We start from the raw sequence: 72,089 nt of genomic DNA, 5'->3' as shown, positions 1-72,089 counted from the left end.
CAAACTATAACTACTACAGGACAAAGTGGTTACAAACTACATCAACTTCAGGGCAAAGTGTGGACAAACTATACCTACTGTAGTGAAAAGTGGGTACAAACTGCACCAACTACAGGGCAAAGTGGGGACCAACTATACCTACTACAGGGCAATGTGGGGAAAAACTACATGAACTACAGAGCAAAGTGTGGATAAACTATAACGACTGCAGGGCAACGTGGGTACAAACTGCACCGAGTACAGGACAAAGTGGGTACAAACTACACCAAGTACAGGTCAAAGTGGGTACAAACTACACCGATTACAGGGCAAAGTGTGGACAAAGTACACCAACTCGAGGGCAAAGTGTGGACAAACTACGCCAACTACAGGGCAAAGTGGGGACAAACTACACCAACTACAGGACAAAGTGTGTATAAACTACACCGACTACGGGGCAAAGTTGGTACAAACTACACCGACTATCGGACAAAGTGGGTACAAAAAACACTAACTCCAGGGCAAAGTGGGTACAAACCACACCGACTACAGGACAAAGTGGGTACAAACTACACGGACTACAGGTAAAAGTGGGTACAAACTACACTGATTACAGGGCAAAGTGGGGACAAACTACGCCAACTTCAGGGCAAAGTGGGTACAAACTACATCAACTATAGCGCAAAGTGTGGACAAAGTACACCAACTCGAGGGCAAAGTGGGTACAAACTACGCCAACTACAGGGCAAAGTGTGGACAAAGTACACCAACTCGAGGGCAAAGTGTGGAAAAACTATACCAACTACAGGGCAATGTGGGTACAAACTACATCAATCACAGGGCAAAGTGTGGATAAAGTACACCAACTCGAGGGCAAAGTGTGGACAAACTATGCCAACTACAGGGCAAAGTGGGGACAAACTACACCAACTACAGGACAAAGTGGGTATAAACTACACTGACTACAGGGCAAAGTGGGTACAATCTACACCGACCATAGGGCAAAGTGGGGACAAAATACACCAACTACACGGCAAAGTGTGGACAAACTATACCTACTACCGGGCAAAGTGGGTACAAACTGCACCAACTACAGGGCAAAATGTGGACAAGCTATACCAATGACAGGGCAAAGTGGGTACGAACTGCACCAACTACAGGGCAAAGAGTGGATAAACTACACAAACTACACGGCCAAGTGGGGATAGACTACACCGACTGCAGGGAAAAGTGGGTACAAACTATACCGAGTACAGGACAAAGTGGGTACAAACTACACAAACTACAGGGCAAAGTGGGGACAAACTACATGAACTACTGGGCAAAGTGTGGACAAAGTACACCAACTCAAGGGCAAAGTGGGTGCAAACTACGCCAACTACAGGGCAAAGTGTGGACAAAGTACACCAACTCAAGGGCAAAGTATGGACAAACTACGCCAACTACAGGGCAAAGTGGGAACAAACTACGCCAACTACAGGACAAAGTGTGTATAAACTACATCGACTACAGGTCAAAGTTGGTACAAACTACACCGACTATCGGACAAAGTGGGTACAAAAAACACTAACTCCAGGGCAAAGTGGGTACAATCTACACCAACCATAGGGCAAAGTGGGGACAAAAGACACCTACGACAGGGCAAAGTGGGGACAAACTATACCTACTACAGGGCAAAGTTTGGAAAAACTACACCGACTACAGAGCAAAGTGGGGACAGACTACATCAACTACAGGGCAAAGTGAGAACAAACTACTGAAAATGTGTTGCTGGTCAAAGCACAGCAGGCCAGGCAGCATCTCAGGAATAGGGAATTTGACGTTTCGAGCATAAGCCCTTCATCGAGCTTATGCTCGAAACGTCGAATTCCCTATTCCTGAGATGCTGCCTGGCCTGCTGTGCTTTGACCAGCAACACATTTTCAGCTGTGATCTCCAGCATCTGCAGACCTCATTTTTTACTTGAGGACAAACTACACCAACTACAGGACAAAGTGGGTACAAACTACACAAACTACAGGGCAAATTGGGTACAAACTAAATCAACCACAGGGCAAAGTGGGGACAAACTACACCAACTACAGGACAAAGTGGGTATTAACTACACCGACTACAGGACAAAGTGGGTACAAACAACACTAACTCCAGGGCAAAGTGGGTACGAACTGCACGGACTACAGGGCAATTTGGGGGCAAACTACACCAACTACAGGGCAAAGTGTGGACAAACTAAGACAACCACAGGGCAAAGTGTGGACAAAGTACACCAACTCGAGGTCAAAGTGTGGACAAACTACGACAACTACAGGGCAAAGTGGGTACAAACTAAATCAACCACAGGGCAAAGTGGGGACAAACTACACCAACTACAGGACAAAGTGGGTATTAACTACACCGACTACAGGACAAAGTGGGTACAAACAACACTAACTCCAGGGCAAAGTGTGGACAAACTAAGCCAACTACAGGGCAATTTGGGGGCAAACTACACCAACTACAGGGCAAAGTGTGGACAAACTAAGCCAACTACAGGACAAAGTGTGTATAAACTACACCGACTGCAGGGCAAAGTTGGTACAAACTACACCGACTATCGGATAAAGTGGGTACAAAAAACACTAACTCCAGGGCAAAGTGGGTATAATCTACACCGACCATAGGGCAAAGTGGGGACAAAATACACCTACTACCGGGCAAAGTGGGTACAAACTGCACCAACTACATGGCAAAATGTGGACATATTATACCAATGACAGGGCAAAGTGGTTACAAACTATATCAACTACAGGGCAAAGTGTGGATAAACTACACACACTACAGGGCAAATTGGGGACAAACTACACAAACTACAGGGCAAAGTGGGGACAAACTACACCGACTACAGAGTAAAGTGTGGACAAACTACACTGACCACAGAGTAAAGTGTGGACAAACTACGCCAACTACAGGGCACAGTGGGTACAAACTACACTGACCACAGAGTAAAGTGTGGACAAACTACGCCAACTACAGGGCAAAGTGGGTACAAATTACATCAACCACAGGGCAAAGTGTGTACTAAATAGACCGACTACAGGGAAAAGTGTGGACAAGCTTCACCGACTACAGTGCACAGTGGGTACAAACTACACCGACTACAGGGCAAAGTGTGGACAAAGTACACCAACTCGAGGGTAAAGTGTGGACAAACTACGCCAACTACAGGGCAAAGTGGGTACAAACTACACCAACTAAAGGGTACAGTGGGGACAAACTACACCAACTACAGGGCAAAATGGGGACATACTACACCGACTGCAGTGCACAGTGGGTACAAACTACACCGACTACAGGGCAAAGTGGGGACAAACTACACCGACCACTGAGTAAAGTGAGGACAAACTACGCCAATTACAGGGTAAAGTATGTATAAACTACACCGACTACAGGACAAAGTGGGTACAAACAACACTAACTCCAGGGCAAAGTTGGTACAAACCACACCGACTACAGGACAAAGTGGGTACAAACAACACTAACTCCAGGGCAAAGTTGGTACAAACTACACCGACTACAGAGTAAAGTGTGGACAAACTACACTGACTACAGGTCAAAGTGTGGACAAACTACGCCAACTACAGGGCAAAGTGGGTACAAACAACACTAACTCCAGGGCAAAGTGGGTACAAACTACATGGACTACAGGGCAAAGTTGGTACAAACTACACCGACTATAGGACAAAGTGGGTACAAACAACACTAACTCCAGGGCAAAGTGGGTACAAACTACACCGAGTACAGGTCAAAGTGGGTACAAACTACACCGATTACAGGGCAAAGTGTGGACAAAGTACACCAACTACAGGGCAAAGTGGGGACAAACCACACCAACCAAAGGACAAAGTGTGTATAAACTACACCGACTACGGGGCAAAGTTGGTACAAACTACACCGACTATCGGACAAAGTGGGTACAAAAAACACTAACTCCAGGGCAAAGTGGGTACAATCTACACCTACTACAGGGCAAAGCGTGGACAAACTATAACTACTACAGGACAAAGTGGTTACAAACTACATCAACTACAGGGCAAAGTGTGGACAAACTATACCTACTGTAGTGAAAAGTGGGTACAAACTGCACCAACTACAGGGCAAAGTGGGGACCAACTATACCTACTACAGGGTAAAGTGGGGAAAAACTACATCAACTATAGAGCAAAGTGTGGATAAACTACACCGACTGCAGGGCAACGTGGGTACAAACTGCACCAATTACAGGGAAACGTGGGTACAAACTACACCGAGTACAGGACAAAGTGGGTACAAACTACACCAACTACAGGAGAAAGTGGGTACAAACTACACAAACTACAAGGCAAAGTGGGGACAAACTACACCGACTGCAGGGCAAAGTGGGGACAAACTACACCAACTACTGGGCAAAGTGGGTACAAACTACGCCAACTACAGGGCAAAGTTGGTACAAACTACACCGCATACAGGACAAAGTGGGTACAAACAACACTAACTCCAGGGCAAAGTGGGTACAAACTACACGGGCTACAGGGCAAAGTGGGTACAAAGTACACCGATTTCAGGGCCAAGTGGGTACAAACTACACCAACTACAGGGCAAAGTGTGGACAAAGTACACCAACTCAAGGGCAAAGTGTGGACAAACTATGCCAACTACAGGGCAAAATTGGTACAAACCACATCAACCACAGGGCAAAGTGGGGACAAACTACACCAACTACAGGACAAAGTGGGTATAAACTACACCGACTACAGGGCAAAGTTGGTACAAACTACACCGACTACCGGCCAAAGTGGGTACAAACTACACCGACTACAGGTCAAAGTGGGTACAAACTACACCGACTACAGGTCAAAGTGTGTACAAACTACACCGATTACAGGGCAAAGTGGGTACAAACTACATCAACCACAGGGCAAAGTGTGTAGTAAATAGACCGACTACAGGGAAAAGTGGGTACAAACTACAGCGACTACAGGGCAAAGTGGGTACAAACAACACTAACTACAGGGCAAAGTGGGTACAAACTACATCAACCACAGGGCAAAGTGGGTACAAACTACGCCAACTACAGGACAAAGTGGGTACAAACTATACCAACTACAGGACAAAATGGGTATAAACTACACCAACTACAGGACAAAGTGGGTACAAACTATACCAACTACAGGACAAAATGGGTATAAACTACACCAACTACAGGAGAAAGTGGGTACAAACTACACAAACTACAAGGCAAAGTGGGGACAAACTACACCGACTGCAGGGCAAAGTGGGGACAAACTACACCAACTACTGGGCAAAGTGGGTACAAACTACGCCAACTACAGGGCAAAGTTGGTACAAACTACACCGCATACAGGACAAAGTGGGTACAAACAACACTAACTCCAGGGCAAAGTGGGTACAAACTACACGGACTACAGGGCAAAGTGGGTACAAAGTACACCGATTTTAGGGCCAAGTGGGTACAAACTACACCAACTACAGGGCAAAGTGGATACAAACTACATCAACTACAGGGCAAAGTGTGGACAAAGTACACCAACTCAAGGGCAAAGTGTGGACAAACTATGCCAACTACAGGGCAAAATTGGTACAAACCACATCAACCACAGGGCAAAGTTGGTACAAACTACCGGCCAAAGTGGGTACAAACTACACCGACTACAGGTCAAAGTGTGTACAAACTACACCGATTACAGGGCAAAGTGGGTACAAACTACATCAACCACAGGGCAAAGTGTGTAGTAAATAGACCGACTACAGGGAAAAGTGGGTACAAACTACAGCGACTACAGGACAAAGTGGGTACAAACAACACTAACTACAGGGCAAAGTGGGTACAAACTACATCAACCACAGGGCAAAGTGGGTACAAACTACGCCAACTACAGGACAAAGTGGGTACAAACTACATCAACTACAGGGCAAAGTGTGGATAAACTACACAAACTACAGGGCAAATTGGGGACAAACTACATCAACTACAGGGCAAAGTGGGGACAAACTACACCGACTGCAGGGAAAAGTGGGTACAAACTACACTGAGTACAGGACGAAGTGGGTACAAACTACACCAACTACGGGGCAAAGTGGGGACAATGTACACCAACTCGAGGGCACAGTGGTACAAATTACATCAATCACAGGGCAAAGTGTGTACTAAATAGACCGACTGCAGGGAAAAGTGGGGACAAGCTTCAACGACTACAGGGCAAAGTGGGTACAAACTACACCGACTACAGTGCAAAGTGGGGACAAACTACACCGACCACAGAGTAAAGTGTGGACAAACTACGCCAACTACAGGGCAAAGTGGGAACACACTACACAGGTTGCAGGGCACAGTGGGTACAAACTACACCGACTGCAGGGAAACGTGGGTACAAACTACACCGAGTACAGGACAAAGTGGGTACAAGCTACACCGACTACAGGTCAAAATGGGTACAACCTACACCAACTACAGGAGAAAGTGAGTACAAACTACACAAACTACTGGGCAAAGTGGGTACAAACTACGCCAACTACAGGGCAAAGTGGGGACAAACTACACCGACTACTGGGCAAAGTGGGTACAAACTACGCCAACTACAGGGCAAAGTGGGGACAAACTACACCGACTACTGGGCAAAGTGGGTACAAACTACGCCAACTACAGGGCAAAGTGGGGACAAACTACACCGACTGCAGGGCAAAGTGGGGACAAACTACACCAACTACTGGGCAAAGTGGGTACAAACTACGCCAACTACAGGGCAAAGTGGGGACAAACTACACCGACTACAGGACAAAGTAGGTATAAACTACACCGACTACAGGGCAAAGTTGGTACAAACTACGCCGACTACAGGACAAAGTGGGTACAAAGTACACCGATTACAGGGCCAAGTGGGTACAAACTACACCAACTACAGGGCAAAGTGGGTACAAACTACATCAACTACAGGGCAAAGTGTGGACAAAGTACACCAACTCAAGGGCAAAGTGTGGACAAACTACGCCAACTACAGGGCAAAGTGGGTACAAACTACACCAACTACAAGGCAAAATGGGTACAAACCACATCAACCACAGGGCAAAGTTGGTACAAACTACACCGACTACAGGTCAAAGTGGGTACAAACTACACCGACTACAGGTCAAAGTGTGTACAAACTACAGGGCAAAGTTTGGACAAACTACACAGGCCACATGGCAAAGTGGGTACAAACTACATCAACCACAGGGCAAAGTGTGTACTAAATAGACCGACTGCAGGGAAAAGTAGGGACAAGCTTCACTGACTACAGGGCCAGGTGGGTACAAACTACACCGACTACAGGGCAAAGTGTGGACAAACTATGCCAACTACAGGGCAAAGTGGGTACAAACTACACCAACTACAGGGCAAAATTGGTACAAACCACATCAACCACAGGGCAAAGTGGGGACAAACTACACCGACTACAGGACAAAGTGGGTATAAACTACACCAACTACAGGGCAAAGTGGGTACAAACTACACCGACTACAGGTCAAAGTGGGTACAAACTACACCGACTACCGGCCAAAGTGGGTACAAACTACACCGACTACAGGTCAAAGTGGGGACATACTACACCGACTGCAGTGCACAGTGGAGACAAACTACAGGGCAAAGTTTGGACAAACTACACAGGTCACAGGGCAAAGTGGGTACAAACTACATCAACCACAGGGCAAAGTGTGTACTAAATAGACCGACTACAGGGAAAAGTGGGTACAAACTACAGCGACTACAGGGCAAAGTGGGTACAAACTACGCCAACTACAGGACAAAGTGGGTACAAACTACACCAACTACAGGACAAAATGGGTATAAACTACACCGACTACAGGGCAAAGTTGGTACAAACTACACCGAGTATCGGACAAAGTGGGTACAAAAAACACTAACTCCAGGGCAAAGTGGGTACAATCTACGCCAACTATAGGGCAAAGTGGGGACAAAATACACCTACTACAGGACAAAGTGTGGACAAACTATAACTACTACAGGGCAAAGTGGGTACAAACTGCACCAACTACGGCGCAAAATGTGGACAAACTATACCAATGACAGGGCAAAGTGGGTACAAACTACATCAACTACAGGGCAAAGTGTGGATAAACTACACAAACTACAGGGAAAAGTGGGGACAAACTACACCGACTGCAGGGAAAAGTGGGTACAAACTACACTGAGTACAGGACGAAGTGGGTACAAACTACACCAACTACGGGGCAAAGTGGGGACAATGTACACCAACTCGAGGGCACAGTGGGTACAAATTACATCAATCACAGGGCAAAGTGTGTACTAAATAGACCGACTGCAGGGAAAAGTGGGGACAAGCTTCAACGACTACAGGGCAAAGTGGGTACAAACTACACCGACTACTGGGCAAAGTGGGGACAAACTACACCGACCACAGAGTAAAGTGTGGACAAACTACGCCAACTACAGGGCAAAGTGGGAACACACTACACAGGTCGCAGGGCACAGTGGGTACAAACTACACCGACTACAGGGCACAGTGGGTACAAACTACACCACCTAAAGGGCAAAGTGGGGACAAACCACAGCGACTACAGGGCAAAGTTGGTACAAACTACACCGACTACAGGACAAAGTGGGTACAAACAACACTAACTCCAGGGCAAAGTGGGAACAAACTACACCGACTACAGAGTAAAGTGTGGACAAACTACACCGAGTACAGTTCAAAGTGGGTACAAACTACACCAATTACAGGGCAAAGTGAGGACAACCTACACCAACTACAGGGCAAAGTGGGGACAAACCACACCGACTGCAGGGCACAGTGGGTACAAACTACACCAACTCCAGGGCAAAGTGGGTACAAACTACACCGAGTACAGGTCAAAGTGGGTACAAACTACACCGATTACAGGGCAAAGTGTGGACAAAGTACACCAACTACAGGGCAAAGTGGGGACATACTACACCGATTGCAGGGCACAGTGGGTACAATCTACACCGACCATAGGGCAAAGTGGGTGCAATCTACACCTAATACAGGGCAAAGTGTGGACAAACTATAACTACTACAGGACAAAGTGGTTACAAACTACATCAACTACAGGGCAAAGTGTGGACAAACTATACCTACTGTAGTGAAATGTGGGTACAAACTGCACCAACTACAGGGCAAAGTGGGGACCAACTATACCTACTACAGGACAAAGTGGGAAAAAACTACAACTACAGAGCAAAGTGTGGATAAACTACACCGAGTACAGGTCAAAGTGGGTACAACCTACACCAACCACAGGAGAAAGTGGGTACAAACTACACAAACTACAAGGCAAAGTGGGGACAAACTACACCGACTGCAGGGCACAGTGGGTACAAACTACACCAACTAAATGGCAAAGTGGGGACAAATCACACCGACTGCAGGGCACAGTGGGTACAAACTACACCAACTAGAGGGCAAAGTCGGTACTAAATAGATCGACTACAGGGCAAATTGGGGACAAACTACACCAACTACAGGGCAAAGTGGGGACATACTACACCGACTGCAGGGCACAGTGGGTACAATCTACACCGACCATAGGGCAAAGTGGGTACAATCTACACCTACTACAGGACAAAGTGGTTACAAACTACATCAGCTACAGGGCAAAGTGTGGACAAACTATACCTACTGTAGTGAAAAGTGGGTACAAACTGCACCAACTACAGGGCAAAGTGGGGACCAACTATACCTACTAAAGGGCAAAGTGGGGACCAACTATACCTACTACAGGGCAAAGTGGGGAAAAACTACATCAACTACAGAGCAAAGTGTGGATAAACTACACCGAGCACAGGACAAAGTGGGTACAAACTACACCGACTACAGGTCAAAGTGGGTACAACCTACACCAATTACAGGAGAAAGAGGGTACAAACTACACCAACTAGAGGGCAAAGTCGGTACTAAATAGATCGACTACGGGGCAAAGTGGGTACAAACCACACCGACTGCAGGGCACAGTGGGTACAAACTAAAGGGCAAAGTGGGGACAAACCACACCGACTGCAGGGCACAGTGGGTACAAACTACACCAACTAGAGGGCAAAGTCGGTACTAAATAGATCGGCTACAGGGCAAAGTGGGGACAAACTACACCAACTACAGGGCAAAGTGGGGACATACTACACCAACTGCAGGGCACAGTGGGTACAATCTACACCGACCATAGGGCAAAGTGGGTACAATCTACACCTACTACAGGGCAAAAGTGTGGACAAACTATAACTACTACAGGGCAAAGTGGGTACAAACTGCACCAACTACGGTGCAAAATGTGGACAAACTATACCAATGACAGGGCAAAGTGGGCACAAACTACATCAACTACAGGGCAAAGTGGGGACAAACTACACTGACTGCAGGGCAAAGTGGGGACAAACTACACCAACTACAGGGCAAAGTGGGTACAAACTACACCGACTACAGGGCAAAGTGGGGACAAACTACACTGACTGCAGGGCACAGTGGGTACAAACTACACCAACTAGAGGGCAAAGTGGGGACAAACTACACAGGCCACAGTGCCAGTGGGTACAAACTACACCGACTACAGAGTAAAGTGTGGACAAACTACACCGATACTGGGCAAAGTGTGTACTAAATAGTCCGACTACAGGGAAACATGGGGAGAAGCTTCACCGACTACAGGGCAAAGTGGATACAAACTACACTGACTACAGGGCACAGTGGATACAAACTACACCGACCATAGGGCAAAGTGGGGACAAAAGACACCTACTACAGGGCAAAGTGTGGATAAACTACACCGACTGCAGGGCAAAGTGGGTATAAACTACACCAACTACAGGGTAAAGTGGGTGCAAACTACACCAAGTACAGGACAAAGTGGGTACAAACTACACCGACTACAGTTCAAAGTGGGTACAAACTACACCAACTACAGGACGAAGTGGGTACACACTACACAAACTACAAGGCAAAGTGTGGACAAACTACACCCGAGTGCAGGGCAGAGTGGGTACAAACTACACCAAGTACAGGGCAAAGTGGGGACATACTACACCGACTACCGGGCAAATTGGGTACAAACTACATCAACCACAGGGCAAAGTGTGGACAAAATACACCAACTCGAGGGCAAAGTGTGGGCAACCTACACCGACTACAGGGCAAGGTGGGTATAAACTACACCGACCACAGGACAAAGTGGGTACAAACAACACTAACTCCAGGGCAAAGTTGGTACAAACTAAATCAACCACAGGGCAAAGTGTGGACAAAGTACACCAACTTGAGGACAAAGTGTGTACAAACTACGCCAACTATAGGGCAAAGTGGGTACAAACTACATCAACTACAGGACAAAGTGGGTATTAACTACACCGACTACAGGGAAAAGTTGGTACAAACTACACTGACTACAGGGCAAAGTGGGGACAAAGTACACCAACTACAGGGCAAAGTGGGGACAAAGTACAACAACTACAGGGCAAAGTGGGTACAAACTACACCAACTACAGGACAAAGTGGGTATAAACTACACCGACTACAGTGCAAAGTTGGTACAAACTACACCTAATACAGGACAAAGTGGGTACAAAATACTACGAGTACAGGTCAAAGTGGGTACAAACTACACCAACTACAGGGCAAAGTGGGTACAAACTGCACCAACTGCAGGGCAAAATGTGGACAAACTATACCTACTACAGGGCAAAGTGGGGACAAACTACATCGACGACAGGGAAAAGTGGGGACAAGCTTCAACGACTACAGGGCAAAGTGGGTACAAACTACACCGACTACAGGGCAAAGTGGGGACAAACTACATCGACTGCAGGGCAAAGTGGGGACAGACTGCACCGAGTACAGAGCAAGATGGGGACAAATTAAACTGGCTGCAGAGCACATTGGTACAGACTACACCAACTACAGGGCAAAATGAGGACAAACTACATGGACTACAGGGCAAAGTGGGGACAAACTACACCTACTACAGGGCAAAGTGCGGACAAACTGCACCTACTACAGGGCAAAGTGCGGACAAACTGCACCAACTACAGGGCAAAGTGGGTACACCCTACACGGACTACAGGGCATAGTGGGGACAAACTACACCAACTACAGGGCATAGTGGGGACAAACTACTCAAACAATAAGGCAAAGTGGGTAAAACCTACACCCGAGTGCAGGGCAGAGTGGGTACAAATTACACCAAGTACAGGGCAAAATGTGGACAAACTATACCTACTACAGGGCAAATTGGGGACAAACTACATCGACTACAGGGCAAAGTGGGAACATACTACACCGACTGCAGGGCACAGTGGGTACAAACTACACCGACTGCAGGGAAAAGTGTGGACAAGCTTCAACGACTACAGGGCAAAGTGGGGACAAACTACACCGAGTATTGGGCAAAGTGGGGACAGACTGCACCGAGTACAGAGCAAAATGGGGACAAATTAAACTGGCTGCAGAGCACATTGGTACAGACTACACCAACGACAGGGCAAAATGAGGACAAACTACACGGACTACAGGGCAAAGTGGGGACAAACTACACCGAGTACTGGGCAAAGTGGAGACAAACTACACCGACTACAGGGCAAAGTGGGGACAAACTACACCGAGTACTGGGTAAAGTGGAGACAAACTACACCAACTACAGGGCAAAGTGGGTACACACTACACGGACTACAGGGCATAGTGGGGACAAACTACACCAACTACAGGGCTTGGTGGGGACAAACTACTCCAACTATAGGGCAAAGTGGGTAAAAACTACACCCGAGTGCAGGGCAGAGTGGGTACAAACTACACCAACTGCAGGGCAAAGTGGGGACATACTACACCGACTGCAGGGCACAGTGGGTACAAACAACACCGACTGCAGGGAAAAGTGGGGACAAGCTTCAACGACTACAGGGCAAAGTGGGTACAAACTACACTGACTACAGGGCAAAGTGGGGACAAACTACACCGACAAAAGGACAAAGTGGGTATAAACTACACAAACTACAGGGCAAAGTGTGGACAAAGTACACCAACTCGAGGGCAAAGTGTGGACAAACTATACCCACTACAGGGCAAAGTGGGGAAAAAAACTGCACTAACTCGAGGGCAAAATGTGGACAAACTATACCTACTACAGGGCAAAGTGGGCACAAACTACACCTACTACAGGGCAAAGTGGGTACAAACTACAACGACTACAGGGCATAGTGGGGACAAACTACACCAACTACAGGGCATAGTGGGGACAAACTACTCCAACTATAGGGCAAAGTGGGTAAAAACTACACCCGAGTGCAGGGCAAAGTAGGGACAAACTACACCAAGTACAGGGCAAAGTGGGTACAAACTACACCAACTACAGGGCAAAGTGGGGACAAACTACACCAACTACAGGGCAGAGTGTGGACAAACTACACCAACTACAGGGCAAAGTGGGTACAAACTGCATCAACTACAGGGCAAAGTGGGGACAAACTACACCGACTGCAGGGCAAAGTGTGGTCAAAATACACCAACTACAGGGCAAAGTGGGTACAAAGTACACCAACTCGAGGGCAAAGTGTGGACAAACTACACAACTACAGGACAAAGTGGGTACAAACTACACCGGTTACAGGGCAAAGTGGGTACAAACTACACAACTACAGGACAAAGTGGGTACAAACTACACCGATTACAGGGCAAAGTGGGTACAAACTACACCAACTACAGGACAAAGTGGGGGCAAACTACACCAACTACAGGGCAAAGTGGGGGCAAACTACACCAACTAAAGGGCAAAGTGGGGACAAGCTACAGCGACTGCAAGGCACAGTGGGTACAAACTACACGGACTACTGGGCAAAGTGTGTACTAAATAGACCGACTACAGGGAAAAATGGGGACAAGCTTCACCGACTACAGGGCAAAGTGGGTACAAACTACACCGACTACAGGGCAAAGTGGGTACAAATACACCGACTACAGGGCAAAGTGGGGACAAAACACAGTGACTACAGGACAAAGTGGGTACAAAATACACCAACTCGAGGGCAAAGTAGGTAAAAATTACATCAACCACAGGGCAAAGTGTGGACAAACTACGCCAACTACAGGACAAAGTGGGTATAAACTACACTGACTACAGGACAAAGTGGGGACAAACTACACTGACTACAGGACAAAGTGGGTATAAACTACACTGACTACCGGACAAAGTGAGGACAAACTACACCGACTACAGGACAAAGTGGGTATAAACTACACCGACTACAGGGCAAAGTGGGTACAAACTACACCGACTGCAGGGCAAAGTGGGGGCAAACTACACCGACTGCAGGGCAAAGAGGGGACAAACTATACCCACTACAGGGCAATGTGGGGATAAACTGCACCAACTACAGGGCAAAATGTGGACAAACTATACCTACTACAGGGCAAAGTGTGGACAAACTACACCAACTACAGGACAAAGTGGGTACAAACAACACCAACTCCAGGACAAAGTGGCTACAAACTACACCAACTACAGGGCAAAGTGGGGACAAACTACACCAACTGAGGGCAAAGTGCGGACAAACTACACCAACTACAGGGCAAAGTGGGGACAAACTACACCAACTCGAAGGCAAAGTGTGGACAAACTATGCCAACTACAGGGTAAAGTGGGTACAAACTACACCAACTACAGGGCAAAGTGTGGACAAACTACACCAACTTAGGACAAAGTGGGTATAAACTACACCGACTCCAGGACAATGTGGGCACAAACTACACTGATTACAGGGCAAAGTGGAGGCAAACTATACCGACTGCAATGCAATGTGGGTACAAACGATACCAACTACAGGGCAAAGTGGGGACAAACTACACCGACTGCAGGGCACAGTGGGTACAAACTACACCAACTAGAGGGCAAAGTGTGTACTAAATAGACCGACTACAGGGCAAAATGGGGACAAACTACACTGACTGCAGGCAAAGTGGGTACAAACTACACCGACTACAGGGCAGAGTGGGTACAAACTACACCGACTACAGGGCAAAGTGGGGACAAAATACACCAACTACAGCGCAAAGTGGGTACAGACTACATCAACCACAGGGCAAAGTGTGGACAAAGTACACCAACTCGAGGGCAAAGTGTGGACAAACTACGCCAACTACAGGGCAAAGTGGGGACAAACTACACCAACTGCAGGACAAAGTGGGTATAAACTACACTGACTACAGTGCAAAGTTGGTACAAACTACACTGACTACAGGGCAAAGTGGGTACAAACTACACCGACTTCAGGGCAGAGTGGGTACAAACTACACCGACTACAGGGCAAAGTGGGGACAAAATACACCAACTACAGGGCAAAGTGGGTACAAACTACACCGACTACAGGACAAAGTGGGGACAAACAACACCAACTCCAGGGCAAAGTGGGGACAAACTACACCGACTGAGGGCAAAGTGCGGACAAACTACACCAACTACAGGGCAAAGTGCGGACAAACTACACCAACTACAGGGCAAAGTGGGGACAAACTACACCAACTCGAAGGCAAAGTTAGACAAAGTATGCCAACTACAGGGTAAAGCGGGTACAAACTACACCAACTACAGGGCAAAGTGGGGACAAACTACACCAACTTGAAGGCAAAGTGTGGACAAACTATGCCAACTACAGGGTAAAGTGGGTACAAACTACACCAACTACAGGGCAAAGTGGGGACAAACTACACCGACTGCAGGACAAAGTGGGTATAAACTACACTGACTACAGGGCAAAGTTGGTACAAACTACACCGACTACAGGGCAAAGTGGGTACAAACTACACCGACTTCAGGGCAGAGTGAGTACAAACTACACCGACTACAGGGCAAAGTGGGGACAAAATACACCAACTACAGGGCAAAGTGGGTACAGACTACATCAACCACAGGACAAAGTGGGGACAAAGTACACCAACTCCAGGGCAAAGTGTGGACAAACTATGCCAACTACAGGGCAAAGTGGGGACAAACTACACCAACTGCAGGACAAAGTGGGTATAAACTACACTGACTACAGGGCAAAGTGGGTACAAACTACACTGACTACAGGGCAGAGTGGGTACAAACTACACCGACTACAGGGCAGAGTGGGTACAAACTACACCGCCTACAGGGCAAAGTGGAGACAAAATACACCAATTACAGGGCAAAGTGGGTACAGACTGCATCAACCACAGGGCAAAGTGTGGACAAAGTACACCAACTCGAGGGCAAAGTGTGGACAAACTACGTCAACTACAGGGCAAAGTGGGTATAAACTACACTGACTACAGGGCAAAGTGGGTACAAACTACATCGACTACAGGGCAAAGTTGGTACAAACAACATCAACCACATGGCAAAGTGTGGACAAAGTACACCAACCCGAGGGCAAAGTATGGACAAACTACGCCAACTACCGGGCAAAGTGTGTATAAACTACACCGACTACAGGACAAAGTGCGTACAAACTACACCGACTACAGGGCAAAGTGGGGACAAAATACACCAACTACAGGGCAAAGTGGGTACAAACTACACCGACTACAGGACAAAGTGGGGACAAACAACACCAACTCCAGGGCAAAGTGGGGACAAACTACACCGACTGAGGGCAAAGTGCGGACAAACTACACCAACTACAGGGCAAAGTGGGGACAAACTACACCAACTCGAAGGCAAAGTTAGACAAAGTATGCCAACTACAGGGTAAAGCGGGTACAAACTACACCAACTACAGGGCAAAGTGGGGACAAACTACACCAACTTGAAGGCAAAGTGTGGACAAACTATGCCAACTACAGGGTAAAGTGGGTACAAACTACACCAACTACAGGGCAAAGTGGGGACAAACTACACCAACTGCAGGACAAAGTGGGTATAAACTACACTGACTACAGGGCAAAGTTGGTACAAACTACACCGACTACAGGGCAAAGTGGGTACAAACTACACCGACTTCAGGGCAGAGTGGGTACAAACTACACCGACTACAGGGCAAAGTGGGGACAAAATACACCGACTACAGGGCAAAGTGGGTACAGACTACATCAACCACAGGGCAAAGTGTGGACAAAGTACACCAACTCCAGGGCAAAGTGTGGACAAACTACGCCAACTACAGGGCAAAGTGGGGACAAACTACACCAACTGCAGGACAAAGTGGGTATAAACTACACTGACTACAGGGCAAAGTGGGTACAAACTACACTGACTACAGGGCAGAGTGGGTACAAACTACACCGACTACAGGGCAGAGTGGGTACAAACTACACCGCCTACAGGGCAGAGTGGGGACAAAATACACCGACTACAGGGCAAAGTGGGTACAGACTACATCAACCACAGGGCAAAGTGTGGACAAAGTACACCAACTCCAGGGCAAAGTGTGGACAAACTACGCCAACTACAGGGCAAAGTGGGGACAAACTACACCAACTGCAGGACAAAGTGGGTATAAACTACACTGACTACAGGGCAAAGTGGGTACAAACTACACTGACTACAGGGCAGAGTGGGTACAAACTACACCGACTACAGGGCAGAGTGGGTACAAACTACACCGCCTACAGGGCAGAGTGGGGACAAAATACACCAATTACAGGGCAAAGTGGGTACAGACTGCATCAACCACAGGGCAAAGTGTGGACAAACTACGTCAACTACAGGGCAAAGTGGGTATAAACTACACTGACTACAGGGCAAAGTGGGTACAAACTACATCGACTACAGGGCAAAGTTGGTACAAACTACATCAACCACATGGCAAAGTGTGGACAAAGTACACCAACCCGAGGGCAAAGTATGGACAAACTACGCCAACTACCGGGCAAAGTGTGTATAAACTACACCGACTACAGGACAAAGTGCGTACAAACTACACCGACTGCAGTGCAAAGTGGGGACAAACTATACCCACTACAGGGCAAAGTGGGGATAAACTGCACCAACTACAGGGCAAAGTCAGTACAAACAACACTAACTCCAGGACAAAGTGGGTACAAACTACACCAACTGCAGGGCAAAGTGGGTACAAACTACACCGAGTACAGGACAAAGTGGGGACAAACTACACCAATTACAGGGCAAAGTGGGTATAAACTACACCAACTATGGGGCAACATGTGGACAAACTACACCGACCGCAGGGCAAAGTGAACACAATGTAGGCTGACTGCTCTGCAAAGTCACAGTTCCAGGACACAAGACTAAACTTAAGTTTAGTTGAAACTCACTCTGCTCCTGCAGAATAATTGGGGAAAATGGAGCAGTCTCCCATGTGTTGTCGGCTTGCAGTATTCAGTGCTGGGAGATAGCAACAGTTCATATAAATTATGTCCTTCCTTGGGAATGCACAGTACAGCTTCTCTGCAATCATATGAAGAATTGAGCCTAAACAAGGATTCCAATCAACAAATTCAATCAACAGCTTCTTCCGCACTGTTATTCGACATCTGAATTGACTCTCAAATTTTAAATTCGATATTGATGTGCACTTTTTTTTGCTCTGTTCTATTACCCTGATGCACTTTGGTATGGCATGATTTGCCTGTACTGCATACAAAACAAAAACTTGTCTCTGTACCAGGTACGTGTGACAATAATAAATCAAGTCAATGTGCCCAAAGTCCGGCATAAAATTGCAAGCCATTGGAGGCAAATAAAAGTTACTTTTAAATTTTAATATTGCAACCTCTGTTTCCTAATTAAAGTAAATTCTTAATACTCAACAGTTTAGTTAATGAGAATTGAAATGAAGACATCAAAAACTTAATGGTATGAACCATCTAGAGTCAGTAGGACAATTAGGGACCCAGGCAAAGAACTTCCCCATAAAGGAACAGTTAAAAGTTATACACTGAATTTGCAATAATGGGCAATGATGAAAAGATATTCATTAATATATTTAATAAAGATTTGGAGGTGCTAATGTTGGATTGGGGTGTACAAAGTTAAAAATCACATAAGATCAGGTTTATTTGGAAGCACTTGCTTTCAGAGCACTGCTCCTTCATCAGGTGTTGGAGTGTAAGAACATAAGATACAGAGTTTATAGCTATAAATCTTATAGGTCTTATGTATCTTATGTTCTTACACTCCAACACCTGATGAAGGAACAGTGCTCTGAAAGCTAGTGCTTCCAAATAAACCTGTTGGACTACACCCTGGTGTTGCGTGATTTTAAATTTTTAGTAAAGATTTTGTGCCTATTCAGTAGGCTCTAGACATGTACATAAACGAGTTCAGCTGTATTGTAGTCTCACATATAACAAATTGAGCATTTGATGAAGGTTGTGTCTGAAGATAAATGACCTGGTTGCAGCAGAAATTCTACTCGCAACCAAGAGGGAGGGAGAGAAACTGGAGAAGTATGTCAGCAAGGTGAAAATGTTAGCAGCCACCTGCAATTTTAGGGAATAGTGCGAATCTTTGATCAACAGATAAGGTCATGCGTGAAATTAAAGCTGCAGACCCAAGGGAGAGAGGTCTTAACAAAACAGACATGGATTTAACAAAATGAGCATAGCACAAACAGAACGCTCTGTAGGAGGCATTAACAGCAACAGAGATGTAGACAATAAAGCAATAGGTGAGAGAGCAACATGACAGCAGGTGAATATTGATGAAGTTAGTACAGAAAGCATTGTGAGGAAAAGCAGAGATAATGGAAAAGATTAATACCTACCATTTAAAGTAATATGGGGAATGTAATAATTGTTCATTTCAGAATCCATTCTACTTTTTGATATCAATTTGAGTCTCAAGGATCTATAGAACACTACAGGAAGACTGTATTCCAGGTCTCCCAATGGGGATATAATGAAATGAGGATAGATGAAAGTTTGCTGGATCATTCAAGGGTTTGGTTACAAGTAATGATTCATAATATTTGATAATAAGATTTCCATTGCTTATATTGTTTACCAGTCAAGAAAATATGTGCAGCTTGTCGATTTGTTCAGTAATCATGATTTTTCTCATAAATTCTATGTTTGTACAGGGAGAGTTGGACTCAGTTAATATGATAGAAGACTTGCAGAAATTGTCACTGTGACAAATTGAGCTGTACACTGTGAAAGACGCAGCCTTTAGATGCTAAAAACAAACGTCAAACTTAAAAGCTTAATAGCTTCAGACATTTCAATATCGAGGTGAACTCAATATCAAGGATAACACCTTAATCAGGAACTAATGAAAAATGCCTTATACAGGCTGACAAAGATGCATCTTACACAAACAATGGTTGTTTGTGGAGAGTATGTAAACTAATCTGTCGACCAAGGAAAAACACAGAACTAAAAAATGATATTGAAAAATATAATGATTGGAACATATTATTATAGGCACCAAAATTAGATGCAAATATTTCATAATGTACTTGTACATTCAAGCTCAAAGTTTAGAACCAATGTATTTGTTTTAGATTTCTAATTTGTGTATTTAGTAACATAGGGCAGAGCCTACAGACTTCCTGAGCATCTTACTTACCCATTTTAACTTAACTGCTATGTAAGTTCTGCCCTAACCAGTCAATTCTTTTGATCTGATTTAACAAAAGAACTACTGTCCAATCTATGATTTTCTTTGTTTATTCTTTCCTGGAATGTGAGTCTCATTGGCAAGGCCAGCATTTGTTGCTCATCCCTCAATGCCCTTGGTGGTGATGGTCTCCTGTTGCCTGTAGTGTAGGTACACTTTCAGTGCTGTTAGCAAGGGAGTTCCACATTTCTGATGCAGCGGCAGTGAAAAAACAGTGAGATTGTTCTAAGTTAGTATGGTGTGTGGCTTGGAGAGGAGATTCCTGATGATGGTGCACCCATTCTATGCACAACTCTATGCACAACAGGTCAATGTTTTTGTCTCACTCTAGTTTATCAATATGACTCCGTCTCATACTCCCCTGAGCATTCCTCTGCATTCTCCCATTTTAAATATGTTGAAGCTGCATTATTTGAACATTGACATTTGAACCCTCTGTAAAATATTAGCGTAATAATGCATTCTTCCTTATTAACTGACCAACCCACTGTATGTTTCCTTTAGTGACTAAGTCAAAAACACTGACTCAACAATGTCTTCAGTATCACAGGTATATTCTTCTCTTAGTGAACAGTTAGATAACTGTAAAGTAGAGAACACTGCTTTACATCAATAGTTCCTTTAACTTACTAAAAACAATGATTAGTTAACAGTTATCACATTGAATAATAAGTTATTGAAGTCTCAGTCTTTCAAATAACTGAGTGTAATATTTAAGCAGCTGGATATAATTCTTCTATTAAACATGTTGGTCCATGAAATTCTTCAGGCAAAGGAGGGATGTGCAATTGATTGTTATTGTTTGTTGATTACGAGCAAAGCCAAATAGATGAAGAAATGGATTGTGAATAAGTTCAACAGATAGAGAATGGGTCTGGGTGGGTTACTCTTTGGAGGGTTGGTGTGGACTTGCTGGGCCAAAGGGCCTGTTTCCAGACTGTAGGAATTCTAAATTCTAAGGACTCAGGTGTCTCGAATGAGGAATAGGATGTCTTGCAAGGCATACAAGTTGGACAATTGAGTACCGTGGTCAATGTGCTGAAGTTGAAGGAGAACGACCAACCAAATCTGATGACCCCCTTACCAATTGTTTGATTTGCCCTCCCATCAAATAAGGATCCTCACTCTGCTGCCATGAGGCTTATAATGCCACAATGTCTCCCTGGCTGTATGCTTTTAAAAATTCTAAAAATATCAAGTCAATGTAAGATGAATTAGTCAGAATGGTTCATCCTGTTGGATAGGCATCTCTGAGTTTACCTCTTAACCTTGGGATCTCAATTTAAATTTGGCCCAAACTGATGACTGGAGGCTTTCAATTCCCCAGTGAAATGAGCTGGAACTCAAGAGTACAATTCAAGCTTTATTTGGAATGAAATCCACTTTTACCTCTTCACTTTCTCCCTGCCTTGTAATCTTCTTTTGAGACACAAAGAAAATGTAGATGCTGGAATCCGAAATGGACAGGCAGAAGAAAACCAAGAAAGGCAGGAGGCTGGATGAACGCAGCAAGCTAGGCAGCATCAGGAGTTGGAGAAGTCAATGCTTCAGGTGTAACCCTTCTTCAGCCCCAGATGCTGCCTGGCTTGCTGTGTTCTCCCAGCCTCCTGCCTTTCTCGATTTTCTTGATGCAATCACCATTACTGCTTCACTCTTCTCTCGAGCCCCAAATAAGCCATCCTTTATAGATTTTCCTTTGTCTGTTTCCTCTCTTTTTTGATATGATGGCGGCACCGCACCACACACACTCGAAATCCTCCACTCTTAAGGCTCGAAAAGCACAAAATCCCTTGTGTCCCACACTGTTCCCTTTCTCCTCCAACACTTAAAACTTAAACCTGAGATATTGCCTATTCACCATTCACATAATACCCTGTCTACTCTCCTTTTGCCTTGTGTGGTGTCCTGTACTTACAACACGCTTCGGAGTCCTTTTCATCGAGGTAATCATAAAAATATATGATTTTGGAATACTGTTATAGGAATAAACACAACATCCTCAAAGCATCCAATCATACAAGAAGGCCTTTAATTTTCAAAAGAAAGAAGAAAATTTTGAAGAGAATTTCAGCGGACCATCATAGTGGATAGAAGATTACATTTAGATGCTTAACTATCAGACTTGGCCATTTGAAAAGCTGACACTTCAAGATCCTATTCTATAATTCAGTAATAAATGTTCACTGATCTGCATTCTTAGCAAACTAAGGTAATTATTGTTGAAAGGTAGGATTCTCTGCTTTATCCTTATCCAGTTATTCATATAAATCAACAGAGAAAAGTAATCTTGGAATATGAAGGAATCATGTTGGATTCCCAATTGACTCAGTCTGGGCCGATTCATATGTTTCCTGGTTCAATGCCTTTGGTCACTGAGTTAATGCATTGTGGTTTATTTCGTGGTTTATGGTAAGGTAGAATTTATTGCCTATTGCTGACTACCCTGAGGGCATTAAAAATCAACCACACCATGTACATCAGGAGCTCCCAATAAATCAAATTAATAGAATCCCTTCCCTGAAGGACTTGAATGAATCTGATTGGTTTTCACCGCACTTGGGTGTTTTATATGGCTATTTTCTGGTGCTCGCACACAATTTAGCAGATTTGTTGAGTTTGATAAGATATTATGGTAGGATTTCTTTTTTAATTCATCAGAATCGTTGGCTGGGTCAGCATTTATTGCCTATCTCTAACTGCCTTTGGTACTGAGTGGCTTGCAAGGGCTAGTTCAGATGACAGTTAAGAGTCAATCATATTGCTGCAAGTCTGGAGTCATATATAGACCAGACAGGAGAAGGATGATAGATTTCCTTTCCTGGAAGACATCAGTGCACCAGATTCAAGAACGTTTACCTGCTCACTGCTTTTTAATACCGGGTTTTCATTGATACAAATTTTACTATTGGCCCTGGTGGGATTTGAATCCAAACCCCCAGAACATTAGGCTAGATCTTTGGGAAAGATTTAAAAGAGATCAACTTTTTCACACAGAGGGTGGTGCATGTATGGAATGAGCTGCCAGAGGAAGTAGTGGAGTTGAGTACAATTGCAACATTTAAAAAGGCATCTGGATGGGTATATGAATAGGAAAGATTTGGAGGGATATGGGCCAAGTGCTGGCAAATGGGACCAGATTAATTTAGGATATCTGGTTGGCATGGATGAGTTGGACCAAAGGGTCTGTTTCAGTGCTGTTCAACTCTATTACTTTATAACTATGACTAATCATCCAGACGTTATACCACTGTATTACTTCCCTGTCTGTTGAGATTTGAACCCACTGATATCTGATATTGTTGGACTACTGTTCAGTCCTGACACATATGATCCCAAGTTTATTTTCTGCTTATTTGGTATTGGGTATGACCATGTGGTATAACATTGCTGGATTAGGGAGATGAAACATTGGGAAGGATACATATTCTTGATCACTGACCTTTGCACATGTGTGTGTAAAGTGGCCTTGTGAAACAAGGTAGGTTCAGTTATGATGGCCCTCTCTCCTTCTCAAATAACTCTGCTGACATTCACTCAGCAGCTCACCAAGAAACTGGCACAGTCAAACTAGGTAACAAATGTCACTTGGCAGATTTGGATCTGAACAAATCGAGTGAAAGAAAAAAATTCTGACTAGAACTTCTTTTAGCTCGCTTGGCACAGGTGCAAATTTTGCCAGTAAGTCTAGTGTGAAAGACAACTGACACAGTACTAAAGTTCTATATCCTCCATTACCCACCAAAATTGATATTAATCATTAAAAGGGAAACTCCAGGGAAAACAGCTGAAAAAGCAGATTACTAAAGCTTACCTGCTACTCTGAATGCTCAATAAAAGTCCAGCAATGTTTTTAATTCCACTCTCACAGCCAATCCCTTGACGGATGATAGTGGTAGCCATTTTGTGTGCAATTAGCCCAGTGCTTCATTAATGATGCCATCGCGGAACCGGATCAAACAGGATTCTCCCTCACCTCCCCCTTTCCACACACTAAAAGCAGCAGACTAACTCAGCCAAGCCATCAGTATGTTAGGCATTCTGGGCAATCAAAACATTACAAAAATAGTCCACTCTGAATGTTTCTAGAATTATTTTGTTTTCCTTTTTCTCGCTTCATGGTTGTTATATTGGGAGCTGCACTGTGTTGTTTGGGCAAAGGGTTGCAGGGACGTGTGGTCACGTGAAAAATTCAATTGCAGAGGGAGCATTCAGGTTGTAGACGGAGAAAATATTCCTGGCCATTGTGCTCATATCATTCCAAAATAGCCAACTCCTTAGGGATGGCTCAGTTTTCACACTTCTGCTCAGTAAAATACTATCCTGGAAAGCGTAATATCCCAGGAGAAAGTCTACTTAGTGTTTCTAATCCTGCAAAGGATTTCTCTGCTGATCTCTCTTGTACTGTGCGTGTGTTACAATGTGTGTGGGAGTGTGTGTGGCACATAGACCATGGAGTTGGACAATACTTGTTCTTAGAGGGGGTTCTCAAACTATATGCATTATCAAGGCCTTGGGTTTAATAATAGATGACCCTCTCCTTCACATAGCTCAGCATTGTGAGATGAGCCTTTAAGGTTTCTAATTGGCAATCAGACTAAGTTTGCAATTCAAAAATATGAAAAATCTGCCACCCTCTCCAAGGCAGCTGCAAGTATTCAATAACTAGCTCTCCCCATATCATGCCCTTGGAGCACCATTAAATTTGTTGTGGGCTGGTGTTTAGAAGCTGAAAATGTGTTGCTGGAAAAGCGCAGCAGATCAGGCAGCATCCAAGGAGCAGGAGAATCGACATTTTGGGCATGAGCCCTTCTTCAGGAACCAGCCCTTCTTCAGGCTCATGCCTGAAACGTCGATTCTCCTGCTCCTTGGATGCTGCCTGACCTGTTGCGCTTTTCCAGCAACACATTTTCAGCTCTGATCTCCAGCATCTGCAGACCTCACTTTCTCCTGGTGTTTAGAAGGTCAGCCAAACTACGGCGCAAGGGCAAGTCAGCTCACAAGATCCAGATAACTCAGGTATTTTATGTAATCTTACAAGTCAGCATGGCAGAAGTGGGTACTGCAGATGCTGGAGATGAGAGTCAAGATTAGAGTGGTGCTGGAAATGCACAGCAGATCAGGCAACACAGCACCATTCTAATCTTACAAGTCAGCACAACTAATGTTGAATCGTAGAATGGGGACTTTTACAGAGATTGGAACATTTCTGACAGTTTGCAGTCTAAAAATCAACAGGAAAATTAATTACATTTTGAAAACATCCCTGCTGAATGGTTGATATAGTTACACAATAACTACAAAACTTAGAGTCTTGGATTATACTTTTGACAGACGGCAAATTTTAGATTCTTGTGCCATTGAGTAATGAAATTTGTACGTCAGATCCTGAAGAATTAAAGAAAATACCTCTGTCATAGAAACTGAGCATTCCAATTGGGAGGAGAAAAGTTGTTATGTTATTAAAATAAATAAATTAAAATAAATGGGTTTTTGCAGAAATGAAATGCTCCCCTTCTGAGCAATCTTACTCCCATTCTGTTCTTCCCTTTGCCTGCTGATCTGATAACAAAGAAAGAACAAAGAAAATTTACAGCCTAGGAATAGGCCTTTCGGCCCTTCAAGCCTGAGCCGATCCAAATGTACTGTCTAAACCTATCGGTCAATTCTTAAGTATTTGTATCCCTCTGCTCCCTACCTACACATGCATTCGTCCAAAGAATAGAATGGTGGATTTATTTTAAAATAATTTGTCTTAGATTCTCAGTTACAGATTACTAATAACTTAATTATTTGCTTTAAACTGAATGATCCAGAACTTTTCATTTTGAGAATTAATTGTAAATTCATTTTAAAAATGAATTGAAGTTATTTTGAATTGGGAGCACCAGACTTTAAGCATTACAGGTGATAGATGCAAAATCCAGCAGAGGCTGGAAGTAAAAACTGATAATACTGGAGAAGCTCAACAAGGCTGACAACATCTGTGGAGAGAGAAGCAGAGTAAAACATTCAGGTTTGATAGATTTTTCTTGAGAGCTATTTCAGAATTGCATTTACACTGAAAACAAAATAAATTCCAATGGATCAGGCAGTATCCATAGAGAGAGAGAGCAAACTAACATGTTGAGTCTGGGTGACTCATGAAGAGTCATTGAGACTCGAAATGTCAGCTTGCTCTCTCTCCACAGATGATACTTGACCTGCTGGGATTTCCAGCCTTTTTTTTGTTTTCAGTACAGATTCCAACATCTGCAATAATTTGCTCCAAGATTAAGCATTGCATTTGCTTGGCTTCCTGAGCATTTGGGATGCTCCTGACATTTTGGAAATGTAACGTATATCAACCAGAGCTGACTTCCAATTGTGCAGACTCTCTATCCCCTTCGCTCCCATTCCTGGATAATGCAGTTGGAAAATTTACTCCGTGGCTTATATCACTGGAGTTGGATGCTGTGATAACACATGATGCAACTCCAAGATTAATGCCATCAGTGGGATACTTCTGAATACCATGGAGAAACCAATGAATCTAAGCGAACTAAACTCAAGTAAAGAAATGCAGATGCTGGAAAGCTGAAAGATAAACAGAAATTGCTGGAGAAACGCAGCAGGTCTGGCAGCATCTATAGAGAGAAAACAGGGTTTGTGTTTTGAGTGTAGTAACCCTTCTCCAGAATCTAAATTAACTTCTGACATTTCACAGACCAGCAATCTGTTAGGGATTCTGCCCCATACAATTGGCACGCTCTATCACAAATACTTTCACAATCCTCCATGGATATGGAGGAACAATTAATAATTTCTGTGTACGTCATTCGTCAACTATTCAAACCTTGAATTCCGCTCTCTACAAGCAGCCAGACCCCTGTCAAACCAACTTCTGCAGCACAGAAACCAATCCATTCTCTGTGAAAGTATACAATCATCCCCAGCTTTACCACTCTCAAGAAGCTCCAGTCCATTTCCAACCATTTATTCAACTTCCTTTCTTAAGGAATTAATCAATGTAACATCAATTGCTTTTGATGGAAATCTGTTCCATAGCTCTGTGGGAAACTGAATTTTCCAAACTCTCGTCTCACTCAAGGCTTAAGTTTTAAACCCATGCCTTTATAGAAGTAAAGGGGAATGCAATAGATCGAGTCAAAATCATTTAATCTACCAAGACACTGTGGAAATGATGACTAACGGGCAACAGAAGCTTGGGTTCTACTCATAAACTGAACTGCAATTCTGAGAACAAAGTGGGAAAGATAAAAGCAGAAGGTAAGAGAAATAAACCATTGCTATGAGGAAATGTAGCAACTGGGTGAAGCAGAATGATTGATTGACATCGACAGATTGGAGAATAAAATGTATTTTTAAGGTCAGTGTTTGATCTTCCTTCAACCTCGGCCAATTTACAGCAGTGGCATTTAAAAGAGGAAGACTAGCCTGCTCAGTGTGGAAAATGAGCCAACTTGGAACATGTATTATCCATTTGTAACACAGTTGTCAGCCAAGGATGCTATTGTTACGCGGTGATGTGGGAATGAGTGCGCTTGTGGGAATATGGAATCAAAGGGAATGGTTAAACCATCAGAATCGATAGAACAGAATGCTGTATGTAAACATTGTCACTGTGGGAGTTAAAACAAAGGCAAAGGTTACCAGTAACCCAAGAAAGAATTCAAATGGGAGCTGCGGCTGGGAAGATGATGGTAGATGTGCCATGCTTGATTACATCAGCTGCAAATATATGATCAGGCTTTTGACATTTGCTGGCAGCATTACCATCCTGCTCTTGGGAGATTGCTGTATTCCTGAGGAGCAGGATTGAGTAACGGTAGATACTGGTCAACTATCCAAAGCAATCAAGTGTGTAGTTCAGTGAGGACGAATAGATTTACCCCGGAATGGAATGCAGTAGTCAGTCTCTCTCACATTTACATATGGAGGGGAAATTAATGACATACATAAAAGGCAATGCAGGAAAGATATTAATTAATAGTTACTGAGCTCTGACTTATGGGAGTAAAGAACTTCCCTGCCCCTGAGCCAAGAGTTCCAGGTTTGAATCGCCCCCTGGACTTGATGACCAAAGCAGCTGTGTCCATAACATGGTCAAACAAGTCAGGTGTCAACTTGGAAATTCTTCCAACACAGCCCAGTGGCAGACTGTAAGAGTAGGAGAGTTTCGTGGTCAGCCATTGCAGGGATCATTATCCTCCAGGAGAAAGTGAGGATTGCAGATGCTGGAGATCAGAGCTGAAAATGTGTTGCTGGAAAGGTGCAGCAGGTCAGGCAGCATCCAAAGAGCAGGAGAATCAACGTTTCGGGCATGAGCCCTTCTTCAGGAAGGGCTCATGCCCGAACCGTTGATTCTCCTGCTCTTTGGGTGCTGCCTGACCTGCTGCGCTTTTCCAGCAACACATTTTCAGCATTATTATCCATAGTTACAAACTACACCGTGCACGTGAGAGAGCTTGTTGCCAAGCAACTCGGATTCCCTGCGTGATTGACAATACCCTAGTTATTTAACTGCTCTTCACAATGCTTCATAGAATACAGGTGAAACTACAATTACAAATGAATTGATGTACTTGGGATTGTAACATGATCAATAACTGTGATCTTACGTAAGTGGGAAAAGACCCATCTGAATTATTAGACTTGCCCAATCCTTGTTTAATGTAACTTCTATAGAACATTACACTGTATCATTACTCACATTGCCGTAGAATCACTTGTGAGAGACAGGAACATTAGATGAAACCTTTGGCCAACTCAGGAAGAAGTCGAGGAAATTCCTCTCCAATATTGGATGGCATTCAAATTCCAAGAGACCACAGCAACTTGGAGCCATTACACTCTAAGACCATCTTACCATCTACATTCTGTTTTTGCCACTCTCATGATCTTATATGGTTGAGTTATAGATCATAGATATTTTTTCCAGAAGGCAAGGCTTCAGTGTAAACCGTTAATGCTGCCTGTATCTGCAACTGCAACACCCAGTGTTGGTATTGACAACCCAGACTTGAATCTCAGCATTTCTGATGTTCAATGTGTCCAATAGGTTTTATTGGTTCTTGACCAAACCACTAGATGGAAGCCTTGAGGTACTGTCTCTTGAGGAGAGGACAGAACCCATCCTGGCCCTTACAGCTTTCCTTCCACCTCAATACCAATGGAATTAACAGATAATTGTGGAGCAGATAGCAATTCACATCACTGCTTTCTCTTCCTTTCTCATTCATTCTCTTTCTACCACTCCTGCTGTTCACCTGCTACTTATGTGATCTTACAATCCATCTCACTTCTCCAGCACATTTTTTCTCTTTCATTCCATCTCTTTATCCCTCCCTTTTATTACCCTTCCTACATAGTCTTACAATTTCTCATTCCAACTTTTACTCGTCTGACCATTAGTCCTCCATCAACCCATTCCATCAAATAGTCCATCACTCTCAATCAATCTCTGTACTTCTTGATGCTTCTTTCTCTCTATCATTCTCTTTATCACTATATCTTTCACCTCTTCTATATATCTCTTGGCCTCACAAGAATTAAAAAGAAATGGTTAAGCATGAGAGCTAAATGAAACTGGGATGTGGGAAGGCCACTGTTGGTAATGTTTGATGAGGTATTGATTTGAATGTAATACTGGACTATAATAGGGCTTAAACAACGTGCTCGTGAAAATAAATGTTCTTCGTGAGTTGAAGTTGAGCTAAGTTATCAGTTCAGTTCCGTCCCCTTTTATATAGGGCCACAAGACATAGGAACAGAAATTAGGCCATTCGACCCATTGAGTCCGCACCGCCATTCAATCATGGCTGATAAGTTTCTCAACCCCATTCTCCCACCTTCTCCCCATGACTCTTGATCCCCCTGACAATCTATCTCAGTCTTAAATGCAGTCAATGATCTAGCCTCCACAGCTTTCCATATAATCACCACCCGCTTGGCTGAAGATGTTTCTGCTTATCTCTGTTCTAAAAGGTCTTGCCTTTACTCTAAGGCTGTGCTCTCGGCTCCTAGTCTCTCCTACCAATGCAAACATCTTCCCAACATCTATTCTGTCCAGGCCATTCAGTATTATGTAAGTTTCAATAAGATTCTCCCTCATCCTTCTAAACTCCATTGAATATAGACCCAGGGTCCTCAAACATTCCTCAAATGTTAAGCTTTTCATTCCTGAGACCATTCTTGTAAACCTCCTTTGAAAATGCTCCAAGGCCAGTACATCTTTCCTGAGATATGGGGCCCAAAACTGCATACGATACTCCAAATGTGGTCTGACCAGAGCCTTGTAGAGCCTCAGAAATACATGCCTGCTTTCATATTCAAGTCCTCTCAAAATTAATGCCATCATTGTATTTGCCTTCCCAACTACTGACTCAACCTGCAAGTTTACCTTGAGAGAATCTTGGATTAGAACTCCCAAATCTCTTTGCACTTTAGACTTCTGAATTTTCTTCCCATTTAGAAAATGTCTCTGTTCTTCCTCCCAAGCACATGACCTCACACTTTCTCACTAATTCTGCAGCCTCCCTACCTCCTCAATGCTACCTGCCCTTCTACCTATCTTTGTATTGTCTGCAAATTTGGCCAGAATGCCCTCTGGCTAAAGGAATGAGTTGGGCAGTCACTAGGAGAAGGGTGAGGGGATGCCATCAAATGATCAACCATCCAGGGTTGGTTCTATCATTCACGGATACTAGGCAACTTACAGCTATTGTTTGAATAGAGGACTATCTTCACTGGAGTATCAAAGAATAAAGGAGTGGTCAAAGAAACCTATAAAACTCTAACAGGACTAGATAGGGTAAAGACAGGAAGGGTGTTCCCAATCACCAGGGAGTCCAGAACCAGGAGTCACAGCCTAAGGGTATGGGATAGACACTTCAGGATTGAAATTTTTTCATCAGAGTGTGGCGTGTCTGTGGAATTCTCTGCAGTAGAGGTCAAAACATTGAATGCTTTCAAGAAGTTGGAGCTGGTACTTAGGGTTAAAGGCATCAAAGGGTATGGGGAAAAAGTAGGAACTAGGGACTGAGTTGGGTGATCAGCCATGATCATATTAAATGATGGAGCAGGCTTAAAGGTCTGAATGGGCTACCCTTGTTCTTTTCTTCTGTGTTTCTATGTTTTCTATAATCTGTGAACAAGGCAAAGGCACCATCATGTGTAAGTGGAAGCTATAGTCTCTGCTTCTATCATTCTAAGAATAGAGGTCCACCCAAAAGTAATTGCCCCACAATGGAGTGCTTAAATAAAACACAGAACTGAAGATGCTGGAGATCTGAACCAAAACAGAAATTACTGGCAAAACTCAGCAGGCCTGGCAGCATCTGCATGGAGAAAACAGAAGTAATATTTTGAGCTCAGTGTCTCTTCTTCAGAGCACAAAAGTACATGTTACCAAAGCAATTCAGACTCCCAGGGAGGCTGGTCGGTGGAATTGACTGCATGGCCAGTGTGGACCAGATTGATATCAACAATGCTGGGCTTTATACTGATTCTAGCAGGAATGGATTCAGGCCTTGCCTCATTGCCCTAGCCACGAAGCTGACTATGGGGTAATAATAGAGGAAGATCATCCTGTGGGACCTTGCCATACACAAATTAGCTGCCTTGATTCTGACATCACAACAGAGCCCACACTTCTTAACTGGCTGTAAAGCATCTTTGGACATCTTACAATTATGAAAGAAAAGAAAGAATTGCATTTTTAAAATTTAATTTAGGAACTGGTTAGATGACGCAAGGCTGCACAGCACGGAAACAGACCCTTCGGTCCAACACGTCCATACCGATCAGATATCCTAAATTAGTCTAGTCCCACTTGCCAGCATTTGGTCTATTTCCCTCTAAACCCTTCCCATTTATGTATTCATCCAGATATCTTTTAAATGTTTTAGTCGTACCTGCTTCCACTACGTCCTCCGGTAGCTCATTCTATACACACACCACCCTCTGTGTGAAAAAGTTGCCCCTTAGGTTCCTTTTACATCTTTCCCCTCTCACCTTAAACCTATGCCCTCTAGTTTTGGACTCGCCTACCCCGGGGAATCTAGTCTATTTACCCTATCCACGCCCCTCTTGATTTTATAAACTTCTACAAGGTCACCCCTCAGCCTCTGACGCCCCAGCCTGCATAGCTTCTCCTGTAACTTCAAACCCTCCAGCCCCAGCAACATCTTTGTAGTCTTCTTTGTACCCTTTCAAGTTTAATGACATCTTTCCTACTTCAGGGAAACCAGAACTGAACACAATATTCCAAAAGTGAGTTTGTAACAATGGATCCAAATCTAAGGAATTGAGGAACGTGTGACACACAAACCAGTAGGAATTTCTGTTGTATTATTGTGACTCAAAGATGATGATCAAATAAATCAAAGAAAAAAAAGCAAAATTAGAATGACTCTATCCATATCAGTAGGAATGGAAATTGAACGGAAGATCCTCAGTTCAGTTTGTCCTCCTGTCCCTGGCAGAACATAATACCAATGGGCAGAACCTCAATTGTTTTCCATTAAAAAAGGCATTGAAGTGTAGCCTTTAGCATTGAGTTGTGTTCTCCTTGCGTAGACATTTTAAACAGCTCAGTAACAGCCTGTCATAGTCAAGGTGATCTATGTAAAGGGCTGATGTGTAGAATCCATTAAGCATTGTTATTTTTGATTTGGGATAACACAGTAGGGATCAGCAGACCCTTTCTAAATCAGACCTCCCATCTTCAATTTCCACCCTCAGTAACGGACGCTAAAGCTGATTCAGGTACTCTGACCACCATCAACAAACTCAGCTGAAATTTAAACAGAAATCATAGAATCACAGACTGGTTGCAGTACAGAAGGAGACCATTGGATTCACTCTGTCTGTGTTGGTCCTCTGAAGGAGCGAATTACTAACTACTTCCCCGCTTTGCCCGGGGCGTGCATTTCCTTTCTTTTTAGATAATGATCCAACTCCCTTTTGAAAGCCTCAATTAATCCTTCTTCCACCTCATGTCAGGCAGTTTTTTTTCCCCCATTCTAACCACTCATTGCATAATAGCAGTCTTTCTCATGTCTTCATTGATCCTTTTGCCAGTTATCTAAAATCAGTGTCCTCTCGTTTTCAATCCTCTGACCGATGGGGACAGCTTTTCTCAATCTATCCTGGCCAGGGTCCTCATGATTGTGAAAACCTCAACATATCTCCTCTCAATCTATATTCCTTCTAGTTTTCCAGGAATCACAAGTCAATGCAACCACGCACCAATCAGTGTGTGCAGACCCTCTCGGCAGGTGACCTACCTCAACCTTCTCTTCCTCAAAGAAAACTGTCCCAACTTCTTCAATCTATTGAGGTAGCATTTTCAGAACTGTTCTTGGATATCTTTCCTAACTTCCTGATGCCTGGTCCCTGGGACTGGGTGTGATACTCCAGCTAAGGTCATGGCATCCCAACAGTTTAGAAGGAGGACATTCAGCCCAACAAGTCTGCACTCACCCACCGACACACCCCATCCCTTTATCCCTGCATGGAGTTATTTTTAACTATGGCTAACTGCACACTCACCACTACAGACAATTTAGCACAGCCAATCCACCTAACCTGCACACCTTTGGACTGTGGGGGGAAACTGGAGCACCTGGAAGAAACCCACGCCAAAGCAGGGAGAACATGTTAACTCCACACAGACAAACACCCAAGGCTTGAAACAAGCTTGGTTCCCTGGTGGTATCAGGCAGCAGTGCTAACTACTGCGCTGCTCAATGTTTTACACAGGTTTAAGACAACTTCCTCGCTGTTGTTCTTTATTCCTCAATTGATAAAACCTAGGTTGTCATTTGCTTTATTAGCCACCCTCTCAACATATCCTGCCACTTTCAATAATTTAAGCAGATATAGACCCAGGTCCTCTGGCCCTGCACCCATTTTAGATTGTATCCCTTGCTTTGTGGAGAAAATGAGGACTGCAGATGCTGGAGATCAGAGCTGAAAATGTGTTGCTGAAAAAGCACAGCAGGTCAGGCAGCATCCAAGGAACAGGAGAATCGACGTTTCGGGCATAAGTCCTTCTTCAAGAATCAGGAATCCCTTGCTTTGTGTTAGCTTTAAGCATTTTTCCTACTAAAATGAATCACTTCACACCTTTTTGCAATAAATTTGAATGCCATTTCTTCATCCTATCTATTTGGAAGGCAGATTATTATCTGAATGGTGACAGTTTAGGAAAAGGGTAGGTGCAATGAGATCTAGGTGTCATGGTGGAACAGTTGCTGAAGGTTGCTATGCAGGTATTTCAGGCTGTGAGGAAAGCTAATGGCATGCTGGCCTTCATAGCGAGAGGATTTGAGGATCAGAGTAGAGATGTCTTGCTGCAGTTATACAGGGCCTTGATGAGGCCACATCTTGAATTTTATGATTGAGGAAAGACATTCTTCCTGTTGAGTGAGTCCAGCGAAGGTTCACCAGAGTGATCCCTGGGATGACAGGATTAATATCTGAAGAAAGACTGCATCGACTGAGCTTGCACTCATTGGGATATAGAAAAATGATGGGGGGATCTCATAGAATTGTATAAAATCCTGATGGGACTGGACAAGCTAGATGTGGGAAGAATGTTCCCAATGTTGAGGAAATCCAGAACAAGGGGGTCACAGTCTAAGAATAAGCCATTCAGGACTGAGATGAGGAAGAATGTCTTCACTCAGAGAGTTGTGAACCTGTGGAATTCTCTCCCACAGGAAGCTGTTCGGCCCAGTTCATTAGATATATTCAAGAGAAAGCTGGACATGGCCATTACGGCTAAAGGGATCAATGGGTATGGGGAGAGGAAGGGAATGGGATACTGAGATTGTATGATCAGCCATCATCGTATTGAAAGGTGATACAGGCTCAAAGGGCTGAATGGCCTACTCCTGCACCTAGTTTCTCTGTTTCTACATTTCTGTCCTCCTTGTGAAGTTTGACATTATCTTTAACATGCTACACATCAGGAGGGTCTCATCACTGATCTGTGAGGAAATCCACCATGTACCTTCCTCCTGTCCAACACCAACTGTGCTCCAGTATTCCTTGTTGCCTGTTACGCAACTAATTTTGTATCTGTGTTGTTATTGAACCTTTTGCTCTGTGAGCACTGACTATGCTCTCATGTCTAAGGAGAAAGTGAGGTCTGCAGATGCTGGAGATCAGAGCTGAAAATGTGTTGCTGGAAAAGCGCAGCAGGTCAGGCAGCATCCAAGGAACAGGAAAGTCAACGTTTTGGGCATAAGCCTTCATTCCTGATGCCGAAACGTCGAATTTCCTGTTCCTTGGATGCTGCCTGACCTGCTGCGCTTTTCCAGCAACACATTTTCAACTATGCTCTCATGTCTGTTGAGCACTTTATAAAATGCTTACTGGAAGTCCGTGTACACCATATGAACAAAATCATTCTGGTCTACCCTCACTGTTATTTCATCAAAAACCTCAAGTTAGCTAAACACAATTTGTCCTTAACAAATCCAGGCTTTTCTTCATGAATCCACTTTTACCCAAATGACTATCAATTGCATTCCAACTTAGTGTTTCTTAAAGCTCTCTTCCCATCGAGGTTAAACTATAATCGCTGGACTTAGCTTTACTGTGGAAACGTGGAAACTGGAGCCTTTTGGCCATTGCAGTCCAATATTGAACCTGGCACAAAAAATAGAAATTGCTGAAAAAGTTCAGCAGGTTCTGGCTGTACCTACAGAGAGAAATCAGAGTTAATGTTTTGGGGAGCAGTGACCCTTCCTCAGAACCTGGCAATCCATTTGCCCATTGAGGCCAACAGGACAGGCTGGCACTGTTGTCCTGGTCTGTATTTGTTTGCTGGTACGGCGCTCAAATCAGGCAGTGCCCCCTGTAAGTGGGGGGGGGCGCGGTTGGCTACCAGTCGAGATGAGAGTCATAAGCTGGTAACAGGAGAAAGCCAACACTGACAGCTTAGCAGTTCTGCATCCAGTTAGAGCCCAGGTTTTGTGTACTAGTGTCGCAGACAGATATCTGCATGGATCTTTTGTTCTCTGGGACTTTGGTCCATATGCCACAAAGCTTCTGTCATCAGGATTCACTGGGGAAAGATTCCCAGCTATGCACAGAATGTACTCGCTAGTGGTTCTGGGATTACTCAGGAAGGGGGACTTCAGCATTTGAATTTGATGCATGTATAGATTGTCAATCAAAGTGACAGAGCACTGACAACTCCTGCTGTGAGAGGATTGATCATATGTGCATTGACAATAAAATCAGAAGACAATTAATGCTAATAGCATAGCTGTTCCTATGCAGTCAGGAACGACAGAAAGATCAGGATCTTCTGCAACGATTTCAGCAAGATATCTTCTAGCTCTACTGACACCTAGGGATTAGTTTTGCTGATTCAATTAGTTACAAGAGATTTGTTTACTTTACTTTATGTATAAGATTCCCTACAGTGTGAAAATAGGCCCTTCGGCCCAACACGTCTACACCGACCCTCCGGAGAGTAACCCACCCAAACCCATTTCCCTCTGATTAATGCACCCAACACTATGGGCAATTTAGCATGGCCAATCCACCTGACCTGCACATATTTTGTGATTGTGGGAAAAAACCAGAGCACCCGGAGGAAACCCACGCAGACACGAGGAGAACGTGCAAACTCCACACAGACAGTTGCCCAAGGCTGGAATCGAATCCGGGTCCCTGAAGCTGTGAGGCAATAGTGCTAACCACTGAGCCACCGTGTACTAAACTTTATGTTTAAATAAAGTAAATCACTTTCTTCAGGGGAGATGATGGCCAAGTCCTATTATTGATGGACTGCTCATCCAGAGACCTGAGTAATGCCCTGGGGACTCATGTTTGAATCCCAGCAGAGGGTGGACTTTGAATTCATTAAAAATCTGGACTTAAGAGTGTCATGGTGACCATGAATCCATCATCGGTTTTCGGGAAAAACATTTGGCTCACTAATGACCTTAAGGGGAGGAAACTGCCATCCTTACATGGTCTGACCTACATGTAACTCCAGATCCACAGCAATGTGGTTGATTCTTAACTGCCCTCGGGGCAATTAGGAATGAATAATAAATGCTGGTCTAGCCAGCGATGCCCTTAACCCATGAATAAATTTTAAAAGATGTAGTTTTGCAATCAACTTGCATTCTGCTGTCAGATCATGACTTTAACTGTAGTTATGTTCCTATTTCTACACCTGTGGATATAAGCAGTTTATTTCCTTTCTTCAGATTTTCCTCTCTCTCATCCAAACGTGCGGGTACCCGCTGGGATTTGGTTCCAAAGTTACGAGCTGACAATCACCCCACCCAAGTGGTTCTTCTCAATGCACAACTCAACATGGTGGGCTACTCAGCTGTTGGAGAAACACGGTAATCCATACCATTGTTTGCCTTCCATTTTTCCATCTGCCCGAATGCCTTGACCATCAGTGAATATCAAACTGGGACCAAGAGTCAGAATTGTAGCTGACACTTCCCTCTCTTGCAAACAGAGGGCAGCACTCCAACTGATCACCTGGAGAAGCGTAATCTATCTGAGATACTGGGACCACGTGACTGGGCTTTGTATTCACCTAAGTCGAGAGTGTGGTGAATCTTCGTTCCTGATGAAGGGCTTATGTCTGAAACGTTGATTCTTTTGCTCCTCAGATGCTGCCTGACCTGCTGTGCTTTTCCAGCACCACACTCTCGACTCTGACTCCCCAGCATCTGCAGTCCTCACTTTCTTCTCCTTTATATTCACCTTACCCAACATTGCATCTGGGAAGACATAAAATAATACTGAGGTGCTGTTAATATATCTTTGAGGCTAGTTGCACATCTCTTTGAAGGTTAATAATTGAGTGTGAAGGGGTCAGTCTTTAAAGGTACTTCTATCCATGGGAAAACTTTTACGGACAACAAGTACAAGTCCAAATATATACATCCAACTTATCTAATAGCCACATACAACTGCGGGAGGATATCAATCCTATCTAAAGGTACTGGGACCATTTGCATCCAGTTCTGAAAAGTGTCAATTTGGATTTGAAACGTTAATTCTGTTTTTGTCTCCCCAGGTACTGCCAGACATGCAGAGGTTCTCCAGCATTCAGTATGCTTGGATTTCATTCCCATCCATTCTGAACAGCATCCACAGAGACCTTGTGGTTCTCCCCAAACCAGCTCTTTCCCTTCGCCGTGTTGTCCATCCTTGGAGCAGTAATCTAGTGTAGTGCATCGTTAGGTTATCACTACTGATGCATGCAGGGATCAGAACACCTTGAAGGAGAATACTATGATACCACATGCGATACAGCAACTCAGTGGCTACCACTGCTGCCTCACAGTGCTAGGGACCCGGGTTCGATTCTAGTCTCCAGCCACTGTCGATGTGGAGTTCACACATTCTCCTTGTGCCTTCTCCTCCGGGTGCTCCAGTTTCCTCCCATAGTCCAAAGATGTGCGGGTCAGATAGATTGGCCATGGTAAATTGTCTGTAGTGTCTGGAGATGTGCAGGCTAGGGGGATTAGCCATAGGAGATGTGGGGTTACAGAATGGGGTAGGTCTATGTGGGATGCTCTTCTGAGGGTCAGTGTGGACATGGTGGGCTGAATAGCTTACTTCCACACTGTGGGATTCTATGATTCTACATCTGATATTGAGCCACCAATCCATCTTACAGATATACCGACCATTTTGAACTATAGGGAAAAACGTGATCGGGGCCATTCACAGAAGTGCAGGTGAGTTCTCTACTAGTTCCTGGTCAGCTTGTCCCTCATCTGGTATCACCAAGTTATCTGGTCATTCCAACATCATTATTTGCGAGAACATGCTGGCTGGGTTGTAAAATTACTATACTTCACTGACAGTGGAAAGTGCAATTTAAATGCAAGATCTTTCTCTCCATTATTGCTGGACTTCAGCACAACAACCTGTCTACATGAACACAGTATGCGGAGGAAGGAATGGACTGAGCTTACAGACAAGATGGGATAATCATCCCCAACCTGGGTTTGTACTATTCCAATGTCATCAGAGGGGAACATAGGCCCATCAACAACTATGTGAATACAAATTGGCAACTATGGAACATTATTATGGCTCATAGTATAAAGTAATAGAAATATTGAGTAAGCTCAACACCATGGTGGCATATAAAACAAGTGTAATATTGTAAATTCTTAAATAACAGGCTACTGGGTAAAGCAGTGAGAAAATAATATAAGATTTTGAAATAAATCTTTCTGGAGTACATGCTGTTGGTTTTAATCCTACTTTTTCTAGCCTGAGTACAATTTTTAGCATAACTGGCTGAAAGTGCAAACTGATAATATCATGGTGAGGACATTTGGGATGTTAATGATTGCATCCCCTCAAGTAATGAGATCTCAGAATTGAGAGAGATTTGGAATTAGATCCACTACAGAGAAAGATAGAGATAGAAAAGAAGATTGGATGAAAAGAGCAAATTAAAAGTTAGAGAGGAAAGCCAAAACAAAAGGCAAATTGAAAATTTTCAAATCTCAGAGAAGAATTTCCTGCCAGTAGGATTGCTACATTTTAAAATCGTTCCCCATTTTTTGGCCAGAAATATTGATTTGTGTTACTTTTGCAGTTTTTATGTCATTAAAAGGATAATGATGCTGTTAACTATTGGTTTTAACTTTCTGTGGTGAAATTAGTGGTGAATGAATGTACAAATCCAGCAAATACTTAAAAGTAACAAGGAAGCTAAAGGCCGGGATTGTTTTTCCAAAACAAAAGTCGGAGAGGTGTAAGTCAACCAGCAAGTTCTGCAATTTCTTAACTCACAGTGTTATCACTTCTCCCTCTGAAGTTGGTGGCTAGTTTGTGCTTTGTTCACTTATTGTTCTTGAAAGCTTCAGCCCCATGTACCAGTCATTGGATACTTGACCATAATTTATCGAGTTATAGACTCATACAGCACTGAAGCAGGTTTTACGGCTTAACCTGTCCATGCTGACCAAGTTTCCTAAAATGAACTTGCCCCATTTTCCTGTGTTTGGCCCATATCCTTTTAAAACTTTCCCACTAATGTACCTATCCATGGGCGCAGCTGAATTGTATGACATAGTTCCATTAATGATGCAATGTTATGCATGGTCAGACATTAGTGTTCTGATGTGAGCGAAGGAAACAAAAGGATTTTTTTTGCAAGTTTTAATTCTAATGGGGACAGCAGCATGTCAAGTCTGTCTCACTGTTCAGCACGACCATGGCTGATCAAAAGCTTCAATATCACTTACCCACCCATCCCCTATATGTGACTAGGAATCAGAAATCTATCAATCTCTACCTTATACATACACAGAGACTGGGTTTCCACAGGCCATTGATGTTGAAAATTCCAAAGGTTCACAAGCCTTTGAGTTAAAAAGAAATCATAAACCTAAATGGCTTTCCCCTTACTTTGAAATTGTGGGTCCATTTCCTAGACTCCCTAATGAGGGGAAGCATCTGCACTTACCCTGTTGACCCACTTTAAGTATTTTGTAAAGCTTCGATCAGGTCAACTCTCATTCCTCAAAATTCTAATCTTTCACTGAATGTTTAAAATTGGGGTTGTATGTGTGTTTCTCAAATTGAGGGTTTGTTCATTCCTTCATTTCTGAAATCCCATTCTGGCACTGAGGACTTTTAACTTGGGCAGACTTAGACACTGAGTAAAGCTTTTTATTCTCTGGTTCATCGATGCTCTCAGAAGTGTGCTCTCTGTTACACCGATGTGATGTTGTCCATTTTCCTGACAACTGACTTCTTCACCTGAGACGGGGAATTAACATCTGAGTTTCTTTAATAAGAAAAATCTTCATAAGCAAATGACAGAACACAATGAAATGTTACAGTGACTGTCAATGCTTAAACATTACAGACCTAAGCAAACAGTGCTTCAGATGAACTTTTACTGCCTTTAAGTCATTAGTAAATTATTTCATGAGGAAGAGGTAAAAAAATATGGTGTGAACTTTAGTAGTCAAATCCAAATTGGGTGTTATATTGGATGGAGCTTTACACTAGCCTAACTTCAGTTCAAACTGGAATTGATCAAACCCTTCATGACTGGACTGGTAATCTTATAATGTTGCACATCAGCTTGATTCTCTGTGTGAGGTTCCCAGTTTAAACCAGGATGGGCTTCATCCTGAGTTCAAGACATCCAAAATTGCAACACTTCCAATGATCTACAAATGTAGTACAGTCATGATTGCGCAACCAACCGTTGCAGCATCACTTTACACTCAGCAGGATCCACGAGCTGCTAAATGTCAATTCATTTGTATTTTGGTGCTGGTGGTTATGGGATAACTGTTAGTCGGGTTACACATAGAACTTCGAACAGTGCCAGGGAGTCTCAATGTTCTACAAGCATGGAGCGTCAATTTAATATCTCGACTAAATGACAGTACTCCTGACAATGCAGCACTCCCTTCATACCGGCAGCTTCGACTCTGTGGTCGATTACAAGTTATTCTCTGCAGACAAAATCTTGCTGAGGTCTGATGACAGACATAAACTGACGAAGGTTTATTTTTGTGGATCAGGGTGTTGATGAAATCCCTCACTCTTGGGTATCTGTATATCTGAGTCATTTGTTACAGCTTGCCTACAGAACACATACTGTGATTTTTACACTGACTTATTAATAATAATTAAAATAAACTAAACATCATTTGGAAGTCTTGGAAATGTAAACACTGTTCCGTGAAAGGGATGACGCACTTAGTCAACCGAAGCAAGTTTGAAGGAAATAAATATTTCCATGTTTCGAATCTGCTGTGGGTGTAACATGGACATCACAACCGGGGACTCATTAGGAATGAATGACTCATGTATGAACTGTACTGGGCCAATTTCTTCCTTGTAATTGAAAATTAAACAAATTATTGAATTCATTAATATTTGGAACCATGCCCTGTCACTGCAATGTAGCTATGACAGTAAATATGCAGACAGAAATACACTGGCTGTTCAGCATCAATACTGATTATTCATCAATTTGTAACCAACCACACTAGCACTTTTATTGAATCAGGAATTGTCCACACTTGCACAAAGTAAAGAGATCAAAAATACCACAATTCAAAATCACCAATGCATTGATTCCAGCTCTGAGTACAGCAAGGAATGTAACAATCAGGTTCAGTGCCTTTATAGAGCATGGCTTTCGAAATAGTTAACGGGGCCTTTGAAAGGGTGCTCTGTTTAAAATGGGTGGAAACTGGCTGAGCCCTTTAAGTCTTATCTTTTGCACAGTATTTAGAGGCTTACTGAGCTGATCAGAAATTCAATCATGGTCTAGTCTTCAAATAATGTTTGCCCTGAGAGACATTTCCATCAATCATGCTAACTTCTTCAAAGGAATGTGTGGAAATGAGTTTAGGAAAAGGCAAGATATTAGCTTAACATCCATTGCATGTCACGTGTGCACTGCTTAGCAATCCCAATGTCATTGTGATGGGATTGCATAATCAGGGTTGTATGTCAGTATTTTCAATCAGCCTCTCAGTTGAGGGATGAGAGATGATTTTCCAAATGTTCAGTTGTTAGTCTTAGCTCACCAGCTGAATAATTTGGGAAACTCCAGATGTACAGCTTGGTCCATTCTTTGCAAGTGGAGAAATGCAAGCTGTCTACATGCTGTTTCCTTATGTATAGTGATAAACAGATGTAAATCCATGAATTCGGAACGACAATTCCTCATCACTGAGGCTCACATATTGAGCAGCCATCTTGGAAAGATGCCAATGCCCATGAAACCTGACCTCGGGGTCAATCCCTAGAGCAGTAAAGGGAGGAGAAAGCAAAGAAGTGATTATTTGAGGCGATAAGTTGTGGCAGCCACTGGTAAGTGAATGAACCGCTGGTGTCCTCGGCTTATCCTATGTATTCAGAAAGGGAAAAGTGACTCAGTGAAGGATCATTGTGAAATTAAACTCATCTTGATAGGGCTCGGCTAATAGGACAAATTAAAACTCCAAGGAAAGGTACAGCACAGTTAAAGATGAAGTCTTCTTGAAGCTATCCAGAAAAATTCCATATTTTTAGGAGGCATTCGACAAGTTCCTCATGTGAAGCTGTTAAAGGTGTGAGATCATGGGACAGATTATAAATTTACTGAGCCACAACCTAAGAGTTCTTCTTTAATGCCTCACTGTTGCATTTTGCCATTTCCTCCAGCATGATCTCATAGGAACAGGAAGAATCCATTTAATCCTTTAAGCCTGTTCTGCAATTTGGTTTGGTCAATGCTTCTTAACCTATTTTTCAATAATACTCAGTTTTAACACTTAAAAGTTAAATGCCTCAGGCACCAACAAAAGCAAATAGCAATAAAACAGCATTGTAACTTGCAGTATAAAATCATTAAAGTTAATATATTATCAATTAACACATAATTACAAAAATCTGTTTATAAAGTATGTTGTAAAAATGTTACTATATAGGCTCACCAGTCCATAATAATACATGGACCTTAGCTTGAGGCAATGAAGGTCTAAGCTGAGGGTCTTGAGGTGACAAATGTTGGAACCCAAGTCATAATGGACCACCAGGGTGCTGGGAGTGGGTTAGATTCAGAGTGATGGAGGCCCACAGCACAGATAAAGGCTCTTTGGCCCAATGAAACTGGGCTGGTCAATGGCAATTACCTCATTATTCTAACTATTCTATTGAAATATGCTACAGATCTGCAGTGGAGCCATGACCACAGGTTATGTGAGGAAAATAGATGTCTCTTCAGAGGCAAAGAATCTAACCAATCTCTACCAAGCTCTCCACAATTCCCCAGGTGCCAGAAGAATCATTGAAGGGGAGGAAGGCCTGGCCCAGAAACAGAGACTGAGGGATGAGCTTTATGGATAGATTACCACTTTGGCCTTGGTGCTGGCAAAAAATGCAGTTTCTGAGGAAGGACAGCTTGAGACCCCATTCACTGTTTTTCTCAGTTCAATTGTAGATGTAACCGACAGGTTAGAAACCATTAAATGTGATCACGGCTAATTTGGACTTTAGTTTTACTGCTTGTCTTCACACTTGGCTTTCGATGCCCTGATCTCAGCCTGGAAAATTTCAATTGTCTCAGATCCACAGGCTTTTTGGGGAATACTATTTTCAATTTCCACTTCACATTATTGGTAAAGTTAATTCTTGAATTTACGTCTGAATGGACTGGGCTCTAATTTTCACACTATGCCCTTTGGTTTTGAGGTTTATTTTCAAACAGAAGAAATAATTTCTCTGTATTTACTCTCAATTTTAAGTCCTTGATTAATTCACTCTTTAGCTAACAAGGTCCAGGAAATTATTCCTGTCCCCCCGAGAGCCTGTCCATTCTTCAGCCCGAGTCAGGAGTGTGATGGAATACTCCCCACTTGCCTGGATGGGTGATTCCCAACAACACTCCAGAAGCTTGACACCATTCAGGACAAAGCAGCCCGCTTGATTGGCACCCCATCCACAAACATCCACTCCCTCCACCACTGACGCCAGGTAGCAGCAGTATATACTATCAGAAGGTCCACTCCAGAAATTCACCAAAAATCCTTAGACAGTACCTTCCAAACTCAAGACCACTTCTATCTGGAAGAACGACAGCAGCAAATACATGGGAACACTACCGTCTTCAAGTTGCCCTCCAAGCCTGACTTGGAAAGATATTGCTGTTCCGTTACTGTCGCTGAGTCAGAATCCTGGAATTCCCTCTCCAAGGGCTTTGAGGATCAATCTACAGCACATGGACTGCAGCATTTCAAGAAGGCAGCTCACCCCCACCTTCTCAAGGGCAACTAGAGATGGGGAATAAATGCTGGTCCAGCCTGTCACACCCACATTCCAGGAGTGAAAAATGCAAACACGTTTATGTAAGGTATTCTCATACTTTAACCTATTACAACACGGTATTGTTCCAGTTAATCTTTCTGGGCTAATCAAGCGAATGCCAAATTTCATCTGTAAATTCATAATCTCTGATATAACCAACTTTATGTAGAATCCTTGTAGTCAGGAGAGTCCTTCAAGTATCCATTCCAGTTGGAATTAAATCTCAGAACTAGGGGTGACATTAAAGGGCGGCATGGTGGCACAGTGGTTAGCATTGCTGCCTCACAGCACCAGAGACCCGGGTTCAATTCCTGCCTCAGGCAACTGACTGTGTGGAGTTTGCATGTTCTCCCTGTGTCTGTGTGGGTTTCCTCCCATTGTCCAAAAATGTGCAGGTTAGGTGAATTGGCCATTCTAAATTGCCCATAGTGTTAGGTGAAGGGGTAAATGTAAGGGTCTGGGTGGGTTGCGCTTTGGACTTGTTGGGCTGATGGGCCTGTTTCCACACTATAAGTAATCTAATCTAAATCAAACTATCCAAAATTAGTGTATGGTTATTAGTTTGTGAAACTATGGTATGAACAGATCTTGTCTTTTGATTTTTGAACTCCTCAGGCAATGACATAAACAGAACAGGCCAGAAAAATACAAACTCAATAGAACAGAGTTTCATCAGCTCCAAGCAGTAATTTTGAACTTATCATATGCACGGCTAATTAATGAAGTCCTGCAGATTAGATGGGTTGAGTAAGAGAGCATAAAGTAATCTCAGATTGGAGTGAGAACATCTGAGTAGCTTTACATGGTTGTCAGAAGTTGATCTTTGTGCTCATTTTCTGAAAGACAAATTTAAGTTTTGTGCTAGAAAATTATTTGAACGATTTCTCTGAGTGGTGGAATCTGGTGCTGGAGAACAAGGGTCCTGGATGATGTCAAGCTTTTCGAGTATGGTTGGAGCAGCACCCACGTATGCAAGTGGGGTGTACACCACTTGTGGATTGTGGACAGGCTTTGGGGAGTCAGGAAGTGAGTTACTCGCTGCAGCATTCCTAGCCTCTGACCTGCTCTTGTAGCCACTGTGTTTATGTGACTAGCCCGGTTCAGTTTCTGGTCAATGGTAACCCTCAGGATGTTGACAATGAGACTCAGTGATGGTAGTACTGTTAAATGTCATGAGATAATGGTTGAATTCTGCCCTGTTTGAGAATATCATGGCAGTTGTGTGAACCAAATATTGCTTGCCATTTTTCAGTCTAACCCTGGATCCTGTCCAGGATTTTTAGTGCTTGTAAATGGATTGCTTCAGTATCTGAGGAGTCACAAATCATGCTGAGCATTGTTCAGTCATCAGCGAACATCCACACTTTTGACTTTGTGATGGAGGAAAGGTTGTTGATGGAACCAAAGATGGTTAGATCTAGAACACTACCCTGAGGAAGTCCTGCAGAGATGTCCTGGACCTGAGATGACTGTCCTCCAACTATCATGAGGGCCTTTCTTTGACCTTGGTATAAATCCAGCCATTGGAGCATTTTCCTCTGATTCCTGTTGAGTCCAGTTTTGTTAAGGCTTCTTGATACCACAGTCGGTCAAATGCAGCCTTGATGCCAAGGGCTGTCATTTTACCCTTGAATTCAGTTCTTTTGACCATATTTTAACCAAGGCTGTAATGAGGTCAGGAGCTGAGTGACCCTGACAAACTGTGCATCACTGAGCAGGTTATTGCTAAGCAGTTGCTGCTTGTTAGCAATGCTGGTGAACCCCTTGTATCATTTTACTAATGATCGAAAATAGATTAGATTAGATTACTTACAGTGTGGAAACAGGCCCTTCGGCCCAACAAGTCCACACCGACCCACCGAAGCGCAACCTACCCATACCCCTACATTTATCCCTTGCCTAACACTATGGACAATTTAGCATGGCCAATTCACCTAACCTGCAAATCTTTGGACTGCGGGAGGAAACCGGAGCACCCGGAGGAAACCCACGCAGACACGGGGAGAACATGCAAACTCCACACAGTCAGTCACCTGAGGTGGGAATTGAACCCGGGTCTGTGGCACTGTGAGGCAGCAGTGCTAACCACTGTGCCACCGTGCCGCCCACTAGACCGATGGGTTGATCATTAGCCTGGTTGGATTTGTGCTATTTTTTATGGACAGGTCATGCTTGGATAATTTGTCACATTGTTCAGTGGATGCTAGTGTTATCACTGACCAGGGTGAGGCAAGGCCTTTGGACAGTTGCTGGAATATTGTCAGGGCCCACAGCCTTTGCAGTATCCAGTGCCTTCACCTGTTTCTTGATGTCATGTGGAGTGAATGGAATTGGTTGAAGACTGGCAACTGTAATACTGGGGACCTCATAATGGATCATCCACTTGGCATTTCTGGGTGAAGATAGTTGCAAATGCTTCAGCCTTATATTTTGTATTGATGTGCTGGGTCCCCACTGTTTTGTGTGGGAGTATTTGTGGAGATTTAGCCTTCAGTGAGCTGTTTGATTGTTCATGACTAGATGTGCAGAGCTTAGATCTGATCTGATCTTTTGGCTCATAGCCCTGTCTATCACTTGTTTCTTGTGCTGTTTGGCTCACAATAGGCCCCTACTGTAGCTTCACATTATTTAAGAGCTCACAGAATCCTCACAGTGTGGAAACAGGTCCTTCAGCCCAACAAGCCGACATCAACTCTCCGAAGAGTAACCCACCCAGACCGATTTCCCTACTCTATTATTCTATATTTACCCCTGACTAATGCCCATAACCTAGACATCCCTGAACACTATGGGCAATTTAGTATGGCAAATTCAACTAGCCTGCACATCTTTGGATTGTGGGAGGAAACCGGAGTACCTGGAGGAAACCCATGCAAACATGGGGAGAATGTGTACAGACCAGTCACCGGTGGCTGGAATTGAACCCAGGTCTCTGGCGCTGTGAGGCAGCAGTGCTAACCACTGAGCCACTGAGCCGCTCCAAGCATGCTCTCCAGTACTCTTCATTGATCCAGGAGTGATCGCTGGCTTGATGGCAATGGGATATGCTGGGCCATGAGGTTGCAGATTATGTTAGAGAACAATTTTGCTGCTGCAGATAGAAGTCAGCACCTCCTGGATTCCCAGTCTTAAGGTGTTGGATGTGTTCCAAATCTATTGTATTTAGCACAGAGGTAGTGCCACATAATTAGTGGTGGGCATCCTCAAAGTGTAGATGTGTCTTGGTCTCTATAAGGCTTGTCCTGTGGTCACTCTTATTGGCGCTGTCATTGACAGGTACATCTACAGCAGCAGACTGGTGAGGATGAGGTCAAGTGTGTTTTTCCCTCTTGTTGACTCATTCACTCCCTGCATACCCAGTCTAGCAGCTTTGTCCTTCAGAATACATCCAGTGCAGTCAGGTGTAGTGCTGCCAAGCCACTCTTGGTGTTAGACGTTGAAGACACCAACCAGAACACATTCTGCACCCTTGCCATCTTCAGTGCTTCCCGCAAATGCCATTCAACATCGAGGAGTCCGGAATCATCAACTGATTAGGCCATGGAGGGAGCAGTGGTATATGTTAGTCAGAAGCTGGTTTCCTTGCCCATGCTGGACTTGATGCCCTGAAAACGCATTTTGTCTGGAGTCAATGTTGAGGAGCCTTGTGGGTCCACTACTGCCAAATATTTGCCACTGTGCTTTCACCTCTGCTGGGATGGTGATGGTGGTGTCTGAGACATTGTCTGTGAGGTAGAATTCTGTGGGTATGACAATGGCAGACTGCTTGACTTTGAGGCTTTCATCCCTTTGAGGATTTTTAGCAGTTTTGCTATGACTGAAGAGTCCGGCATATTGCTGTGGATCTGGATTTATATGTAGGCCAAGTATGAATAGCAGATTTCCTTCCCTAAAGAGTGTTAGTGAACTAGATTATTTTTTGTCACAACAATCAATCCACGGTTATTGTTAGACTTTTAATTCAGGTAGTTTGTGTTTGAATTGCAACTCCACTATCTGCCATATGGAAATACTTAGACCAGTGATAAGACCACTAAGCCATCGCCTCCTCTATTATCTTGTGGTTAACTAATTCAACAGAGATGGGAAATCGTGGGGATATCTGTGGTCTGTGTGGCTCATTTCCACTACTCAACTGAACCACTCTAGGAGGCCAGCTAAGTGGGATGGCACGGTGGCTCAGTGGTTAGCACTGCTGCCTCACAGCACCAGGACCTTGGGTTCAGTTCTAGCCTCAGGTGGCTGTCTGTGTGGAATTTGCGTATTGTCTGCGTGGATTTCCTTTGGGTGCTCTGGTTTCATCCCAAAGATGTCCAGGTTAGATGGATTGGCCATGCTAAATTGCCCATAGTGTTCAGGGATACCAGCTAGGTTGGTTAGCCATGGGGAAATGCAGAATTATAGGAATGGAGTGGGTCTGGTGGGATGGTCTTTAGAAGGTCAGTGTAGACTCGAGAGGCCAAATGGCCTGCTTCCACACTATAGGGATTCTAAGTGCACAATGCATAGAATTTGTTCACAAATAATAAATCCTAAATATGGTCAAACTAATCTGGGCTCTAGAAAGTGACATGTAGAATAAGTGTTAAGCAGTGAAAACTCTTGGACAAGACTTGCGTTTATTTAATATCTGTACAACAACGGAATGTCCCAAGACTCTTCACGGCTGGTGAAATGGTTTTAAAGAATACTGCAGGAAACAGAGTAGTGAATTGCTCACAGCAAATTTCACAAACAGAACAAGCACATAACCTACTTTGTTCTAACAGTGTTGGTTGAGGTATGAATACTGGGGAGCCCTTCACTGTTCTTCAAAACATTGATGTGGGGTCTTTTATGTACATCCCAATATGCGGCAGGAATCTTGCTTCAGCATCTCCTTCAAAGACGTTATGTCTGATAGTACAGCATTCCATCAGTACTGCGGTTGCATCAGGAATGAAGGATAAATGGCAATGAGAATGGTCAGTTATTTAAATAAAAACATCTTCTTTTCCAGAGACATCATGCAATCAGATTATTTCTACAGGTTGATTTAGTGAGTGGTTTGTCAAATGCATATGTTACACCATCTGATGTGAATTCATAAACAGATGTCACTGTAGTTTCAATGCCAATACATAATCAAATTATGCGTATCTTCTAAAGCATAAACCAGGTCTTTACTGCTCTCTTGTTTGAAAAGCTGCTCCACTCGTGGCATGACACCAAAGAAAGCACACTGCCACATATAGCAGGCTTTGCTGCTGCCAAATCAGAGAAGTGTGCTTTTGATTGTAAATGGTACAGAAATTAATCTGCACAGGCACTAAAAGTATATTTTGTCACACACCTGTGCATAGGATCTCCTGAGAACTACTTACTGTTAACAGATGATGCCTTTGTTACTGGTGCTGTCCTGATTTTTGTGAAAGCCTGTAACTTGCGTATCAGACTTGCACTCCCCATTTTGCTTCAGGGCCCCCGAATTTAAACCTTCCTCAGATGGGTGTAAGTCTGCCCTATCTCTTTGCTGTTAGGTTTGTCTGCGATGGATTTTGACAGGCATCTCCCAATTCCTAGACCCACAACCTACAAACACTAATTGACAGCACACGGGCAATCACAGTCAGAGGATGCTGGTGTTGGAAAGTTAAACATTTCATTCAGGTGCAACAAAGTTCCTCTCAGGTTATGGCTGAGGTACATTACTGAGAGTGTACAGAGTAAGCTTTACTGTGCACTGGACATGCTATAACTTACTTGGGCTGTTTAATGTTGACAACAGTCACACACACACACACACACACACACACACACACACACACACACACACACACACACACACACACACACACACACTCATATCCTCCTTGAGGCTCCTGCTGCACCGTTCAGCTTCTGATATAGGATCTGCAACTTGACAAGGACTTCAGCATGGTAGCTGAAATGCTGTGGTGCAGGAGACCACTCAGCCCATCGTTTCTGCACTGTTTTCATCACTGCACAAAACACAAACTGTGTAGAATTACATTGTCCCTCCAGCACCTCGTTCGTAATGAAACCTGTTAGAAAATTTACCCTCGTTTGGTATAAACACCGAATGTAAGAAGTGGACAAGCTATTCATCTTCCCTGCATTGAAAGTTTAAGACAGTGAGCTGTGGCGAGATTCCCATTCAGTTTGTGTTGGCTCAGCGGGCTCTGCATGGGGATTCGGTACGGTACCCTGAATGTCTCCTTCTGACCCCTTACAAAGCCGGTGAGAAACACAGCTTCCCAGCAGTTTAATGGCTGTCCTGTCCTGCTCCAATTCCATCACATAGCATCTGTCAGCTTTTCCTTCAGAGGGACTGATCTATTTGCATCATTGAGCTGGGCTCATTGACAATCTGAAAACCTGACAGGCCAACAATGATCAATTTGTTAGAAATCTCCCAGCAATCTCAGCAGCTGTGCCAATAAATAGGGTTACTAGGGTGTGACTGCATGTTATCAAAGGTGGTTGAGGGAGAGTATGAAAAGGGTAAATGTAAGCAAGGTTTTTGTGGTTTCGCAGGCTTGGTGTTTGTTTTTACAAGTGCCATTGGGTATGTAGATATAAACAACGCCTAAAAATTTGCATAAGACATTTTCATCGGACATAGGACCCAGCTGCACAGCTTTCTGAAGAATTATTGGAAAGTACCTCTATGGGTATGTTACTGACTAAAATGTGCTCCAGGGGCACTGCACCAATTAAGCTGTCAGGCATAATTATAGTAAAAATCTCTATGAAAAAGGAAGCAATTAAAATGACCCATGGGACCATGCTGTGGAAAGATTATTTAATGTACAATGTACCATATTAATTGGAATATAAATCATTTTAAGCCATTCCACCTCAGAGACAGGGTCCATATGAATTTGTTTTCTCTTTATTTGTTCATAAAATATCATGAACTTACAAGAGACGCAGGAATGAAATTATACAGAAACCCACAGCACACATGGTTGGGTACAAATGAATGAACTCATACCAGGTTTCCAATTACTCCATCGCTGAGGAACCTTCATACTGAATGACACCGATGGGAGTAATATTCTAGAGGTGGTGGTCATGACTTAACCAGGAGAAAGGGGATTGAAGACAAACAGCATTACTAGTCGAGTTTTGTCCCTGTAATGGAAACCAGCTCATATTCCTCCCAAGTTGCAAATATACCGTCCTACACATTCTTCCCCTACTTTCATCTTTCTGTTGAAATAAAAATTCGCTGTGCAATCTCTTCCTCTCATTCACTCCTTTTCAGCATTATTCGATTCCTTACCTGTCTCAATCTTTGTTCTTTCCTAACAGGATGTTGCCAGGACTGGAGGGACTGAGTTCTAACAAGACGCTGGATGGGATGAAACTTTTTTCACTGGAGCGTAAGACATTATTGTTGCTTATAACATCATGAAGGGTACAGATAAGCCAATTGGATGTGTCCTTTTCCCAGGATAGGGGAATTAAAGACTAGGGGGCATATTTATAAGGTGAGAGAAGAAAGATTTAAAAAAGACATGAGAGGCAATTTTGTTTTTACACAAAGAGTGGTTTAAGTTTGTAATGAACTTTCAGAGGAAGTGATGGATGCAGATAGAGTTACAATGTTTAAAAAACATTTGGATAAGTACATCAATAACAAATGTATGGGGGGATATGGGCCAGGAGCAGGCAAGTGGGACTAGTTTAGTTTAGGATTATGTTCGGCATGGACTGATAGGACTGAAGGGTCTGTTTCTGTGCTGTAAGACTCAAAGACTTTATTTCAAGCATGTAAAAGCCAAGTTTGCTGTCATGACTATTTCCCAATTTCTTCTTCTGTTCTCTGCGTGAAGCCAGGTCTCTGAATCACAACACCATGGGAAGGGCAAGGAGGCAGGAATGGGGATGGAATCCATTATGCTGGGACCAATTAGATTACTTACAGTGTGGAAACAGGCCCTTCGGCCCAACCAGTCCACACCGACCCGCCGAAGCGCAACCCACCCATACCCCTACCCCTACATATACTCCTTACCTAACACTATGGGCAATTTAGCATGGCCAATTCACCTGACCCGCACATCTTTGGACTGTGGGAGGAAACCGGAGCACCCGGAGGAAACCCACGCAGACACGGGGAGAACGTGCAAACTCCACACAGTCAGTCGCCTGAGGTGGGAATTGAACCCAGGTCCCTGGTGCTGTGAGGCAGCAGTGCTAACCACTGTGCCACCGTGCCGCCCAATTGCCACCGTGCCACCCAATCACCACCGTGCCGCCCAATAATCTTGACCAAACTGGCTAACAAACCATTCACCACCAACCACCAACCACCACCCCACCCCCGCACCACCATGGATTTTTTTAAAAAGTCATTCATGAGGTAGACATCACTGTCTGAGCCAGCATTCATTACCCATAGCGCAGTTAAGAACCAACTCCATTCCTGTGGCTTTGGAGTCACATGGAGGGACAGCCCTAAAGGTTATCAGTAGATCCGATGGATTTTTGCAATAATTGACAACAGTCACCATTAGGCCAGTATTTTTTATTTAAATCACATTTCACCCTCAGCCATGGAGTCAAACAGCACTGAAATAGACCTTTTGGCCCAAACAGTCCATAATCCCAAACTAAACTAGTCCCACCTGCCTGCTCCTGGCCCATATATCTCCAAGCCTTTCCGATTCAGGACAACCTTGATTATCCGAATGAGGCGGGTGGGGAGAATTTTTTTGGATAACTGATTGTTTGGATAATGGAAAGTGTTTTTACGGGACCTAGAGATCTTGCTCGGATAATTGACATTCAGACGATCGAAGTTGTTCTGTACATGTTCTTATCAAATGTCTTTTAAATGTTCTTTTGTACCCACGTCCACCACTTCCTCTGGAAGTTCATGTCACATGGAGTGATTTGAATCCACTCCATGAGAACATTAGCCTGGGGGTCTTGATGCTAGTCCAGTGACATTACCGCTACACCAGCATCTCCCTGGGCTGGGATGGGCTGCTGTGAGCTGCTGTTATAACACTCACTTTTACACTCATGTCATCTTCTGGAACTATGCATAGTGATGATAGAGGCCCCAACATCGATCCACTGCGTAGTTGACCCAGAATCTTTCCCACGCTTAGCATCAGCCATTAGTATATATTGGAAGGATTTACATACTATTTATTTACAAGATATTCAACCTGCTTGAGTGTGGAATAAATGCCCATCCTTGGCTATAAAGTCCTGAAGTTGGCCTTAAACTCAGATCTTCTCTTTTCATTTGGACCTTCATGAGTGTTTATTACCTTTGTTCATCAAAAGAAAAAGGAGAGGGAGAAAATTTGTTCTATTATCCAAAACTGGGGAAGGAAATGAGGGAAATGCATCGATCTCATCCATTAACTCTATCTATATTTCCTACTGCACTGGGAAAGCAACTAATCAAAGACCCCTCCCATCGCAGTTATACTCTCTTCCACCCTCTCCTGTTGGGCAGAAAATATAAACATTTGTATACACACACTAACAGATACAGAAACAGCTTCTTCTCTGCTGTTGTCAGACTGTTGAATGGATCTTTAATATTAATGTTGATCTCCCCCTGCACCATCTCGGCAGCTGTAATATTCTATCCTGCGCGCTGTTCTGTTAATCTGATGTTTTGTATACTATGATCAGCCTATAAAGCACGTAAGATGGTAATAAATCCAATTGAATCAATAATGCTGGTTTTCCATCATTAATTTGGGGATTACTCTCTTAAGAGGGCCTAATTGTGGTCTTTGATATGCCAATGACCAATCTTTCCCCTTTACTTGACCAATTGTTTCCACTAAGAACAGAGGAAACCATGGAGTACTTATTCCAATTTCTAATTGCCCTGGAACTGAGGGTCTGTATCACATGTAGGAGAGACCAAATAAGGACAGCAGCTTTCCTTCCCCAGTGAACCTGACAGGTCTTTACAACAAATTGATCCAAATTTTACCATGTGCCATGGTGAAAGTTGAATGAATGCTCCCAAAATATTAAAAGGTGAGTGTTTTGGAATGCTAGTCCAGTGACATTACCACTGCACCACTCTCTCTCATTGGGTGCAATGAGCTCTTTGCAAAAGTGAAAATGTTAAATACCTTTAAGTCTGCATTAGCGTGAAACATGAACTTGCTTCAGTATTGTTTTAATCTTAATGGTTACCAGGAGTGTTCCACAATTGAAATCTTCAATGGCAGTTAGAGAAGCTGTTTAATTTGCTACCAACATCAACCTATGGCTCTTCTTATGGCATTTTCATTCTTACTGACAGCAATAAACCTCCCCCCACTTCTGGATTTTTCCAATTGCGCAAATTTGATTTCTATTCACTGATGGACTGAGTAGTCTGATTTTAGCAATAGCTGAGCTGTACTGTATTTAAGCTTTGCTAAAAGGAGATGAGATGTTGATGTTTTTTTGACTTGTGTTCATCAGAACTAGGACACAAGAAACAGACAATTTGGGAACATGGTCAGTGTGGACTAGTTGGACCCAAGTGTCTGTTTCCATGTTGTATGACTCTAATAATAAAGCCAAGATGGTAGAAAAGAGACACCAATTTATACTGCATGAGCAGAAGATGCTGGTTGATTGCGGCGTCATTGATGCAGCAATAACAGTTAATGCAAATCTTAATTCTCACAGTAGGAAGGTAGATTCTGATCAGTCAAGCTATTTCCATGGTGATGCAACAGACATAGAACATAGAACATAGAACACAGAACAATACAGTGCGGAACAGGACCTTCAGCCCTCAATGTTGTGCCGACCTATGAACTAGTCTAAGCCCATCACCCTAGACTATCCCATCACCATCCATTTGCTTACCTAAGGACTGTTTAAATGCCCCTAATTTGGCTGAGTTAACTTCATTGGCAGGCAGGGTATTCCACGCCCTTCACTCTCTGAGTGAAGAACCTGTTTCTAACATCTGTCTTAAATCTATCACCCCTCAATTTGCAGGTATGTAGGAAAAAGACTCTCACTGTCCACCCTATCTAATCCTCTTGCACGTCTCTATTAAATCGCCTCTTAGCTTACTAATCTCTGATGAGAACAGACACACGTCCTTCAGCCTTTCCTCATAAGACCTTCGCTCCAGACCAGGCAACATCCTGGTAAATCTCCACATCCTTCCTGTAATGGGGGTGCCCAGAATTGTACACAATATTCCAAGTGAGGCTGCACTAGCATTTTGTACAGTTGCAGCATGACATTACAGCTCCAGACCTCAAACCCTCTACCAATAAAACAAAACACACTGTATGCCTTCTTAACAGCACTATCAACCTGGGTGACAACTTTCAGGGATCTATGTACATGGACACCAAGATCCCTCTGCACCTCTACACTACCAAGAATCTTTCCATTGACCCAGTATTCTGCCTTCCAGTTATTGTTCCCAAAATGAATCACCTCATATTTATCTGCAATGAACTCCATTTGTCACCTTTCAGCCCAATTCTGCAGTTTATCCAAGTCTCCCTGCAACCTGCAACATTCTTCCACTCTGTCCACCACTCCCCCGACTTTAGTATCATCTGCAAAATTACTAACCCATCCACTTATACCTGCATCCTAGTCGTTTATAAACTGGGTGCTCCGGTTTCCACCCACAGTCCAAAAATGTGCAGGTTAGGTGAATTAGCCATGCTAAATTGCCCGTAGTGTTAGGTGAAGGGGTGAATGTAGGGGACTGTGTCTGGGTGGGTTGCGCTTCGGCGGGTCGGTGTGGACTTGTTGGGCCGAAGGGCCTGGTTCCACTCTGTAAGTAACCTAATCTAAAAATAACAAGCAGCAATGGTCCCAAAACAGATCCTTGTGGCACACCACTAGTAACCAGACTCCAGGCTGAATATTTTCCATCAAACACTGATCGTTGCCTTCTTACAGTAAGCCAGTTTCTAATCCCAACTGGTAAATTACCTTCAATCCCGTGCCTCCACATTTTCTCCAGTAGGCTACCATGTGGAACCTCATCAAAGACTTTGATTGCTTCCATGACTCTCAATGAAAAAGGTGCAGTGCATGTGCAAATTCCTTTTGCATTTATAAAACAGGCTCAATTATATTTATACGTGTAGTTTCTAGCTCATGATGTGTTGCTGGTTAAAGCACAGCAGGTTAGGCAGCATCCAAGGAACAGGAAATTCGACGCTTCGGGCATAAGCCCTTCATCAGGATGAAGGGCTTATGCCCGAAACATCGAATTTCCTGTTCCTTGGATGCTGCCTAACCTGCTGTGCTTTAACCAGCAACACATTTTCAGCTGTGATCTCCAGCATCTGCAGACCTCCTTTTTTTAACCCGACGTTTCTAGCTCATGCCAATGCATCACGCAGAGAGCCTGACTAACTTCTATAAATATACTGGGCACTGCACTGTGGCAATGATGACCCTACTTACCAAAGTCTTCTTCTTATGCTGTATAAAATAATGTCCTTTCTATCAAGTCTGTTTCTTGTCTCGTCGTTCTAATGAGTGTAATATGATAAACTTCAACTTCTCGCTTCCTTTTAACAGTATTGCAGTCCATTTATTTTTATATTCATTCACAGAAAGTGGACAGTTCTGATTCCTGATGAAGGGCTTATGCCCAAAACTTTGATTCCCCTACTCGGGTGCTGCCTGACCTGCTGTGCTTTTCCAGTATCACACACTTGATACTGGAAAATGTGCCATATTTATCATCCATTTGAATTGAGCAGGTAGTATTGAGCCACCTTCTTGTATACGGTATACATACCTACCACTGCACTTTGTTGGTGGAGGGAGTGATGTAGGTAAAGTGCTGAATAGAAGACTGCTTTCTCCTGACCTTATAGAGGTTTATAAAATCCTGAAGAGCATGAATAGGATAAATAAACAAAGTCTTTTTCCCTGGTGTGGGGGAGTCCAGAACTAGAGGGCATACGTTTATGGTGAGAGGGGAAAGATATAAAAGAGACCTGAGGGGAAACTTTTCTCATGCAGAGAGTGGTGTATGTATGGAATGAGCTGCCAGAGGAAGTGGTGGAGGCTAATACAATTGCAAAATTTAAAAGGCATCTGGGTGGCTACTGAATAGCAAGTGTTTGGAAGGATAATGGATGGTGCTGGCAAGTGGGACTAGATTGGGTTGGGATATCTCTTCGGCATGGACGGGTTGGACCGAAGGGTCAGTTTTCGTGCTGTACATCTTGATGACCCTTTGTCTCTAAATGACTGCAGAGCTGTGATCTGACCCAATAATTATGGGTCATTTCATTCTGCTGTTTCCTCTGTTTAATATAGATGCAATCTTCATTAAAATGGGGACAATCCCCTAATTTGATGGTAATGATGGACTGGGGGATAGGCTGGGGAGTGGATTTGCAGATTGTGGTTGAATAGAATTGTGCTACTGATGAAAGTTCCAGCAGGATATGAGATTCTAGATCTGTTTGAAATGAATGCCATGTTGGCAGGGCCATCTGACATAAATGGACAGTGCCTTAATCTGAAGACTGGATTGTATCTCCATTAGAACAGTGGTAGTGCTCGCTGCTACAAATACTGTTGTGGATTAATACGCCTGCGACATGTAGCTCAGCGAGGATGAGATTGTGTTACTGAACCACTCTTAATGATGAACATTGGAGTATCTCATCCAGAGAACATTCTGGTCCTTGCTGCCCTCAGGTGGTCGTCAATATGGACGAATGCTGGCTAGCTGAGGTGGGAGAGGATGGAGGTGCGGGGGACTGGGCGATGGCAGTGTAGTCAGTGAGAATCAACAGTAGGTGCTTTCTCCTCCCACCCCCATGTGTCGCTTGAAGCCTGCACATCCGACCAACCCCTATGGAATCAACAAGCTATGTAAAAGTTAAGGACCGAATCTGGGACTTGCCTGATTTTGTGCCTCAGTCTACAGGGAGCTGGCCACAATATCAAATGTAAGAATCAGCAACTCTAATACTCAACATGATGAATGGGATTGAGAAATTACATTTACTGAGGTGAAGTTGCAAAGGCCAGCGACTGATTGTTACATTTTTGTGGCTAACTGCCAGCTGTGTTGAATTGTTTTGAAGGGTTTCGCTGTGAAGCTCAGCATGTTTGTTTGCAGTCTGTTACCAAACTTGCCACAGCATCAGAGGCTGCTCTTGACTTATTGTGATGGGACTCCTCTGAAGTGAAGGCCATTTCCTGTGACCTGGCCAGGGCCTGTTGATAGAGATGACACACCATTGTGTCTGCATTAAACAGCACAGCAATATGACAATACTGTGAGCTGGCATCTCTGGCTGAGGGACTAGGTGCAAAAAAGGCAAGGCAGGGATGGTGTGGGCATCCAGGTTGGCTCAGAGCAAACAATCACTAATGACAGTGAGTGGGCAGCCTGGAGATACAGCCTGGTCCAGTCCACGAGCTGGATGTGAGCCCCTGAGTGCAAAGTGTCCGAGCTGCAGCATTACAGTGGGAAAACAGACAGGAAGGGAGAGTGATTAGAAGGGGACATCTAAAGCTTAATCAGTGTTATGGGCTTTAAAACTGGAGAAGTATTAAATTTTAAGGAGACAATTACAGTGAGTAGGGCCAAGACATCTGCATTTTCTTTGTAACCATGTTGGAGAGCCGATCTGATGAAATTGGGCCTGGATTTAAAATCAACCCCTTACATTAATGCATGATGGTCTTTATAAAGGTGGATGTCATAGGAATTTCAGACAATTGCGTGAAGGGGCTCAATAATCATATCACATAATATAGTTTCATTGCCAGGATGCCAAACTCTGTTAGTCCCATGAATTCACCAACCTTTTAGAAAATCGCCCACCCTCACTGCTCTCTAATTCAGGGGAACAAAAGTCACCTATAATTATATCCTTCCCTTTCCACAGTGTACTCTCCGTTTACTGAAATAATTCCTTACCAATTTCCTTCTCTTATCCTGGTGGTCTGAAGCAACCCCTGCTTATGAATTTCCTTCCCTTTTGTGTCACAGGCTTCCACTCGAGTTGATTCAGACGTCCATTCATCTGACATTTAATTAATTCTTTCAATAACTGTCAGGCCTGTCGCTCAGTGGTAACTCTACCTCTCCTCGTGGTGTGCCAGTACTGTGTTCCTCCTGATCATTTAAAATCCTGCTGCATGAAATCTGAAGCCAGCATCCTCCTTTGCCAAATTTCTTTGACAATCTAAAAGCCGGTTATGTACCTAAGTTAAAGGCATGAAAGGTACAGTCTTTTTCAAAGAGAGCTTGACAAAATATTATTTCCTTCATATAATGTGAGCTTCAAAAAGACATTTTGATTTCAGGGATGATCATTTAAACATTCTGATAAATAAAAATTTGATGTTAAAAGTTCAATATTTCAATTACAACACAATGTTTTATTTTATAGGGTATTAGGTGTTCTTGTGTTTTACATTCACAAACACACAAAAAGAATTGATGTCCATCTCAGATCTACTTAACATTCACTGGTAAATAATTGAAACTTTCTTCTTCTCCATATCTTCTTTCAAATGGGGACTGAGCCTGTATCACATGCGTTGAAGGTCACCTTGTAGAAAGGATAGTTACAATGTAGTATTAATTAGATCCAAAGATCCTGGACTAATTCTGATTGCCCAAGAGGGTCAGAAAGGGATACCATATTCATGGTGGCATCCATTAGTCTCACGGGACCATGGATCTGCGCCTGGGAAGCCTTGCTTCAATCTTTGTTGGTATAGCAGCATCTGTTGTGGCTGTAGAGGCCCACATGGGAGTGGTAGTCATGGCTGAAGAGACTGCTCTCGAAGGCACTGCCCTCCGGTGTTGTCTTGGTGCAGTTATTTCAGCCGGTACATTTTTCTTCAGCAGCAAGCCTCACCTTCTCTTCTTTTTTTAGACCTCTACGCAATTCCAGCCTCCAACGAGAGCAATCGCTTGCAACGTTCTCCCAACTATCGACATTCGTGTTCAGTGACTTCATGTCTCTCGCTTGCAGACATCTTTGAAAAGAAGATGGTGCCACTCTTGTATAAGTGGAAGGCAATGGCCCAGTGGATTTATTATTTGACTGTTAATTCAGAGAGGAGAAAGTGAGGACTGCAGATGCTGGAGATCAGAGCTGAAAATGTGTTGCTGGAAAAGCGCACAAGTCAGGCAACATCCAAGGAGCAGGAGAGTCGACATTTCGGGCATGAGCCCTTCTTCAGGAATCATGAAGAAGGGCTCATGCCCGAAACGTTGACTCTCCTGCTCCTTGGATGTTAATTCAGAAACCCAGGTAATGTTCTGGGGACCTGGGTTTGAATCCTGCCCCAGCAGTTGGTGGAATTTGAATACAAATCCGGAACTAAGTGTCTAATGATGACTGTGAAACCATTGTCGATTGTTGGAAAAACCCATCTAGATCACTAATGTACTTTAGGGAAGGAGGTGGATATCTTTACCTAGTCTGACCTAGATGTGACTCCAGACCCACAGCAATGTGGTTGGCTCTTAACTGCTCTTTGGGCAATAATTGCTGGAATTGTCAGGGAGGCCTTGGTTTCATGAATGAATAAAAAAAAGAATAAATTTATTATTCCCATTCGTCAGGATGTTCTTCTGATTTGTCTCTTCTCCCATAAAGTCACTTTGTATCCAGAGGTGAGTAAGGTATGTAGGTATATTGTGATACACTTGTATGGGGCAGTCTGGATGTCTTGCCTATCATTGTTTGTGTGTGCTCCAAATTATGCGCTGGGCTGTTTTGAACAATTTACCATTGCTGATCCTGCAACATTGAGCCATTCTCAGCATGGAAGGAGGGGTTGGGTGGTTGGTGGGGGTGGAGTGGGTGGGGGATGGTGGGTTTAGTGAGAGAAATATTCCACATTCAATCCATGATCTGTGCTTCCATCCCCTGACTCCCATCCCAACCTCTCCCCACTTCCATTCCTCTGATCGACCCTTCCTTCCAGCTACCAATCGGAATTCATTCCTCCCATCGATCAATCAGGCCATACTCTCTACCTGTGTTCATCCATCCCTACCTCACCACTCCACCACCCATAGAGTTATAGAGATGTACAACATGGAAACAGACCCTTCAGTCCAATCTGTCCACGCCGACCAGATATCCCAACTCAATCTAGTCCCACCTGCTAGCACCCGGCCCATATCCCTCCAAACCCTTCCTATTCATATACCCATCCAAATGCTACTTAAATGTTGCAATTGTACCAGCCTCCACCACATCGTCTGGCGGCTCATTCCATACACATACCACCCTCTGCGTGAAAAAGTTGCCCCTTAGGTCTCTTTTATATCTTTCCCCTCTCACCCTAAACTTATGTCGTCTAGTTCTGAACTCCCCGGCCCCAGGGAAAAGACTTTGTCTATTTATCCTATCCATGTCCCTCATAATTTTGTAAACCTCTATAACGTCACCCCTCAGCCTCCGACGCTCCAGGGAAAACAGCCCCAGCCTGTTCAGCCTCTCCCTGTAGCTCAAATCCTCCAATCCTGGCAACATCCTTGTAAGTCTTTTCTGAACCCTTTCAAATTTCACAACAACTTTCTGATAGGAAGGAGACCAGAACTGCATGCAATATTCCAACAGTGGCCTAACCAATGTCCTGTACAGCTGCAACATGACCTCCCAACTCCTGTACTCAATACTCTGACCAATAAAGGAAAACATACAAATGCCTTCTGCACTATTCTATCTACCTGTGACTCCACTTTCAAGGAGCTGTGAACCTGCACTCCATGACTTTACAACTGTGGCTCAGATACTTACCTATCTCTTTTGGGAGTGAAGTCAGGATTTTGTGACGTTACTTCAATCTTAAATCACTTCAGAATACTGATTTGTGCACCATCTTAACACACCTACTTCGCTTACAGAAACACAGTTGGGTAGGCTAACAGTGGTCCTTCAAGGGCTTGCTGCAGGTGATCCAAAGGCAGGTGTCTTCACTTTCTTTTAAGATGTTTGTATAGGACAGCGAGGCAACAGCATGTGTTCTCCTCAGGGAATTCTTTGGGAGAGCCAGTGTCGGGACCTATACAGTGCCTGAGGCTGCCTCTCTCCCTGCAGTTGAAATAACTGGCTCAGCTCACTGATGTGGAATGCCTGCTCTGCCTGGGATGACTCAGTCACTGGCTCAGTAGCTGCAACTTGCCAATCAAAGTTAAGACTGCCCTGACATCAAATTGACATCACTCTTATGCGTTGGAGGATGCCAGGTGAGTGTTGTAACCACATTCTAGCTGTACATTTGTTCACTTTTTCCCTGATCAATGGACCATGCATATATCATCAAGGGTGATCATGAGCTGGAAGTCAGTGCCCATTAGGGAATGCAAAGGGAATGACTGGAATGGGCTCCAAGGGGTTAGTATGGACTAAATAGACTAAATGGCCTCCTCCTGGCAGTAGTGATTTTATAAGTAGTCCTATCAGGTTGGCACAGTTGATCAGTGGTCAGCACTGCTGCCTCACAGCACCAGGGCCCCGGGGTTCGGTTCCACCGTCAGGTGACTGCCTACTTGGAGTTTGCGCATTCTCCCCATGTCTGTGTGGGTTTCCTCTGGGGGCTCCGGTTTCTTCCCACAGTGCCAAAGATGTGCAGGTTAGGTGAATTGGCCATGCCAAATTGCACAATATCCAGAGATATATAGGTTGGGTGGATTAGCTATGGGAAATGCAGGGTTTCCAGGAAGTGGTAAGGGGATGTGTCTGGGTGGGATGATCTTTGGAGGGTCAGTGTTGACTTGATGGGTTGAATGGCCTGCCCCCACACTGTAGGGATTCTATATGCTAGTACAGATCGTGAACATTGCTGGAAAAAGACACACTTTGTCAAATCCTTTCACCTTTCTCTCATGAGAATAATTTGCAAACAAGAGTATTATTTGACAGATGCAAACCAATATTTCTGTTGTATGAAAGGAGTGCTGATTGCTTGACAAGTTGACTCTGATCGGTAGCGACATTGCTGTGGACGAGGAGACAGTCGTTCAGTATTAATGGGTGCATTCGCCCTGGCATTGCCTCGACCAATCAGAGACCACCTACTAACAGGATTCTCCTCTCAAGCACTATGAATGTTAATTGTCCCCTTGAATTTGTATTCCTGAGCGTTGATAAGTGCAAGACAAAAAGCTTCAAGAAAATCTCTTTCTCTTCCTGATTCCATAACTGGTAAGAAGGTTGCAAATCTTTTCTCCTGTCTATTCCCCAGCTTTGTGCTGCATCTCATCAGTTCACTGACCAATAAAAATCACCTCGCCCTCTTCATCATTGCCATCTTTAACTGATTGGATATTGCGGTACGGTTTCATTATTGACTTGAAACCTAAACCTTGTGTGAACCAGACTAGCCCCTTTTCATCTCTGCACTGATACGTGCTTTATAAAGCATGATGTGGAGGAGCCAGTGCTGGACTGGGGTGTACAAAGTTAAAAATCACGGGACGCCAGGTTTTAATTCAACAGGTTTATTTGGAAGCAGTAGCTTTTGGAGCAATGCTGTGAAACCACCTGATGAAGGGACAGCTCTCCGAAAGCTAGTGCTTTTAAATAAACCTGTTGGACGATAACCTGGCATTGTGCTGGATAGGCTGGGACATTTTTGACTGGAGCATAGGAGGTTGAGGGGTGACCTTATCGAGCCTTATATAATCATGAGGGGTACACATAAGGTGTCTTTTCCCTTGAGTGAAAGATTTCAAGATGACGGGGCATATTTTTAAGGTGAGAGGATCAAACATCCATCGGATCCATTTCTATGAGGATGTGCTTCCACTTTTGCAATACCATTTGCCTATTCTGAGCCCACACCTTCCACCCGTATTCACTGAAAACTTGACCCACAGAAATATTTATGTGCAATCTTTTTATAATAGGGTGGTTATTGCACATCAACTACCACACAATCTCGGCAGAGTGCGGTATTCATCCAATGGCAAGAGACTTTCAAGACAACTGGAGACCAGGTTCTGGTGTAAGACATTAGCGTGTTCTGCACATGATCATATACAGATGTACAGTCCCCCACTAAGATGTGCCGACATCTCCGTAGGGAGCCACTCACTATGTACGCCCATCCCCTCTAACATCCGTTACTATTTCTCCTCTTTAAATTCTCCCTTCTGTTGATTAAGTTCCTCTGATTCTTACTGAGTACATTTTAACCCAAACCACATCTTAAACCCATTTCTCAACACATTTTTCCAATGAACTATAACTTAGTCAAACCTCAGCTCCAAAACTGTACAGTCACCTATGTCCTCAGTGACCTCCTGCAGCTTTTCATAGCCCAGAACAATTAATCTATTGTATTTATTTAGTTTTCATTCTGACATTAAAAAGGGAACTCTTTAAAAGTGTAGAAATATTTTATAATTCAATATGGCAGCGAGGTTTAATGAGAAATGGTGAATGTATTGTATAGCTGGCCAATATCAATATACACTGTCAATATTCAATTGTCCACCTCACTCAGTATGACTTAAAATTTTCTTGCATTTGGAAGTACTCAGTGGTTCTAATCAGGAAGGAAAGTTATGTGCTATATGTGAGCAATATACACTTCTCTCTTTAACGTGAATGAGCATGCTATGAGCCCAGAAGCAAATCTTGCTTATGGTGCCAACCATTCTGTCTGTGACTTGGCAAATGTGCTCCCATCAGATGTTGCTGTTGGCATGAAAGGAGCGTCAATATTCAACTCGTAGCTCTGAGGGGATGAATCTGCCAAGCGCCTTTGCATAAGTTCTGTTTGCTGAAGGCTAGTGGAGAAATGTTTCGAGCTAAACACAGCACTTGTTGTGTTTCTAAAAAGGAAACTGGGTGCTTGAATGGAGGAAGCTGGATCCTTGAATATGGAGAAAAAGGAAATGTGTCTCAGTAGTGCTCATTGACAGCGAGATGTTTTTGAAGTGAAATCAATGGCTGGCTTATTAGGAAATCGTTGACCTATTCAATTTGCCTGTTTTGTTCAAAAGTGTAACACCAACTTTATTTTTGGAATTTTGTGCAGGGATATTTGCTCTACAATCCAAACAGAAAATTTCAACAATTTAAAGAGAACATTCCTGTTGCCTAGGACCCAATTATATTGCTTTTATTATATAGTGAGGGTGTGTTGGGTTGCAATAAATACAATATTGATTTCATGAGGAGGTGGCCCTCCCCCAATGTCGCCACATCTATGTTATTCTGTCAAATGGCATTAGCTGATAGATGAAGGCTCCTATTGGAGGGGCTGGGGATTACAAATGGGCTTAGCAGAAACTAGAATTGAGAGGTGCATCTGAAAGAAAGGGACAGGTTAATGTTCAGGTTCACTGCAGTTTTAAAATGAACACTCTTCTTTTCAACTCTCTCCTTGCTATCTCTCCTATTCCCTTCAGAATAATTACACAACTCCCATTTGATCTTATTCACATCCCTGATTTGTACGGCATCACTGTTATTGGCCTTCAGCTACCCAGGCTCGAAATTTTGAAATTCCCTCCTTAAATCTCTCTGTCTGTCTAACTCACTCTCCTCTTTAAGATGCCCCATTCTAACCTACCCGGAGAAACTGAGAACTGCAGATGCTGGAGATCAGAGTTGAGAGTGTGTGGTGCTGGAAAAGCACAGAAGGTCTGGCAGTACCCGAGGAGGCTAGAGAATCAACGTTTCGGGCATAAGCCCTTCATCGGGAATCATTCCTCAGTTTCTCTAGGTAGGTCGGAAGGGACATCTTAAGGGGGAGAGTGAGTTAGACAGGCAGAGCGATTTAAGGAGGGAATTTCAAAATTTGGAACCTGGGTAGCTGAAGGCCAGTAATGGTGATGCTATTCAAATCAGGGATGTGAATAAGACCAAATGGGAGTTGTGTAATTATTCGGAACGGGTATGGCTTTGGAGGAATGATAGCAAGGAGTGAGGTCATGAAGGGAGTTGAAAAGAAGGGTGTTCATTTTAAAACTGCAGTGAACCTGAATATTAACCTGTCCTTTTCTTTCAGATGCACCTCCTCTTCTACCCGTTTGATCGCACTCTTAATCATGTGCCCTCATGCGGCTTTGTCCAATAATACTCTTGTGATAAGTATTTGGATTTTTTGTGACATTAAAAATGCACGTGGTTATTTAAAATGATTCAAAATTGCACCAGAAAAACTGCAAGTGCTGGTCTGGTCACTCAGCATCAGAAAGAGAAAGACGAGGGTGGCCGTGCAGAAGCCCATTAACCGGTGTTCAGGTCTGTCCGCCCTCTGAGATAAACCACACTGACCAGTTCTGAATGAAGCCTCCGGTGATTAACAGCTTGTAGAGTCACAGGGAAAGCTGGAAGTCAAATATGTCAGTATTAAATACAGAATTAGTCATACCTCACTCACATGGTATACAATTTCATCAAACAGTTTAGAAAAGAATAGCAAGTGATATAACAAATGGCAAGTTGGTGTGTCAGTTTCCTAAGATATAACTGACTCGATGGTGAAACTATGATTAACTGCGCGAGACTCAATTAATCAAAGCTTACCCAGCTCATTATAAGCAGCCACAACCCTTGGGGCACAATTCACTTGCACTAATGGAAAGAAAAAGTCTGCTTGCCAGTTCAGTACAGCTGGCTTTAGCTCACTGACGCCTATTACAGTAGAGAGAGAAAGATTATGTACATATTTGACTAAAAGTGAGGGATGAAAAAGCAATTACTGCGCATATTCTACACATAATTACTGACATTATTGGTAGGTCAGACGATACAAGGTTGGCTGACAATATCTAGTATAAATCAAAACACAATAAAAAAAGACTTGAATTTATTTCTGTAGTCACTTCGAAAGTCACAAAGTGCTTTACTAACAGTTGAGTATTTTTAATGTATGTTGTGATGTATGAAACACGGCAGCTAATTTGTACACAGAGAACTCCTACAAAAGCAATGCAATGATGATCAGATCGGAATGTTTTGTTGGTTGAAGAATAAATATTAATTCTTGACTGAGATTATTGCTGCTGTTAGCCGCAGAGTTATAGAGTCATCCAGCACGGAAACAGACCCTTTGGTCCAACCAGTCCATGCCGAACATAATTTCAAATTAAAACAGTCCCACCTGCTTGCTCCTGGTCCATATCCCTCCAAACCTTTCCTACTCATGTCCTTATCAAATTGTCTTTTAAATGTTGTAACAGTGGGTAAAAACAATGACTGCAGATGCTGGAAACCAGAGTTTAGATTAGAGTGGTGCTGGAAAAGCACAGCAGTTCAAGCAGCATCCGAGGAGCAGGAAAATCGACGTTTCGGGCAAAAGCCCTTCATCAGGAATACAGGCAGAATGCCTGAAGGGCGGAAAGATAAATGAGGGAGGGTAGGGGTGGGGAGAAAGTAGCAGAGAGTACAATAGGTGAATGGGGGTGGGGATAAAGATGATAGGTCAGGGAGGAGGGTGGAGTGGATAGGTGGAAAGGAAGATAGGCAGGTAAGACAAGTCATGGGGACTGTGCTGAGCTGGCAGGTTGGAGCTGGGGTGAGGTGGGGGAATGGGAAATGAGGAAATTGGTGAAGTCCACATTGATGTCCTGGGGTTGAAGTGTTCCGAGGTGGAAGATGAGGCGTTCTTCCTCCAGGCATCGGAATGTTGTAACAGTGCCCACATCCATCACTTCCTCAGGAAGTTCATTCAATACCTGAACTACCGTCTGTGTAAAAAAATTGCCCTTCATGTCTTTTTTAAACCATTGTCCTCTCACCTTAACAATGTGGCCCCTAGTCTTGAAATCCCCCATCCTAGGGAAAAGACACTACCATCCATCCTATCTATAGCCCTCACGATTTTATAAACCTCTACAAGGTCTGTATTATCAAACTAGTATTCGTTAGAACAGATGGATGTTCTTTTGTTTAGATCAGAGTGGTGCTGGAAAAGCACAGCAGGTCAGGCAGCATCCGAGGAGCAGGAAAATCGATGTTTCGGGAAAAAGCCCTTCATCAGCAATAGGACGACGAAGGACTTTTGCCCGAAACGTCGATTTTCCTGCTCTTCGGATGCTGCCTGACCTGCTGTGCTTTTCCAGCACCACTCTGATCTAAACTCTGGTTTCCAGCATCTGCAGTACCCACTTTTGCCTGGCAAGCTTCTACTCTCCAGTAAGAAAAGGTCCCAGCCTGTCCAGCCTTTCTTTATCTACCATACGTGGCAACATCTGAGTTAATCTCCTCGGAATCCTCTCTCGCTTAATAATATCCTTCCTATAACAAGGCGATCTGAACTGGACACTGTTCCAGAAGAGGCCTCATCAATGTCCTGGAAAAGCACAGGCAGCATCCAAGGGGCAAGAGAAGCCCTTCAGGAATGAAGGGCTTATGCCTAAAACATCAAATCTCCCGCTCCTCAGATGCTGCCTGACCTGTTGTGCTTTTCCAGCACCACACTCTCGACTCTGATCTCCAGCATCTGTAGTCCTCACTTTCTCCTCACCAATGTCCTACAACCTCAACATGTTGTTCTTCTGAGAAGTGCCATGTGATCTTTTACATCCATGTCAGGGGGTAGAAAGTTTACTGCTACTCTACAGTGTCCTGACAGGATTTTGAATCTGCCATAAATCTTTCAACTACCCTCCTCTGAGACTACTCTCGGACAATATGGGGTGGAAAGGAGGGCCAGTTGCCTGTTCAGCTATGTCCTGCAGTGAATGTAACACTGGATATTAATGTAATCATTCATTAAAGAGCAAACATAAAGTATTTTTCTTCTACAATAAGGAAATTTCCCTCAATCCCCTGTAATCATTAATACTTACCAATCTTGAGGCATATGTTTAGCTTTCTGGCAAAGCTAATCTCAAGGAATAGTTACGATGCACATATGAATAAACTGAAACCAGTGTAATGTGAGATATTTATAAGGGAAATTGCCAGGTCATGTAGCTGTAATGGGGTTGAGCAGAAAAGTTGATGAAAAGTCCCTCTCTATTTGTCCTGGAGTCTTTTTTTATGGCCATCAGCTGATGTCAGGTTGCTGTTTGGAAAACGTCTCCCTGCCATGGAATTGACTCCCCTGCATGCTGTTTGCACGTTAAACTTTAACTGTAATCATGTCTGAAATGGGAAACAAAAAGAGAGTGGAAGTGGCACATTGGTGATAAAATCCCACCCAGGCATTGCTCAGATATGGAACACATTGCCTGAAGGAAGGGTGGAAGCAGGCTCCTCAGAATTGCAGAATAGCTTTAGGACAGAAGGAGGCTGTTGGCCCATTGCGTTAGCTTTCTGATTGATAAGCCTGTGCATTCAAAGCACTAACCACTTACTGCGTGACAAAGATTCTATTCTCATTGCTTTTGCGACTTGTCTCAATTACATTAAGCCTGTGGCTTCTTCATCCTTCTGTAAGAAAACTTGTTCCTAACTTTTAGCACCCCTATCTTCCTCACTCTATCACCAACACTGAAAGTTCTCATGCCTGCAACCATTCTCATCCATCTTTTCTGCATTATTTCCAATTCCTTTACGTCCTCTTTCCCGAAATGCAGTGCTCAGAACTGGGTGCAATATTCAAGCTGAAGTCAACCTATTGTCTTATACGAGGAGAAAGTGAGGACTGCAAGTGCTGGAGATCGGAGCTGAGAGTGTGGTGCTAGAAAAACAAAGGGTCAGGCAGCATCCAAGGAGCAGGAGAATCAATGTTTCAGGCATAAGCCCTTCATCAGGATTCCACACTCTCGATTAATGTCTTATACAAGTTCAGCATCACGCCCTTTCTGTTGTACCCAATGTCTCTGTTAATAAAGACCAGGATGTTTTATTAACTGCTCTCAGCATGTCTTGTCACCCTCAATCACAGATACACATGTGCACATCCAAGTCCTTGTGCTCTCACACCCACTTTTGGAATTAGGAACTTCCAAAAGATAATTAGAGCTCACTGGAGTAATTTTTCAAGTTACAGTGAAAATGGTAAATTGTGGGATACAATTGGGCAGTTCATTCAAAGAGCTGGAACACTTGGAATGGGCTGCATGACAGACAACTGTACATACGATTCAATGATTCTATCCACGTTGGACTCACACGTTAGCAATTAGAATGGGAGTCCTGGCTGACTTTTCCCTGTCTAGTTCAGGGATACTGAATACCACACTAGCTGAAATCAATAAACTCTAAGGAAAGATCAGGGATTAAACATAAAGTCTCTGGTGTAGAATTGAATGAATATGGGGACCTCCATTCACCCACTAAGCCAACATGAGAGCTGACCTAACTGATAGAACAATTCATCATTTTGAAGATAGTTTTCTTTTCACCCTCATTTCACAACCTAGTAGTTTGCAGCGAGATACAAAACATTTTCAAAAATCTCATTCAGAAATCTGATAGCTTGCAAAGTCTCTGCACTGGATGTTGCCAATCCAAGTCTGGCTGCTGTAACTATTTTAGAGTTTCTCTCCCTCCGAAATTGGAAGTAAGCACTTTTTTTTCACTGAGCAAAGGTTACCTGTGGTAACTCTCACACATTTTTGTCAGATCTCAGGAGAGCACCATTTTTAGAAAATACATATCTCTTCCTGTTTTTCATGAAAAGGTAGAATGAGTGATCCAAAAGTATTTAAACACACATTCCTCACTTTCAAACAGATGTTAATCTGTTAATTATTGTAGCTGTTAATATTTTTCCCCTCCAACTTTCCTTTCCCTCTTAACAAAGTTAAAAATCACACA

This window comes from Hemiscyllium ocellatum, chromosome 37, assembly GCF_020745735.1.
Source record: "Hemiscyllium ocellatum isolate sHemOce1 chromosome 37, sHemOce1.pat.X.cur, whole genome shotgun sequence".
Taxonomy (NCBI): domain Eukaryota; kingdom Metazoa; phylum Chordata; class Chondrichthyes; order Orectolobiformes; family Hemiscylliidae; genus Hemiscyllium; species Hemiscyllium ocellatum.
This window is presented reverse-complemented; position numbering follows the sequence as displayed.